The sequence below is a fragment of the Pyrus communis genome, chromosome 15 (assembly GCF_963583255.1).
Source record: "Pyrus communis chromosome 15, drPyrComm1.1, whole genome shotgun sequence".
NCBI classification, from domain to species: domain Eukaryota; kingdom Viridiplantae; phylum Streptophyta; class Magnoliopsida; order Rosales; family Rosaceae; genus Pyrus; species Pyrus communis.
In genome coordinates this window covers 20,257-81,580 of record NC_084817.1, presented here as the reverse complement: position 1 = coordinate 81,580, position 61,324 = coordinate 20,257, and the positions used below count along the sequence as shown (strand labels likewise).

General features: G+C 38.6%; 3 protein-coding genes across 5 annotated transcripts; 1 reads left to right on the top strand and 2 right to left on the bottom strand.

The window, feature by feature from the left end:
• The first annotated feature begins 5,781 nt into the window (after nucleotides 1-5,781).
• On the top strand, nucleotides 5,782-18,871 carry LOC137718238 (uncharacterized). The gene is made up of 6 exons (XM_068457752.1): nucleotides 5,782-6,321; nucleotides 6,493-6,604; nucleotides 17,264-17,357; nucleotides 17,525-17,705; nucleotides 17,853-17,922; nucleotides 18,280-18,871. The coding sequence occupies exons 1-6, from the start codon at nucleotides 5,798-5,800 to the stop codon at nucleotides 18,604-18,606; spliced, it is 1,308 nt and encodes a 435-aa protein (XP_068313853.1). The 5' UTR covers nucleotides 5,782-5,797; the 3' UTR covers nucleotides 18,607-18,871.
• A 13,294-nt stretch (nucleotides 18,872-32,165) lies between these two features.
• On the bottom strand, nucleotides 32,166-35,974 carry LOC137717713 (protein root UVB sensitive 1, chloroplastic). Its single transcript, XM_068457163.1, has 7 exons — nucleotides 35,206-35,974; nucleotides 34,833-35,108; nucleotides 34,648-34,704; nucleotides 34,321-34,519; nucleotides 33,514-33,629; nucleotides 33,232-33,408; nucleotides 32,166-32,982 (listed from the first exon to the last, which is right to left on the bottom strand). Exons 1-7 carry the CDS (start codon nucleotides 35,869-35,871, stop codon nucleotides 32,713-32,715), a joined length of 1,761 nt encoding a protein of 586 aa, XP_068313264.1. The 5' UTR covers nucleotides 35,872-35,974; the 3' UTR covers nucleotides 32,166-32,712.
• A 9,403-nt stretch (nucleotides 35,975-45,377) lies between these two features.
• LOC137718334 (probable apyrase 7) lies at nucleotides 45,378-49,960 on the bottom strand. Of its 3 annotated transcripts, none has more exons than XM_068457863.1 (4): nucleotides 49,064-49,960; nucleotides 47,403-48,970; nucleotides 46,259-46,592; nucleotides 45,378-45,706 (listed from the first exon to the last, which is right to left on the bottom strand). In XM_068457863.1, the coding sequence occupies exons 1-3, from the start codon at nucleotides 49,369-49,371 to the stop codon at nucleotides 46,282-46,284; spliced, it is 2,187 nt and encodes a 728-aa protein (XP_068313964.1). In that variant the 5' UTR covers nucleotides 49,372-49,960; the 3' UTR covers nucleotides 45,378-45,706; nucleotides 46,259-46,281. The 3 variants fall into 3 exon arrangements, with proteins under 3 accessions (XP_068313964.1, XP_068313963.1, XP_068313962.1); XM_068457862.1 differs by having other exon boundaries at nucleotides 47,403-49,420; nucleotides 49,698-49,960; XM_068457861.1 differs by having other exon boundaries at nucleotides 47,403-49,960.
• Between the last annotated feature and the right edge of the window lie 11,364 nt (nucleotides 49,961-61,324).

Genomic DNA, 61,324 nt, shown 5'->3' with positions numbered 1-61,324 from the left:
AGAAAGCGGAAGTTTACCAAATTCTTGGATCTGATTACTACCACAAACATATGGTAGAATCAGGATCTGCCAAGGTGTGGCATCATGCCTGAAGCGTGATCCTTGGCACCTAAGACCTAAAACTTCAAGAATAAGGGATGTTTTTCCCGCACCTCAACCCTGCAGAATCTACTTCCTTCTTAATGGAATAAATCATTGGTTATGCACCTGTTCGTGCCCCTACCAATGTTGTTGGGAAGTACCATTCTCATAGTTAATATGTGAGATTGGTTTTGCTCCACCAAACACCGTTGGAAGAGCAGAATTTTGACATGAATGACCTTGTTGACCGAATCCACCCTAGTAATTTTGGTTTACTTTGTGAACATTTTTCCATTTTCTCGGATTCACATTTGGTGATTGTTTTACTCATGGATAATCTTATTGATATTGTCCTCGAATATGAGTTAATTGAATCATGCTTCTTAATACATGTGACCCAATTCAATTAAACACGTGATTAGGTAAGAATGTCGGAAAGTTAGTTGTCTGGATGAATGCGATACTACGCACATTAACTTTACACCTAAATCACATCTCTAACAACGGCTTCAGGTCTATCCAACCTGATTAAGAGCATTGGCACACTCCTCGTTGTATGAATGGTACTGAATTACCATTTAAGGGACCTTAAATTCTCCCTGTCATTGAGTTTTTAAGGATATTCGAGATGACAATGATCATAAATGAACCATCGAAGAAAATAGAGTGAAATATCTTTGCACCACCTCCAAAAATGAGCCTGAAACTTTGATATGGGGCCAATGAGTTGTTTCCCAATTGGGAATACACCACATATGGTCGGCCTAGAGCCTGGTAATTGAGCAATTTACTTGTTTTGGCATGACCTTTTAGGACACTTAGGTCAAACAATGATGCTATGATGTATCTCCTTACCCGAAGTAAGGATATTGTGCCTACAAGCACACTTTGCTGAGCCTGCTCATTAAGGAAATTGATTTCTATATCATTTGCCAAAAGATACGACACGACTTTCTTTTCACAAGTGGATTCAAGGGAATATATGTGAACTAATCCAACCAAAATACGGACCATATAAATACTTATGGTTTTGGTTGATGAATCGACAAACTAGTCACATGTTTGTCCACACATTGCTGTTAAACCTCCTGGCCGATTAAGGGTTCACCACCTTACTTATCCTTTAAAGTCCGGGAGACTGGATAATGCTGGAGAGTTTATATCCACTGTTCTAAAAATCCCCGCCTAGCCCCGTCTAGGCGCTAGGCGGTTGGTCACCGTCCCGATTAATGCCTAGGCGTTTGAAAATTAAGAAAGGGCCCATAGACCTACTGAGGCGGCCGCCTAGACCGCCTAGGCACCTACCTAGACCCACCTAGACATCGACTCACTTAGGCAGCAAATAAATAACTTTCATTTTGCATTTTATTTTTTTTCAATAAATTGTAAGAGACTTGTCGAATACTTAAATGAGCACACATTATATGCTTGTTCCCCATGTTTTCATTATGTTCCAATACTTCATAATATATGTGTCATTCTATTTTGCAGTTTATGATGAAATTATCTATATTTTAAGTATAAACATACACTTATTTACATGAAATATAATGGATTTAGTTAAATCTGCTTAGTCCGCCTAGGCGCCCGCCTAGACCTTGCCTAGCCGCCTAGGCGCTAGGCCCCAGCTTGCCGCCCGACTAGTGCCTAGCGTCTTTTAGAACCTTGTTTATATCGACGGTTTTCGATAAAGTATTACATGTATTTTGGGTTTATAATTGAACATCAAATTCTCATGTTCACCCCAAATAGCCTTGCCTATCGATCATAAAGTGCAAATTTAAATGATCACCCGAATTTTGGTAAACGTACCAAGTTTTCAATTTTTGCCTAAGGCTATGCAATCTTGTACACAGTTATGTTGGTCCGCCTTGAGGCCCATTGCCACCCAACCTATATGACGTTACAGTTGGTTACTGGGTACAAACTTGACAATTTTTGTATTTATGCATTTGGGTTTGCATTCCATGTGCCAAGTTGCGCCGCCGAAACGTACCAATATGGGTCTTCAAAGAAGGATGTGAATCTTTGTCGATTATGATTCTCCTTCACACTAGCTTTTTTTGTCGATTAATGAGACAGTCTTCTCGCCGTTAGGGAGAGATAAGAATGTTAACGTTCCTGGAGAATGGTGCAAATTTGTGTGGACGTTACCCACTATGTCTTATCTCGATCCCAATACCACACAAGTGTGATAAGCAAGTGCGATAAATTCTAACTTTCAGAATGTTGCTTCAGACGTATTCCTCTGATTTAGCTAAAGTGACGAGATCATATACCAGCTGCAAACATGCTTGCAAAGATAGACGTACTTAACGGATGTCGAGTCAACATCCCTAGAGGGTGTGCCGCCCTTGTTGGATGGTTTGGACGCCCCTGTTGGACTGTTTGGTGCACCGGCGGATAGCCAATCAATCTGTTTTGGCCTGGAGCACGACATATCATTCGGTTCGTAGGATTCACTTCCGTAGAAGAGGAAGACCTGGCACAACAATGAATCCATACTTGATCGCTGTCTCAAATCATTTCCATCTCATGAGATTAATCCGGATTACTCCTGAGACTTGAAGTTCTTGGTCCAGTATACTAGTTTGGATGTGCTAAATGGAATTGAAATGAGATTACCATCGATGATGTTTTCACTTATATGGTAGCTACCGACATAAATGAAAAATGACAATATCGAACCGTGTTTCATTGATTAAGTGACAACGTAGAACTAATTGGATAATTGAAATTACAATCCAGGTCAAATTCCTTACCAAAGTGTGTTTTGGACCTGTTGTTCCTACACTGCCCAAGGTAACCCTATTGTGTTATAAGTGGGAAAGGAAGCGTTATGAGATAAATGAAATAGTGCGATATGATGCACACCTTACGGCACAAGGTTTCTCTTAAAACGTCATGTGATTAATAGTAGGATTATGAAAATGTGGTTAGTGTTTTCTCCATAGGGATATAGATACGAAGATTGACATGTAAGTTGCCGAAGAATTACATGGACTGGTTCAAATAGTTCCAAACCACGGAACACCCTCTTAACTTGTTTGAGGCGTTCACTTACAATCCGACAGATGTGGTATACCCATCTAAGTGATTATTTGATCAATCAGGGATGGATTATGCCCTTGTGTGTTAAACTATAAAGTCTTATTTCGAATTGCTAGAGTTACAGTTTATGTCGAATCTCACTAAAACTCTAAAAGAGCTTGAAAAAACTGCCTCGCACCTGAAGATGGAATTTGAGATGAAGGATATTGGGAAAACTCGTTTATGCCTTGACCTGAAGTTGAAGCATTGTTCCGACGATATTTTGGTCTACCAGTCAAACTACACCCTAAAGGTGTCACCTTTAAGTATACCTTTGATCGTCCATACGTTACATGCAAATGAAACCCTTGAAGAGGTTATGGAATCCAAATATCTGAGTTCAACTTTGCGCTTTGTTGTACTTAACTCATTGTATTTAGACATGCCTCATTCGTTGTTGATCTATTGGTAAAGATGCAGCACCGCACCTACACGCATCCACTGAATTGGTATTAAAGACGTACCCTGAAGGTGTTATGAGGGTAAATCCCAACGCATCTTGAGTGGATCTAACCCCCTGATCCTTGAAATGATGTTTGCCTTGTTGTTATACTGACGCATGTTGCTTATCAAACCCACACAAGGCAAAATCCCCAAATGGTTATGTCTTTACCGTTAAGGATATCGCAATATCTTGGAGGTCCACGATATGACCTTAGTTGCGAAATCTTCGAATCATTCCAAGACTCATCTCACTTCACTACGCACAAGTGAGACATGGTTAGGAATTATTGTTGAGCATATTCGAAGTACTTGTTGTGTTTTCATCCATCGTTGAGTCCCAACAACGATCCATGAAGATTATGCCGCATGTATCCACCTGACCAAGACATGATACATCAACGAAGTCAACGCCAAGACATATTGCATCTACATTACATCAGCAAAGCATCAAGATATTGAAGTCATGCAAGCTGATCCCAGACAACCTTGCTGACATCTACACGATGTCACTGCCAAAGTCAACCTTCCAGAAACTTGTCCGAGAAATTGGTATGCCTAACTATTCATATGCAATGCTTGTAGTTTTCATTTGGAAGTTATGTCAAACTCAGGAGAGTATCCAGAAGTATACTCACTTGATCTTAATGTACTCTTTTCCCCTACGATTAGGAGCATTTTTCCCATTAGGTTTGTGCTACTTAACTAGGTTTTAACGAGGCACCCATCATGAGCTGATCATACCCTTATGAGCTTTTCTACTTGCATCTAGAAGACGTATAGTTTTGACTTAATGCAACTTCTCACTTTTCTCCTTAGTCTATGGGTTTCTCTCCCACCTTGGGTTTTACCATAGCGAGGTTTTGTGAGTTTTACCTTTTTATGCATTCTTCCATTGATTTGAGACTCGCATTCGCTCATTATGCCGACGACTTCATTAACTGTACTCACTTCATCGCTGAAGACCTAATGCGCAATTTACTTGGGTATTTACACACTCAAGAGGGAGTGTTGCAGTCCTATTAGATTATGAATGTGATTGTGTAAATCCTAGTGTATCTAGGGATATCTTTTATATTCCCTTTAGTAGTCTAATTCCTATTAGAGTTGTAACTCTAAAAGGGTAAGGAATTAACCTTCCCTACTACTATATATAAGGGCATAATGGGGTGAAATAGAACATATCTCACAATTACACATCTCTCTCTTTCTCTCTATTATTGCCGTATCCTTTCTCTATGACCTCTATAATTGTTTAATAAATTATGCCTACAACACTATTTGAATTTTAATTATCTTAATACAATTAATTCTACAACTTAAGCTGAGAAAAAAAATTTAAAAGCTCATATACAAACATCGTTGAAACTAAAATTCCACTTACGCACCTCTGTATGTGCAAGCAAACAACCGTTAAAGAATTTATTCACAATTGTGACAATTTGGTGTTGACATGAAAAAGTTTCTTCATGACAATGCCCATCATTCACGTGAGGTGCTTCATTCCATTTCCCTATTTGTGATCTTACTAACTAAAATTAAAATGATATACATTTTTACTCTCTTTTTTGTCTTTAAATTTATCATTAATTAATAGTTTTAAATAATAATGATTTATTTGATATTTTGGTCCATGTCTTTTTTAGTTTGTTAAGCCCGTCTTCAAAGAAGATATCAAAACTGCTATATAGACACAACAGTGAAAAATGATAGCAAATTTCTCTCTAACAGAGCCTTTAGTTTCTTACTTGGACCTTAGTCAATTAAAGAAAAGCCTTTGTTGTCATTTTTATAGCTGCTGTCAAATTGATTTAATAACATTTTAATAGATGTGATGCCATTAGCCATACATAGTAAATGTTGCTATGTGTTCCAAGCATTTGATTGATGGGTAATGCGAGGGAGACTAAATTTGAAGACAAAGTTTTGAAAACTAAACGACATGTAAGTTGATGATTGATTTATTATTTAAACGTTGATAAACGTGCACGCTCTTATTGATAACACATCATTTAGTTTTCAAATTTAGTCTCTTTAGTATTATCTTTGATTGATTGTCTCAATAATTAAACCCCACAAAGAGATGAAAAAAAATATAAAATGATATTTTATTTAACATATCAGATGAAGCAAAAAATTATGCAAAATGTTAAATTGTCACATAAATAATTAAATATCACTTTTTATGTTTTACAGTTGCCATCCGCTTTGGAGATTAAACATCAATAACAAAGGAAACGAACAAGAAAGCGAAAGTAAGAGGGAGAGGGAAGAAATGATGGGGTTCACGGTAAGGGCTCCCCGTCCAGTTTCGTTTGGGCCGCCGCTCTATTTGCAGTTGCGGCGATTCCCAAGCAAGCACATAGGAATAAGGAGCTTGCTTTTTAGATATGGTGGTCAAAATATTCTTCCTCGCAGCTTGAACATGAAATTCAGCTCTTGTGTTTCTGCAGCAAAGGCAACGTCGTCTAGTATTACAGCAGCGGCCACAGGTGCAGCAGCTGGTGGCGAAGATACGACGACTTCGTTGGAAGTGGAGGAGTTGAGAGAGATAAAAGACAAGTGCAGACAGTGGAAGTGGAAGGGTAGATACGCCATCAATTACTTTGTTTCTCTTTCTGATCCACCACCATCATCTTCAAATCCAAAACCGAAGCCTTCTCTACTGCTTGTCCACGGTTTCGGAGCCTCCATTCCTCACTGGCGAAGGTTAATTTGTCTTTACATATCCATTATCCATAACCATATCTATTTTAGGCCGCACATGACATGAGTGCACAAACGCACGCGCGCGTACAATATAATTCCAATATTCCATCATTGCACTTACTCTGACTGTTCTTTAATGTTATTACACTTATACTTGCATGTCTGTCTCAGAAACATTAGGACGTTGTCCCAGAATTATAGCGTTTATGCCATTGACCTCCTTGGCTTTGGCGCCTCGGAAAAGCCTACTGGATTCTCATATACCATGGAAAAATGGGCTAAGGTATCTCTGAGTCAGATGCCCTTTGTTATACAAAGATACATTTTTGCCCAAAAAAAAAAAAAAAATATATATATATATATATATATGTATATATAGAGAGAGAGAGAGATTCATTTTACGGCATATGCATGATAAGATTATTGTTGTTTCATTAAAGGGTAATGCTATGGAGGTCTTTAGATCAAAATTTTAAATCATATGATGTGATTGTTAATGATTGGATTATTACTTAAGTGATGATTAACGTATTTCATTTTTATTGATGACATAATTTACAAATTTGACCTGAAAAATTGGTCTACCTAACATTACTCTTTATTAAAAGTATTTAAGGTTTGGCCAATATTTTGGCCTCCTCAAATAAGGTTATGTGAATAATATTTAGGCTATATATGACTAGTCACAACCTTCTTATGCTTAATGTAATGTTATATACAGGAGTACATGAAACTGCAAAGATGAGAAGTTTTTAACTCGTCCTTACTCAAACATAATACCAAAATGAAAATTCAATAAAATGTTGTAAAGAAAGTTGGGGTTCCATCACAAAACTAATTTATTATAAGGAGAGTAGGCCAACTTACTTATAAATTCATTTAAGGTACATATTCTAATCAATGTAAGATTTATTCTCAATAAACTGATATTCAAAATAGAAATAAATCACCTTAGCTGACACACCCCGACCGAGATCAGGGCATGCTGGCCGTCACGCGAAGGTGACGTAGCCATGTGCGCGTGCGGAAGCTAAAGGTATAGTAATATAAAAGTACGAATAATTAAAAACCTAATAGCATACAAAGTACTAGTGTATGTGAGACACAATTCAGAGCAAGTCTACAGCAGTCGAAAAAGGAAAGTTACGACATATGTACACCCGAAGGTGACCCTACAATGGTGAGTGTCTGTCAGAAATGCCGGGACGCCCTCTGGGATGGACCACCGAACTTGCTAGACCACTAGAACCTGGAGGGGCGCAAAAACAAAAGCGTGAGTGGGCAAAAACAAAGCTCTTTTAAAACTCTTTAACAAAAATACATTCTAACCCCTCGCCGTAAAACCTGTATACTTCCCAGAAAATGAACATATATACGTATGTATAGATATGTCAATCATGCTCCACATATGCCATTCATGCTCACAATATGCCATTCATGCTTGAGAATATGCCACAACAGAATCTCATAATCAAATGTAATTGTTCAAGCATAATTCACATCAATAACATATAATCTGGCAGCCGGGAGTCACCTAACGTGACCTGTACGGCTGCATATAGAGCTTCAATCTCAACTCAATATCTGAATCTGCACACGAGTCGGAACCACCTAACGTGGTCTGTACGACAAGACTGGGTGTAATATATACGCTCTAGTGCTACGATCACGTGAAGACTGTGCGAATAATCGCGGGTCACCTACGAGTCGGAACCACCTAATGTGGTCTGTACGACAAGGCTTGCACCTAACTTGGATCCAAGGCGAGCGTGTGGTGCTGGTGAACATCACGTGAAGGACTGTGCCCTGGCCCTGGGCGGGAGCACTAACACCGGGGGTGCAGATTATGAGCTCTCTAAGCATTTCAAACTACTATTGCATAATAAACAGGAATGCATAACCACATGAATACCGCTTACCTGGCACTTACCTGTGCGTCCACAGCACCAAATACACATTTATATATGTATGCCAACTACCAACGCACGTGATGATGCGTAAACAATATTCAAATGATGCATGGCATAAAACATATAACCTTTTCTATTTAATTTCTGGGAATTAATATGTATATAGGTATATACGGAAAACAAAAGCCCACTCACTGATAATTAGAAGGGTCGTAGCCCCCCTGCCTCGAGTGCGTACGCTCGTCCTCGGAAAACGAATCACCTATACGCGACAAAGTTACGAAAACATTAATTTAAAAGCACCTAAGCAACTTCTCGTAATAACTTCTCATACATTGCTCAAAATGGACAAATGAATATACCAACGTGACCTACACAACCTCAGGATCACGCCCATATTTTTAGAAAAATTTTTGGACCACGCACGCGCCCCCACGCGCCTGGACACGCACGGACCTACGCGCCCCCACGCGCGGCCCACGTGCACTGCACACTGACGGCGTCAGTTGACGCCGTCAGGAATATTCCGTTAACTGACGGAATATTCCGTCAAATCTAACCGGATTCTGTCACTGCCGTTAGGAATATTCCGTTAGACTTAACGGAATATTCTCCTTTCTTCTCCGGCGAGACGCCGGCGCCGGCGACGGCGCCGGAAAACTGGGTAATTTTCAAACTAAGTTTTCTCCTTCGTTTTTCAACCATTTTTCACGTTCTTTATACCAAAATGAAGCTTAGGACTAGTAGAATCACGTTAGACTAGTTTTAAGGCCTAAAAATTGCTAGATCATACCTGTCTTCAACTTCAAGAATCGGCCAACTTCGTACAGGACGATCCCGACGTCCAAATTCACCCAACGAACTACTCCGAGGCTCCTTGGGACCTCACAAGCACAACTACAAGCTTAGAAATTCCAAAAACAAGCTAGTTTAGGTTTGCATGAACAGTGTTCAAATCGGACCTCGTGATATCGACGTGAAAATGGTGTTTTCCTTACCTGAAAATGGCACCTTTGAACTCCTCTCAGCTCCACGAACACGATGGTGGTCTTGGTTTCTTGTTTGGTGAAGATTTGAGTATGTTTGTATGTGTGGCCGTGTGTGTTGAAGGAAGAAGAAGAAGATGGATTCGGGGAGAGAGAGAGAGAGAGACTGAGACAGAGACAGAGAGACAAAGAGTGAGGGAATGAGGGAGGGAATCCCGGGAAAGTGAGGGTGAGGTGTGAGTGTGTGTGTGGTCCTACAACACCACACTACACAACACTTAACGTACACAAACAAATTAGGGTAAAATTGTCATTTTAAATGTACGTCTCGTTAGTTTCGGGACGGGATGTTACAACCTACCCTCCTTAATAGAATTTCGTCCCGAAATTCAAAACAACCTCAATACACCCCTAATAGTCAAAGAATAATCTAGGATACAAATCCCTCATTCGTTCTTCTGTCTCCCATGTAGCTTCTTCAACCGAGTGACTCCTCCACAAAACTTTCACCAAATTCACCGTCTTGTTCCTCAGAACCTTTTCTTTCCAATCTAAGATCGTTAACGGTTCCTCGTCGTACGTCAAATCTGGATTTATCTCTAACGGTTGAGGAGGTATCACATGCAATGGATCAGCAACGTAATGTCGGAGCATAGACACGTGAAAAACGTTATGCACTTTAGCCAACTCCGGAGGCAACTCCAACCTATAAGCTACCTCACCAACTTTTTCTGTGACTATGTACGGTCCGATATACCTGGGACTCAACTTCCCTTTCTTTCCAAACCGCACAACACCTCTCCACGGTGAAAGCTTTAGAAATACCCAATCTCCGACCTCATACGTTCTGTCCGTAGCATGTCGATCTGCTAAACTTTTCTGCCTGTCCTGAGCTGCTTTCAGGTTAGACCTAATTACCTGAACATTTTGAGTAGTCTCCTCGACAATCTCCGGACCTACCAAGACTCTTTCGCCAACCTCCGACCAATATAACGGAGTGCGACAAGATCTACCATACAAAGCTTCAAATGGCGCCATGCCAATGCTCGAATGGAAACTGTTGTTGTAAGCAAATTCCATTAAATCTAATCGCTGGTGCCAAGCATCACTGAACTGTAACACTGATGCTCGCAGCATATCTTCCAAGGTCTGAATAGTTCTCTCAGACTGTCCGTCCGTTTGTGGATGATATGCCGTACTGTAAAGTAGTCTCGTACCCAAAGCTTCCTGAAAGGCTACCCAAAACTTTGATGTGAATCGTGGATCACGATCCGAGACAATACTTACAGGGACACCATGGTACTTCACAACCTTTGAGATAAACAATTCCGCTAACCGGCTCAAAGAATACTTCTCTCTTACTGGAATGAAATGTGCCGACTTAGTGAGCCGATCAACGATCACCCAAATGCCATCAAAGCCATTATGTGTACGCGGCAACTTGTACACAAAATCCATAGTGATATTTTCCCACTTCCACTCTGGAACGGGAAGCGGCTGTAACAATCCAAACGGCTTCTTTCTTTCTGCTTTAACCTGCTGACAAACAGCACAACTGCTCACATACTCAGCTATCTCCCTTTTCATACCCGGCCAATAGTAAAATGGTCGAATGGTATGATACATTTTGGTTGCCCCTGGGTGCATGGCATAAGCCGAGATATGTGCTTCATCAAGAATTTCCTTCTTCAAGTCCACATTACTAGGCACGAACATTCTACCCTCTAACATCAACATGCCATCAGAATCACGAACTCTGAGATCTCGCCACCTTCCTTGACCTCGAGCTTGAATTAGTTCTTGAATCTGTTCATCAGCTACCTGAGCTTCAAGCACCCGATCAACTAAGATTGGCCTAACTTGAAAATTAGCAAGTAATGCCACTTCTCGATCTTCTGCTTCTAACCTTACTCCCGTAGCACGCAAGTCCACCAAAAGAGGAATACGACTAGCGTACAACGCATTGATACGGCCATGTGACTTCCTGCTAAGTGCATCGGCTACTACGTTCGCACGACCAGGGTGATAATCAATCGTGCAATCGTAATCGCTGAGCAACTCCAACCACCTCCGTTGACGAAGATTAAGTTCCTTCTGGGTAAAGAGATACTGAAGACTCTTGTGATCTGTGAAGATCCTACACTTTTCTCCATAAAGATAGTGTCTCCACAACTTCAACGCAAAGATAATAGCAGCCAACTCCAAATCATGTGTAGGGTAATTCATCTCATGGGTTTTCAACTGCCGCGAAGCATAAGCAATCACCCTACCATGCTGCATCAATACACATCCCAGACCATTCAAGGAAGCATCGCTATAAACCTCGAAATCACCACTATCGTCTGGAAGTGCCAAAACAGGTGCATTAGTAAGACAATGCTTCAACTGCTGGAAACTTTGCTCACACTTATCATTCCACTCAAACTTAACATCCTTCCTTGTTAATCTCGTCAGTGGCAAAGCAATTACCGAAAAATCCTTAACGAATCTCCGATAATATCCCGCCAAACCAATGAAACTTCTCACCTCAGTGACGGTTCGTGGTTGCTCCCAACTCTCCACAGCTGCAACCTTCTGAGTATCAACCAGAATACCTTGAGCAGAAATGATGTGCCCCAAAAACGCGACTTGATCTAACCAGAACTGGCACTTACTAAACTTAGCATACAATTGGTGTTCTCTCAACCTTTTCAACACCAAAGTAAGATGTCGGACATGTTCCGCTTTGGACTTAGAATACACCAGAATATCGTCAATGAAGACAATGACAAATCTATCCAGGTAAGGCTGAAATACCCAGTTCATTAAATCCATAAAAGCTGCTGGTGCATTCGTCAACCCAAATGGCATAACCAGAAACTCGTAATGACCGTAACGAGTCCTGAACGCCGTCTTAGGAACATCATCCCTACTAATCTTCAGCTGATAGTACCCAGACCTCAAGTCTATCTTAGAAAATACACAAGCACCTCTCAGCTGATCAAACAAATCGTCGATACGAGGCAATGGATAACGGTTTTTAATCGTCACCCGATTCAATTGTCTGTAGTCGATACACAGCCTCAAAGTCCCATCTTTCTTTTTCACAAACAACACTGGAGCGCCCCAAGGTGAAATACTAGGCTGAATGAATCCCTTATCCACTAATTCCTGTAATTGCACTTTCAATTCCCTTAACTCAGCGGGAGCCATACGATAAGGAGTTAATGAAATAGGATTGGTACCTGGAAGCAACTCAACAGTGAAATCCACATCTCGATCTGGGGGTAAACCAGGTAAATCTTCAGGAAAAACATCAGGGAAGTGTCTAACCACTCTCACATCCTCAATTCTGCTTGGAACGGCCTCCTCTAGTACCACATGAGCTAGATACCCCTGACAACCTTTAGTCAACAACTTCTTCGCTCGTAAAGCCGAAATAACACCATGTCTTACCCCACTCTGCTCACCCACAAAAGTAACCTCAGGTAATTCAGGACGGTGAAAAGTAACTACTTTCCCGTAACAATCAATTTTGGCACGATAGAAGTGCAACCAATCATTGCCCAAAATCACATCAAAATCGACAATATCTAACGGAATAAGATCCGCGGGCATAACTACACCCTCTACTATCACTGGACATCCTGGGTACACACAATCTACAACACATCTCTCTCCTCTAGGCATAGCGAACTCTAAATCGTACCCTAGAGGTGTGGGGCGAGGTTGCGTTACTTGAGCAAATGTATGAGAAATAACGGAATGTGTAGCTCCACAATCAATTAAGACTCTAGCAAAATAACCAAGAATGTTTAACGTACCCATTATCAAGTCCGGGTTGTTCTGAGCATCCTGCAGGGAAATATTGTGAATACGCCCCTGGCCCTGCTGTCGTCCTCCACGACCTCTGCTCGCTTGAACACCGCGACCTTGAGCTCCACGCCCCTGACTGGGCTGACCCATCTGCCTCGAAGACCCTGCACTACTAGTGGCATTCTCACCCTGCTGATACTGTCCTCCTTGGTACCACTGAGAACCACTTGTTGGAGCTGGAGGATACGGCATGTAGTTGCTGGGATACGGGGGATAACCACCTTGTGAATACGGGTCCTGGGGGTACTGATACGGTCCCGGGGCATAGGGAACAGCATCACCCTGATAGTGATAGGCACCACCTCTACCTGTTTGACCATAATTACTCGGACCTTGGATTTGCCGAATCGGTGCAGGTGGCGGCATAAAGGTCTGCTGCGGCTTCTGTTGCTGACCCTGGGGACAATTCACCGCTCTATGTCCCATCTGCCCACACGTGAAACAAGCACCGTTGCCACGCCTACACTCGCCGAAATGTCGATTATTACATCTACGGCAAAATGGGAGTCGGTTTCGGCCACCATCATCTTGTCTCTGGCCTCGAGCACCTCCATAAAACCTACCTCCACGTCCTTGTCCAGAGGCACTGAAACCACCACTAGACGAACTTGAACTTGCACCACCCCTTTTAAAGTTCTGAGTTTGACGAGGCCCCAACGATGTTTGACCTTTTCCTTTGTCGTCTTTCTTCTGATTGCCGTTTTTCTCTTCGTCACTATCACTTGACATATTCTCAGAGTCCTCTACCCTCAACAATATCTCATAGAACTCCTGATATGACTCACAGTGAGTAGTAGTTACCATAGAACGCCATTTCTTCTTAGTGCCCAAGCGAAAACGACGAAGCATCTCCGCCTGATTACCAGCGACATCGGGATAGTAACGAGACAAATCAGTGAACTTACGATAGTACTCGTTAGCCGTCATCTTTCGCTGTTTCAATTCAGTGAATTCCTGTTTCTTACGGTCGATATACTCAGGGGGTACAAATCTCCTTTGAAACACGTCTTTGAAAACATTCCAATCGGTCCTCTGAGCTGGAGTCAACCTACGAAGTTCTTGCTCCCACCAAGCTGCAGACTCCATCTCCAGAAACCAAGAGGTTGTCTCAACCCACCTTTCCATAGGAAGGTTCCCCTGGTTATGTAACACACGGAAAGTCTTCTCTATGTGTTCCAACCAACGTTCTGCGCCTTCATGACCCTCGTTACCTTTAAACTTATCCAACTTCAAGTTATACATAGTCTCCAGAGGAGTCCTCTGGGGAGGGCGCATCACTGTTTGAAGGGCTGTAGCAATCACTTCCCCCAACTGAGTAAGATCAGGAAAACTAGACTCATCTGAGCGACGTGGTTCCCGACGAGGCGGCATGATTCTGACAGAAGACACCAACTATTAGAATACTCACAAAGACACAGGACTGCCAAACCTAGGCTCTGATACCAAGCTGACACACCCCGACCGAGATCAGGGCATGCTGGCCGTCACGCGAAGGTGACGTAGCCATGTGCGCGTGCGGAAGCTAAAGGTATAGTAATATAAAAGTACGAATAATTAAAAACCTAATAGCATACAAAGTACTAGTGTATGTGAGACACAATTCAGAGCAAGTCTACAGCAGTCGAAAAAGGAAAGTTACGACATATGTACACCCGAAGGTGACCCTACAATGGTGAGTGTCTGTCAGAAATGCCGGGACGCCCTCTGGGATGGACCACCGAACTTGCTAGACCACTAGAACCTGGAGGGGCGCAAAAACAAAAGCGTGAGTGGGCAAAAACAAAGCTCTTTTAAAACTCTTTAACAAAAATACATTCTAACCCCTCGCCGTAAAACCTGTATACTTCCCAGAAAATGAACATATATACGTATGTATAGATATGTCAATCATGCTCCACATATGCCATTCATGCTCACAATATGCCATTCATGCTTGAGAATATGCCACAACAGAATCTCATAATCAAATGTAATTGTTCAAGCATAATTCACATCAATAACATATAATCTGGCAGCCGGGAGTCACCTAACGTGACCTGTACGGCTGCATATAGAGCTTCAATCTCAACTCAATATCTGAATCTGCACACGAGTCGGAACCACCTAACGTGGTCTGTACGACAAGACTGGGTGTAATATATACGCTCTAGTGCTACGATCACGTGAAGACTGTGCGAATAATCGCGGGTCACCTACGAGTCGGAACCACCTAATGTGGTCTGTACGACAAGGCTTGCACCTAACTTGGATCCAAGGCGAGCGTGTGGTGCTGGTGAACATCACGTGAAGGACTGTGCCCTGGCCCTGGGCGGGAGCACTAACACCGGGGGTGCAGATTATGAGCTCTCTAAGCATTTCAAACTACTATTGCATAATAAACAGGAATGCATAACCACATGAATACCGCTTACCTGGCACTTACCTGTGCGTCCACAGCACCAAATACACATTTATATATGTATGCCAACTACCAACGCACGTGATGATGCGTAAACAATATTCAAATGATGCATGGCATAAAACATATAACCTTTTCTATTTAATTTCTGGGAATTAATATGTATATAGGTATATACGGAAAACAAAAGCCCACTCACTGATAATTAGAAGGGTCGTAGCCCCCCTGCCTCGAGTGCGTACGCTCGTCCTCGGAAAACGAATCACCTATACGCGACAAAGTTACGAAAACATTAATTTAAAAGCACCTAAGCAACTTCTCGTAATAACTTCTCATACATTGCTCAAAATGGACAAATGAATATACCAACGTGACCTACACAACCTCAGGATCACGCCCATATTTTTAGAAAAATTTTTGGACCACGCACGCGCCCCCACGCGCCTGGACACGCACGGACCTACGCGCCCCCACGCGCGGCCCACGTGCACTGCACACTGACGGCGTCAGTTGACGCCGTCAGGAATATTCCGTTAACTGACGGAATATTCCGTCAAATCTAACCGGATTCTGTCACTGCCGTTAGGAATATTCCGTTAGACTTAACGGAATATTCTCCTTTCTTCTCCGGCGAGACGCCGGCGCCGGCGACGGCGCCGGAAAACTGGGTAATTTTCAAACTAAGTTTTCTCCTTCGTTTTTCAACCATTTTTCACGTTCTTTATACCAAAATGAAGCTTAGGACTAGTAGAATCACGTTAGACTAGTTTTAAGGCCTAAAAATTGCTAGATCATACCTGTCTTCAACTTCAAGAATCGGCCAACTTCGTACAGGACGATCCCGACGTCCAAATTCACCCAACGAACTACTCCGAGGCTCCTTGGGACCTCACAAGCACAACTACAAGCTTAGAAATTCCAAAAACAAGCTAGTTTAGGTTTGCATGAACAGTGTTCAAATCGGACCTCGTGATATCGACGTGAAAATGGTGTTTTCCTTACCTGAAAATGGCACCTTTGAACTCCTCTCAGCTCCACGAACACGATGGTGGTCTTGGTTTCTTGTTTGGTGAAGATTTGAGTATGTTTGTATGTGTGGCCGTGTGTGTTGAAGGAAGAAGAAGAAGATGGATTCGGGGAGAGAGAGAGAGAGAGACTGAGACAGAGACAGAGAGACAAAGAGTGAGGGAATGAGGGAGGGAATCCCGGGAAAGTGAGGGTGAGGTGTGAGTGTGTGTGTGGTCCTACAACACCACACTACACAACACTTAACGTACACAAACAAATTAGGGTAAAATTGTCATTTTAAATGTACGTCTCGTTAGTTTCGGGACGGGATGTTACATTAGCAATTGAAAATGATAGTCTAATTTCTTATACTATATTAGTGTACATATGATGTGGCAAATGTTGTGTACAATTAACATCCAATGAAGGAAACTGCTAAGGAGATCACATTTTTGTACCACATTGGTATACCATCTGTTGTGGAAGGTGTTGTGTATTTAACACGTCAATTGATGAATTTATCTCATTGGCTAATGACTGGAAGAATCATTTGCCACATCATGTGGTACACCAATGTGGTATAAATATATAGTCTTCCTACTTTACTCTCCAATGAAATAAATTCAATAATTGATATGGCATGTACACATCACTTGTTATATCATGATATACTGTCACACCAATATAGTATAAATATGTGGTCTCTAATTATATTCCTAAAACCAGTCTTTTGACGTTGCCAACTTATGTTTAATTGTAACTCAAGTGTCGTTGTAATTACACAGTTAATCTTGGATTTTCTGGACGAAATAGTTCAAAAGCCAACTGTGTTGATAGGGAACTCTGTTGGAAGCCTTGCTTGTGTAATTGCTGCCTCAGGTGTGTTGTGTTTAAAATTCTAAACTAGACTCATCTTGTATATATGTTTAACTTAGCTAGGTATAAGTTATAATAAAAATAATTTATTTTCTATATATCTTGTGGTCGGTGGGCTTAACTTAATTAATTATTTTCAATGATCGACGTACGTTGTTTTGTGTGACTAGAATCTAATAATAAAGCACTTGTTGGAGGGTTAGTGCTTTTAAATTGTGCTGGTGGTATGAATAATAAAGCAATTGTTGATGATTGGAGGATCAAGCTTTTGTTACCTTTGCTTTGGTTTTTTGACTTTCTACTCAAACAACGACGAATTGCTTCGGCCATTTTTGAGCGTGTCAAACAAAGGTATCTATTGATCAATTCTAGCAAACTCAATCAATCACTCGTGCATGGATGTCGTGAGTACGTACTACTGTACGTACGCATGTGATATATATATATATATATATATATATATATGATGAAATACTCAAATGATTCACATGCATGCAGAGATACTATAAGGAAGGCTTTATTGGCTGTTTATGGGAACAAGGAATCCGTCGATAAAGAATTGGTAGAGGTACGTACATCTAGCTAGGAGAGGAGAGAAACTCCAGATATCATATGCGATTGAGGAACCGATATATGTCATATATCTAGCTATGAGAGGAAAGGAAATCCAAATCTCGTATGCAATAAAGGAACTGATTATATGCAATTAATTAAAGAGTAGTGTTATTTGCACAAATTCTTTTATCTTCTACACATTCATCTCAATTTCTGGTATTCGAATCAAATGAATTGAAGAAGATCAAATGACAGAAATTAACAAGGAATATGTGTTAAGTAAAAAAGATGTGTGTGAATAACACCACCCTTAATTTATAGTTTTCTTTGTCTCTGATCTCGTAATGTTACGTATCTTCGTCTTATGCAGATAATCATGGAACCAACGTGCGACCCAGGGGCACTTGATGCGTTTGTTTCTATCGTGACTGGCCCCCCAGGACCAAACCCGATGCAGTTGATATCAAGAATTTCCGATATCCCTCTTCTAGTATTATGGGGGGATCAAGACCCCTTCACCCCGCTTGATGGACCTCTTGGCAAATACTTCGCTTCCCTGCCTTCTCAACTTCCCCCCAATGCGAATGCGAATGTAAGCTTCTTTGTTCTGCCAGGGGTTGGACATTGCCCCCATGATGACAGGCCCGAGTTAGTTCACGAAAGACTTTTACCCTGGTTGGATCACCTTTCTATTTAATTTAATGATGAGATGATGAGATTATTGTATATTTTCCACTTCCAAACAAAGGCACTCTTCAATGAAGAGGTTTTCAACTCGCTTGACAAGTTAAGCATGTGTAATATTTGCATTTCAACTTTTTCTTATTCTTTTGCAATTAGGATTCATTTCATATAGTATTTTATATTCTTTTTGTTACCAAAATATTCAGGATAAAATTTTTAGAATGAGCGATGGTGCGTGCAACCAATTTTTCTTGGATATTTCGAACAGAAAGGAGAAAATTGTATCAACATGCCATAAGGCATCAAATCACCGTGGGCTAGTTTATTGCATGCTTTAACAAACAGTGTTAAAATACTTTTCTACAGCATATGACCAACTGCACATTTCTATTAGATCTATCTCAACGGGTAGTGTCAAAAGTTCAAGTCATTTTCAGCTGGTTATATTTAATCATTTTCATATTCTATTATTTTTTTAGTTTACTGAGAAAAAGTAATAAGAAAAGGGCATTTTAATATATATTATGATTCATGAATGATTCATCAAATCTGACCTCTCTCTTTATACACATAGAAAGCGTTTGTTTGCCCTTGTTAAATGGAACTGGATTGGACGATTAGTTGTTAATTTAATACCATGTTTATTCCGTCCTGAATTAACATTAATGAAACTAAAAGGACCGTATGGACAAATCCTTTCGCTAAGAGTTGCTAGCGAGACCCCCAATAACATGGACTGCTAAGACCTCCCTCTGCTCTTCTCCTTGCGTTGCTTGCTTTCTGTCCTCACTCCAGCCAAATCACACCACCAGACCACCACACACTCTCTCTTTCTTCTCGTCTGCTACTCGACTACGACGATGGCTCCCTGGGTGAGCAAATCTAGATTGCCGTTCACCCAAAGCTCGATGCCGACGCCGATTTGCGCGTTCGCGCTCGGCCACACCATCTGCAACTCCAACGCCTGCATCGATCGGCAAATCTTTCATATGGTTGGGTTCATCGCGTCGGTGCCCAAGGTTTTTTGCGTTCTGATCAGTGTACGTTTGCGTCTTGTCTATTCTTCTTATTTCTGAAATTCTGAAGTTTCTGAATCCCCAAGTTCTTCTATACTCTTGTCAATGTGCTTATCTCTTGCTACAACAAAAAAAAAAAAAACACAAAAAAAGAAAAAAAAGAGATTCAGAAAAAGAAAGAGAAAAGGAAAGGGAAAAGAAAGATGGGGGAGAGAATTAAACCAATGAAAGAAACGAGAGGCATCTGGAAAGGAAAAGAAATAGAAAAGAAAAGGGAAAATAAAGAGGGTGGGGGAGAGAGAATTAAAAAAATGGCGAAATAAATATTTATATCTCAAAAATAATTTAGTCCGTGATTTAGTCCGACACTGTACTATTCTTATCCTGCTTAATTTAAGTCAAATCAGTCTAGTTTAGTTTCTAAAACTAGTACAGTCTGAAATAATTCGGTATAATAAACACACCCATAAGGGTCACCTATTAGTCATACACTGGTACCCTTTTTATTTAAAAAAAAAAAAATCAAAAACCCCCAATATTTTAATGAAGTAGGAGTTTGTTCTCTATCTTTTCTATTATGTGGAAGATTTTTCAGTGTGCTAGAACACAGAGTGTGGTACACCACGTGTAATTGTAAATAGAGATGGAAAATAATGGTGTGGCTTCGGATCCGAATAAATGGTCTTTTATCCAACCATTTCAACAGTGGAGAGAGGTTCAAGAGGGAGACGCCAGAGAGATGAGAGAAACAATAATATGTATGCGAACAAAACAATTTAAGTAGTTCACCCCTAAAAGTGGGTTACGTCCATTATAGTTGTCTGATATATATTTGATGTGGATTATAAGAGAACATAAAACAATGTAATGTAATGTAGTTGTTTGATATATATACAGATGTTTGTTTGTTGGTCAAAATTCATTAAACACTGACCGTTCATGAAGTTTAAAAGTATGGCTACTTACCACTTGTCAAACGTTACGAAGCTTTTGGTTGTAATATGAACTTTAATTTCACCTTAAAGCCTTCAATGAAATTGAAGGGCCCAATAGTATGATATTCAGGTTTATATGTATGAGTATGAAAGTACATTATCTCTCATTCATTGGTAAAGGAAATATTATTGAAGTTATTTTATTTTATTTATTTTTTATTTATTTTTATCTTGATATGCTATATGATGAGAGATAAGGGGACTTTTAAGCAAGGTTCTAAAAAACGCTAGTCGGGCGGCGGGCTGGTGCCTAGAATCTAGGTGGCTAGGCAGGGTCTAAGCGGATTTAGGTAAATTTCTTATATATCTTGTAAATAAGTGCATATTGACACTTATAAAAATTTATACTTGTATGAAATCCATGGATAAGATAGAAAAATAATGATAAAATGCAAAAAGAGTATCCAACAAGTCCAAAATTTAAAAACACATTAAGCATATATGCCATATAACCATAGTGAGGAGTATTGTAGGATGACACATGTACAACAAGTTCACAATTTAAAGCCACATAAAATGCAAAATAGGTGGAAAATAAGGAAATATAGTAATGTAAGATAGTTATTTTTAGCATCCCGGAATTTAAGTTGATACACACCTATTCTATAAAATTAACAAAATTTCAAGCTATAAACATAGGCGCATGTAGTACCAACTGTGAATGAAAATGTCTGAACCTGAGGGTGATAGAGCGGTAAGAGCTTTCAAAGCCTCATTCCTTGTGCTGTCATCTTTAGTGGACCCCAACATATTCACAAGCTCTTGAGCATCACCCATCTCCACAATTTTCATTCTCATTTCATCTGTAAATTAAGAGAAGACATAAAAATTTACAAGCTGATTTCAGAAAAATGAAACAAGCATTTATATGTTACGCAACTCAAACACAAGAAAGTTTCTGAAAACGATTCCAACGCAAACTGTAAATGGTAATTCATTACCAGGTGTGCTTTACAATATCAAAAGTGAATTGCTTTACCAACAAGGCAACCAGCTCATATACCCTTATGTAAAACAAGTAGAAAATGTACAAAAGAAATATTTCTTTCAACAAATGAAGTAATTCATAATCCTATAGTATACTTGAGAACAAGGCAATGCTTGCAACCACTGAAATGTGATTTCCAATCTTATCTGGGTATCTCATATACTTTGTAAATGTTTTAAGTTAAATAATATTTAAGTGCAATAAAGAAAACGACAAAGCCCATGTATGCACGTCAACAAATAACAATCAAAAAGTCTAAGTTCAAGAGTTTACCTTCAGAAGGATGATCAAATCCAAAGTCGACAATAGACTGAAGAAGCTCAGTCTTCAAAAGGAAATCTTTGAACCCTGAACTGTGAATTCCAAGTTATCCCCTGCAAAAAAGTAATGACAAACATAACCAAATTAGACCTAATTAATATTCAATTGCAATCAGAATACTTCTACATTACGATCGGATTTTGAATTACAACAATCATATGCAAGCAACATATAATAAGCAATTAGAATAATGAAAAGGTTGAATTTTTAATTCCGATCGACCAAACAACAAACTGAAAAAAAATAAGTAAGCAAATCTGTAGAACAAAAACTCACTTTTTGGGGGCTTCGCCGTTGACTTTAGCTGTGGAGTCAGATGCCTTATCATCATCTTCTTCGTAATTGACGAGCTCCTCGAAGTCGCAACCAAGCTATGGAGAATCGAGATGTGAGAGTAGGTGGAAAGTGGAGACCGTGGAAACGGGAAGAGACGATCGACGACGATGGCCTAGAAAATCTCTTGAAGTCGCAGCGGGTGAGTGCACTACAGTTGAGGAAGAAGAGACGAAGTGGTTGACGACGAGACTTGGTTTCTGAAATTAGGGTCGTTGCAGGGCACGAGAACTTAGAAGTTAAAAAAAAAAAAAAAAAAAAAAAAAAAAAAAGGCCCAGCTCCGCCTAGCCCGCTTAGAGTCCAGCCAATTTTTCCGGCCGATTTGCAAGAAAACGCCTCGAATGGCGATCGCCTAGACCATTTTTTAGAACATTACTTTTAAGTTAGTAATGTTTGAAGGATAACGTTAAATTGAATCAAAATATGCACAGCCAACGTTAAATTGAATCAAAATATGCACAGCCACCCACAAGCCTCTGCTAGACGAAAAATGTAGAACAAAAATGAAGTTCCTTTGAATGACAAGGTTTTCCGTTTGAACGGCGTGGTTTTAAACATGAGGAGATGGGTGCTAAGCTTTTTTATTTTTTATTTTTTATTTTTGGAGAAAGGGTGCTAAGCTTTTGAAAATGGTAATTTTTATTATTGAAATATTCGAATTGATACGAATTTAGTATATATGACAAAATAATATGGCTATTATGACATGTTGATACATTAAAACGAGTTTAGGCCTCATTTAGTAACTTCTTATCAATTAGAATAATTTTTTATTGAAATATTCTAATTGATAAGAAGTTAGAAATTATTGTGTTTCATTAAGGCCTCCTTTGGTATTTTCTTTTACTAAAAACAATTTCACTTTAAAGTTAAGCAATTTAAAAATGTTTAGTAAAAATAAAATTTTCTACTTATTTTATAAAAAGTTATGTTGAGTTTTTAATAAATATTTTTGATTCCTATAATACCCTTATTAGCTTTTAAAATTGACATTATCTATTCTTCTATGCACATTTATTTTCTTGGAGAACAAGGTGAACGCCACCACCTATCATTACGGCCACTAACTTTACACAACCATTGCCACCACTGCCATCTCCGTCACCTCCACCACCTCCACCACTACTACCACTACTACAACCACAATTGCCACCACGACTGCAGCTGCCGCCCTACCACCATTGTTGCCTCTGCACCCTAACCACCACACCCCACTATTGGTGCCACCACCATACCCTCAAGATTGTCACTACCATCACCATCACCATCACCTATTCTCACTGCCGTCATCGTCACCATCCATTGTTGCAACCGTTTCAGCCAATATCGTTGCCACCACCACAATCCCTACCACCACTACCTTTACACCTTAACCACTACACCATATTATTGGCACCACTATTGTGGAGCCAAAAATAATCCAAAAAATCCTGGAGGCGACCCTCCTATAAATATCTCATTAGATGGATGAGACACACCCAAATTCCCACGTGCATGCAACAGACAATAACGGCTCAAGATTCCCACCATACATGGAAGAGTCAAAGGTGGTTATTATGGAATTTATTCAAATTCCACTCATCATTCCCTCATTGATTTCATTCAATAAGGTAACTCCTAACATCCCTTATTCAATTTAGAATATTTGCCATAGTAATTTCAAGATATTATTTCACATAATATCTTGAATTACTCCACCCAAATTCAACATATACGGCTGGCCACTCCCAACCGTAATGCTCGGCCACCCTCCTATAAACACCTCACTTCTCCCACTAAAATGCTAAGTCATTTACCCCCCACAAACTCCTAAAAATACATTCTTTTCATAATACTAACTTTGGCATCGAAGGTGTTATTATTTTGCAGGTGCATTTTCGTCAAAGCAACAGACCATGAAAATTTGCATCCACAAATTGGTCTTTTCAATGAAAGTTTGATTCAAATGCTTGAAGAAGACTCTCGCATTCAATGTTTCTATTTTTCTTCATTCATTCGTAAATTTTCCCACACGTTCATGCTCCTAGAATTTTTATATAAATTATTTGAATATCTTGGGGAAGAAATACAATGATGGAAAATTCACAAACTATGACGAACTGAACTTCTAACATTTAAGGATTTGGGCCAGATGATGGAGATTGCGACGTAGCCTCACCACGATGATTTATGGATCGACGACTGAATCGGGGGTATTTTCACCTCAACTTTCTGCAGATTTGATCATTCCCTCTCGAATCTAGCACCCGGAGTCTATTACACTTCTGCCACTCATGGAGATGCACATTGTCCAAGCTTTTTCACCCTAAATGGCAATCAACACTTGACATGTTGTAGAATTAACAAGTGTCCTCGCGCAACATACAACCTTGGTTAATCGGCTCCTACAGCGCGCTAAGGTGCAGCGTGCCCTAGACCGAGTGTCCTGAGGTAAGACAAGGGCATACGACATTCATCTCTAACAGCGCCTTGAAAAGTAGCCCCTTGACTAACCATAAACCGAGCGTTCGGGCAGTGTACACTCCCATCTGGGCCATCCGGATAACATATTCTCTTGTCTAAGTGCACGAAAGAGCGTGCACTCCTGACTGGGCCCACCGACAGACGTATATTCATGGTTGGGGCCACACTCTAATGAGCAACATTGATAACCATATAGGCGAAGTGTCTATTTACCGCTAGGCTCGCAAGGAGCATCCTCCACCTTACATTAGAGTAGGCTTCATAACGAATGGAAAGAAGAAATCAACTCAATCTGGCTAATGTTCAATTGGTAAGGAATCGATAGCAGTCTTGAGATCAAAAGAAAATCATTTTTCTGTCCTATAAGGTACTCCAACAGTTGGGGTAGTATCATCGATCTTGGCTTCGTGTTCACAACTGAGTCTATCTTGCACCACAGCTCCTGGATGTGTCGATCTTGCCATGCGGCTCCCAATTCGACCGACTTATGCTCCTCGGCTCACAACCGCCCCACGGCACTCCAAACTTCAAAGCATCAAATAATGGATTAGAATACAAGGCTTTACTAGCAGCCATTGCTAGCAAAAGACTTAACGGTGAAGAAGCTTGCAATCCATTAAGATTCTCAGCTGACTACCAACCAAGCCTCAGAAGAGCACGCAATGAAACATCTAAGGATAGCACAATACTTGGAGAAGGTCCGGGATTACTCACTACGCTCCCCACTTACACATTTACGTGGGTTCCATAAGCAATTTGAAGTCTCAAGCAAATTGTCGAACAAGACCTCACATGCTGAGGATTATTTCGGTTGTCCACCAGTCCAACTTTCCTCAGCTGCACTTACAACAACAACTTTGATGTTCTCTAATGCGAAGGGGTTAACTAATCCCGGCACCTATCTGGGTAAGCTTTTCAATGCGAGAGATAAACTAATTCCCAACACTTATCTGGGTTTGCTCTTCACTGCAAGAGGGTAAACTAATTCCCTGATACCCATTTGGGTATGTCCCCCAGCAAGAGAGGGTAAACTAATTCCCCGACACTCATATGGGTCTGCTCTCCAGTTCGAGAAGATAAACTAATTCCCCAATACCCATCTGGGTCTGCTCTCCAACGCGAGAGGATTAACTAATTTCTTGACACCCATCTGGGTTTGCTCTCTAGTGCAAAAGGATAAACTAATTCCTTGGCACTCATCTAGGTCTGCTATCTAGCACGAGAAGATAAACTAATTCCCCAACACTCATCTGGGTTTGTCTTTAGGACATTGCATTTATGATGGCTTCAATCTCCAACTTTGTTAGTCTTTTTTACTTTTTCTCTATGTTTTTTTATATTAATTTGTATGCAATTGATGTTGTGAATTTCTATATGATTATTGTTTAGTGGAATTCTTGTATTATTTTCATATTTTCTAATATTGCTCCAACAGTGTTATCGATTTGTTTACAAAATGATGTACGAACACCACAACTTATGATGTACGAACACCACAACCTGCGAAGTCAGGGACTGCTCCAATGCCATTGACATCTATACTTGCCCATTTTACAAGTGACCTTTCTGCTTTAAGCAAGTCTCATTTCATCCTAAGTGGGTCATCTTTCAAGCCAGCCAGGGGAAAAATGAAACATTTAGATAGTATGTATTTCTTTTCTTTGTTAAGATAGGTGTGCGCGTTAGTATACGATTCCAAAAAGACATTGTATAAGTCTAAGTCAGGCTTTTGGTCAAGTTGATATTTCGTGGTAACAAATTTTCTTGTGATTGATAGGGTAAGAGGACGACGAAATGACGGTCCAAAGTCACTCGCTCCCAAGAGATGCCTTTAAGATACGGTAGATCCAGAAGGTCGCAGTATCGCTTTACAGACTGGATCAGCTTTAAATGGAAGTGCAATTTCTGGAGATCTATCTTGCAGCACTGGCTAATTTGCGTATTTTATTTTTTAGAAAACTAGATTTTGATCCCTAAATAAGATGAAGTTTAGAAAAATGTCTTATACAAGATTAAAAATTAATTTTAGTCCCTAGACTCTATTTAATGCCAGCAAATGTATTCAACGTTTCTTTTTTTATTTATAATTTTATGAATTTAAATTTTATGAAAATATTATAAATTTTAATTCTCGTTATGGTAGGTATCTTATATAAGAAAATATTTTTGTAGATATTTTTCGGTACACTTATGTTTTTGCATATTTTCTTATCTGCCACTAATTCATAAAAATATATTTAGGTACGAACATTTCGGTACAATGGGTTAGTATAATATGTTTAGGTACGGACATTTCGGTACACTAGTTTAGTATAATATATTTAGGTACCGACATTTCGGTACACTAGTTTAGTATCATATAGTTAGGTACGGAATTTTGGTACACTTATATTTTTACATATTTTCTTATCTGTCACTAATTCACTATAATATATTTAGCTACGGACATTTCGGTACACTAATTTAATAAAATATATTATAATATAGATGTTTAGGTACACTAATTGGAGAAAGTTAAAATAAAATTGTATAATAATAAATTTAAAATTTAATGTAATAACATTAAATAAGTTATCTATTAAATATAAAAACTTTGACAAAAAAAAAATTCTATTAAATATAAAAATAAAAATATAATATGAATTTGAATTAAGTACACATTAAGGGTCTAAAATCAATAATCAATCTAACACCAGGTTTTTTTTTTAATTTAATCTTCTTGAAGGATTAAAATTCAAAAACCCCTTTATTTTTCTTATCCTTCATTGATGTACAAGATTAGTAAAAAAAATGAAGGGACATTAAATGTTTATTTTCAAACTTAGTGGCAAAAAAAAGTTGTTCGTTGTATTCAGACCTGGTTTGGTACTGAGGTGATTCTGAAAAAAGCTGCTATCAAAAAAAGCTGGGAGCTGTTTTTGTGTTTGGTAAACACTCAGCTTCAGCTTTTTTTCACAGTTTTGGATGAAAAAAAGCTAAAACCAAGAAGCTGCAAAACCTAGCTTTGAAAAACTGGCTTTTTTTCACATCTGTTTTACATAAAAGTTTATCAAACACTCTAATACTGCTTTTTTTTTTTCAAAAGCACTTTTACAAAAAAGTTTACCAAACACTCTGCTGCTTTATTTCACAGCTATTTATTCTCACAACACAGCAGAAGCAGCTTTTTTTCAAAGCACAGCAATACCAAACCAGCCCTCAATGTCTCTATAGGGTAAAGATAAAGAATGGACCCGAAATTATTAAAACAAATTTGCATTTATTATATTTATTAAAGATAAAAAAAAACAATGAAAAAACTTAATTTTTTAAACACATTGAATTAATACGAATTAATAGTAATAAAAATGTGAGAAGCATAGTGTTGTCTTTGCTAATTTCGTATTTTATGTTTCTTGTCTGACACGCTTCAACCTAGATATCCTAATGATACTTGGATGGCATGTGTTGATCGACATTCGAGAGTGACGAAAGCCATAAATATATAAATACGCAAGAATATAAGAAAACCTGTAATTCAAAAGTCATATGACAAAAACGACGATTCTAAAAATATACAAATGCTAGAAGACAATAATAAGATCCTGAATTAAACATGAGTGCAATGGAAGAACCAACGATCACAAATCCAAAAACAAAAGATGTGCAAATATGTACAGAGCACACTACTACATGAAAGTACGAGTGAAGATAAGAAATTAAATTACAATTATCATCAAGAAATCATACACAAATGGAAGGTCGCAAAGTCACTGGTAGGGAAATGCCTCGATGCTTGGGTCGTACTCTTCACTATGTCCTGAGGGGGCGCAAAAACAAAAGGATGAGTGGACCATAATTTATACTAATACTAATATTAATAAAACTGATTTCCTTATGAACATATTAGCCCGCTATTTTAAAAACTCATATATAATACTACATATAGGCTTTTCTAAAACTCTAGCATGCAGGAAATGTTTGAAACCGTAAAATCATCTCTAAAAATAATATCGAAATGCCCGAAGGCAAATCCATAAATCCAATCAAAATTGTCCTCTCTAAAGGTATCATAGTCGCCTAAAGGCAGTACTTGTCCATCGCCCGAAGGCGAAGCTATACGACACTGGGTTACGCTAGTAAAGAAACATGGTAGGCCCCATCACCCGAAGGTGAAGTTGTACGATTCTAGGTTACGCCAGAGAAGGAATATATCTATATATAGCATAACATATCGACACTAGCCGTGGCTAGTGAAGCTGTCCGACACTGGTTTCACCAGTGAATCTGGGGGTATAACATATATATCATCAACTATGTCCTATGACCATAGACTAATACTCGTGTTGTGTGTATGTGTCGTACGATAACCCACTAGATGATCAATGAAAACATATCTCAAAACTCGTACCAAACTTCGAAGCTTAAATTCTCAAAGCATCAACTCATAAATTCATAGAAACTTTCTAGCTCAAATCATCATCAAAAACCATATTCGTAAATCCATAAGATCTCATAAAGCATAAAAGCAATAGTCGTAAACCTTTCATAAAGTGTGAATTCAACAATTCATAACGTTTCATAAAACATAAACTCGATAAATTATAAATATAGAAATTCATAAAGCAAAAGCATAATATAAGACATATTCAAAACATGAAATATGAAATGCATGTGAGATTGATAGTTATAAAATATTCGATTTGAGAAGGGGTCTACTCATAAATACTTTGTTCATGGGAAGCCGCTCGAACTGGATCACTTCCAACCGATGCACCTATAAACAAATATAGACTATTTAATAACATTGTACTAAAACGATTGAATTTGGGAAAATGAAGTGCGAATTTGGAATCAAGATGTCAAAATTAGTCTAGGAGGGGTCCCGGCCGAAACCCGAAAAAGTTAACCCAAAAGTCAACGTTGACCGAAAAATCAACAGGTCAAGTCAATGGTCAACGAGTCGGATTTGGGCTTGGGTTGTCAAGTTAGACCGAGATGCTGGGTTGGGTCGGGTTAGATCCAATTTAGATCTGGGTTCTGGGCTTGAAGGGGTGGACTAGGTTAGAGTTATTAGGCCAAGGCATTGGGCATGGTTATAGGATTTGGCTTGGGTTAAGGTTTAACAGATTTGGGCCAAGGTTAGAATTGGGCTTGGGTTAGTGGGTCGTATGGCCCAAATGTTTCATATTGGATTTTGGGCCGGTACAAGTTGCGGGTCGGGTTAGTGGATTTGGGTCGGATTTCAAATCGGTTTTGGGCCTGGTTTTGGATTACGGGTCTGGTCGACTTGATTGGGCTCGCGGGTCATCAGATTTTGGAAAAAGATGGTCAGGAAACTCCCGAGCTCTGATTTGTGTCAAAACTAGACCAAAATTCATTATTTAAACATCAAAGCGAAGCTAAACGAATGAGGAACAAGATTATACCAAAGATATAACAAGACGAAGTCGATTAGTGGCCAGAAAGGGTTTGCAACTAACCGGAACCACGCTGAAAATCTGGAAATGGAAAACAGAGTGCATGCATGAACAAATAGTCCAAAAATTCGACATCAAATCAACACCAGACAGGATTTAACCCATGAATATAAAGGTTAAACGAGAAATCTCACCTAGGTTTTGAGTTTCGAAGCTTGAAGCTCTCGGCTCCAACGATGGATCACTCAATGGTGCTCCGATGATGCATGCAAGGATATATTCAAGTTCCTTGAGTCTCAGGGATTCCAAATATGTGATTTTGGGGCTGGGTTTGTGAAAGAATCAAAGTGAGAGCAAGAGTGAAGCTCTCGAAGCTTAGAGAGAGAATGAGAGAATTTGAGAGTTAGAGAGAGGGAAGTTTGCAGAAATGAGGAAGGAGAGAGAGTTGTCACGTGTGAGGGGAAAACAAAAGAAAACTGTGGGCCGGGTTATAGTTTGGTGAGTCACATAGCCCAAAGATTTGGGCCGGAATGACAAAGCCCAACACAAGGGCATAATCGTAATTTGGACCTATTTTTAGAACGGGTTGTTACATGTCACTTAATGATGTACAACTTTTTTGTTCTCTATTTACATTAATTTCTTGTTTTCCTTTCGTTGGAAGATGAGTTTCCGAAAAATCAAATTTTCAATGTTTCTTTTGTAAAAAAAATTGTCAATTCAATGTTTCTTGATAGTTACCGCACCAATTTTGGGGAAAAAAGATTAAGCAGGTAATCCTTCGACCTGTTTCAGCTTGTTTGGTGAGCCAATAAGAATTTGCCGCATAAGCATTAAATAAAAACAGAAAAAGAAAATCAGAAACGAAAAAAAGAAGAAAGAAGAAAAATTATAGAGAAAAATCCGAACTGAAAGTGATTTATTAAGGGAAATTTTATTTGAACTCATATAACCTTTTTCCACATCCAACTTATTCTTTACACTCATATTATTTTCAATTAAACTATCAATATCTCTTTAAACCCAAATTTATTATCTAAACTACCCTCACAAACTCAATTCAATATGTGAATTTATCTTTACACCCATATAAAAAATAAACCCAAAATCAGTTGGAGACAACTCTGTTTCTGAAGCTATTTTCATATTTGATTCTTAAATGTGCGAACTTGCTACTCCAATATTTCTCGTGAAGAGAGAGTGCCTATGCAGGATGGTGATGCTCCTCTTTTTTGTCGCTAGAGTCGAAAATATAGTTACAATGATATACATTGTTCTCATCTGTATAGGATGGATGATATTCATTATCACCAATGTCCCAATCTTCTTTTGTTTTAGTGCCACAAAAAAACCATATTTTCTTAATGCGTCTATGATATGCTATTTGTTGAGTTCATGTTCATTGGTTTAAATTGGAAATCATTGACAATTATTATTCTTGAATATATATCAAAGCAGAACTTGAGGACTTTATCAAAGCCGTATTTGCTGTATTTCAAGTTGTTAAAAGTAAGAACAATTTGGACTTCACTTTTCTGGAGACGAATCCTTTCTCATTGGTTGATGGATGACACTACTGCTTTCAAGAACTTCAAAAACATTTCTTCACTTCAGTTGTTTTTACTTTCTCTGTTTTTGTTATGTATATGCCAAACTATTTATTAGTGTTTCAGCTTCATTATTTTTATGTTTCAGTTGGTGGCAGTATTGAATTCCCAATGCCTTTTGGAAGAGTTATGAGTCCTATAGAGAAATTTACTCATGGGCTAATAAAGACCTTCTTTGCAAGCATTATACTTTTAAACTCTAAAACAATTAAAATCAAAAGATAAAAAACCTTACATAATCGATTTATATCTTAGTAGGAGGATTTGGAACTTTAAAATCATCATCCATCGATCAGAATGAACGTATGTAAAGATTGAGTGATGATAGAGTTTGATTATTGAGTGTGGGTTTATTGATAAATTTTAGTTTTATTATTAATTTCATCTTGTACTTGACGGTAATTATTCAATAGGATCAAAAAGACAATTCACATTTAAAATTTAAGTTAGGTGTAAAGTGAGATTATATGGGTTCAAATAAAATTTCTCATTCACTAATAAGGCCATCCATTTGATTCATGCTTACACAGCTACACGGTGCAATCGAATGTCCAACAGTATTTACTGAATATAATGAAAATCTGCAACAAGAGTCATCAGTGACCTGAAACCTAGGAGAGCAGGTGGAATAAGTCTACCGCCACTACGATGTCCCGGCCACGCAAGTCCTCAAAACATAGTAGGAAGGAAGGGGCCTCTCTGTACAAATTGCCAAGCCCACCAATTGATTAGTCATTTGCATACTGCATAATCATCTTTAATCTTACTGGTGAAAGAAGAGGGGTGAATAAAGTGGTGCCTTCGCTTGTCAAATCACGTGTCCTCAAGGATTCTCTTGCCCCATCTTTGAGAAACGATATTTAAAGCTTTGCATCAAACAATGAATAGACAGTACGAGCATGGAAGGATCACAAGACGATCTCAAGAATAGTTTCCTCATGTGCTTACTACAAAACATCATCTAACATCCATAGGTCATGTCATAAAAGCAACGGATTAGGCCACATAAACCGGACGAATTCTATTCGGCAAAGGCCTCGCAATAAGCCCATCTGTAACCCAACCAGCTGATTCCGCATCATTTTTGACATGGTTGAATTCCCTTCGCACATACTCTAGAGAAAGGTGCAGCCATCCCCCTGGTTTGCAGTCAACAGAAGTGCCTCTTGCTTCATATCCTGCATTTTTCTCTAGCCAATATAGATAATTGACTTGAAACAATGCTCTCAGCATGTCTTGTAGAGAAGACGTTTCTTTAAGCACTACCTGATTCATGCCAGTATAATTACAACTCAAATGTCAAATGCGTGTATATTTGTAACTAATCATGTCAATAGTAGATGATAAAACAATCTCACAACTGAAATGTCAAATGCGTGTATATTCTTTAAGAGAGGTAAATCCCCAATAAGGTCATTAACTTGACTTAAAGATTCTTATAGGAAGGATTCAGATCAAGAAAACTGACATTATGGGATGATACAGAGATTGTTACCAAAATGATAAATTACTCACGCAGTATCTTCCCTTGTGCTCCGACAAAATATAGCCTTCTTCGTTATATAGACTGAGCAGTGCAAGCACATCCTCCTTGTTGTTGACTAGATCACTGAGCTTGGATCCCAATTGCAGCCTACGCTCAATTTCAGCAGCAGCTTCCTTTGCGTTTGAAGATAATCCTACTGAATGTGCCTAAGGTTGAATGTTCAAAAATAAAAAGGAAAGGAAATATTAAGGCTGTCCACATCACCGAGGTAAATGAATAATAAGCCAAATGAAGAAGGAGAAATGACTCACTTTGTTTGCAGACTTTGAGTTAAGAAATGGTACAGCTGGAAAAAGCGGTTCCTCCTCATTGACATCTTTTACAGGAGATGCTTGACCGCTAAGAAGATATTCGCTAAAAACCAAGCCTGTTGAAGTAACAAGAACCAAGTTTGGACTTATTATAAAATGGATTTCCAAGAAGTAGTTATTACTTAATTTTCTCATGACTTATGATGTTAACGCTGGAGATAAAGATCTGTAAGGTAATTAAAGCCAAAATATCACCAGTTTAACTACTGCCTGCTATTCAGTCACATCGTCAATTTTTTCTAAACGACTTTAAAGAATCTTTCGAGTGATAACATACTAATGTTGATCATAGATTGTCAAACATAAGCTAGCAAGCATCTGCGAGATTGCCATGTTCAGTGGGAAGAACCAAAGAAACATTGAGCAAAGGCCTAAAAGATTGACGGAGTTGGGAGACAATATTGTTAGAATTTTGATTTTCATATGTTTAGATTTTGAACAATACTCCCATATTTGTGCTGCTTCATGCTCTGTAGCTCCAATGCACAACGTAATGATTACCTCTTCATCAAATAAGTTAAGATAGTAAAAAGGGGGGCTAAGTTAACTTCCTTTCATAATATCCAAAAGAAAACTTTATGCGGTCTGATAAATCATTGTGAATCCTTCTTTTTTCTCATTGGAAGGTCAATGATGAAAAAAAAACCTTTCTTATTCCATGCAGATAAAACTTAATTTAAATAAGAAGCAATAAGGATATCACACAAACATCATTCCAACTAAGAAAGTTTCAAGAGAAGGAGTTACTTGCACGATAAGGATTTAAGGTCCTTATTTGAATGGATTGATAGGATTTCAGGTTGCAGAACATGTGGATCCAAGTAACCATGCTAAAAGAAGCAAGGCCAAGAGCCGTAGAAGAGCCGATATGGTTAGCCAATGCTATGCCAAGCATGATACCGAAAGACTTGCTCACCATTCCTTGAGCTTCCCCCTTAGCAATCACCTGCATTGAAGTATTCCTTTTAGTGATGAACAGTAGTACGCAAAGGTTGAAGCACACTGTACCCAAATGCGCGGAAGTAAAAGGCTTTCATGCTTGCTAAAGTGGATCCACATTTCCAAATGCAATACCTCAGCAAAGTTCCTTTGAGCAGCAAAACCAGCATAGAAACAGCTCCTGGTAGCAGCCTGTGAAATGATGGGTTTCAACTTTCACATTTTCAATAAGACTGGGTTCATTCATCACAACATCTACTTTTATAAAAAAGTTTACAAGGCAGAGAAAACGTTGAAAGCAAGTTGTCACATTCTATAACCTGAATGAGTGCAGCAGCTGAGCGCCCTGCACCGGCAGCAGCACCAATTAAAAGAAATAGATGAGGAAATGCAGGGGTGAGCATTTCCATTCCAAAGGCGGCATTTTCGAGAAGATCAGCAAACAACCTCCACCCTTTTGGATTGACATCAAAATGCCTTCCATATTTAGAGAGCATGATTTTGCTGAGGTATCCAATTCCATCCTTGAGGACCCAATTGACAGCGGCGGCAGTAGGAATAGCTCCTTTTCCCAATCCAACAGCGTAGAGCAAGGCCTACAAATGCAAAGGTTAGAGAGCATAATCTGTGAAAATATAATGGTTGCTGGTCAGGAGGACTTAGGTAGGTAGGAGGGGAGAGGCAAGCAAGTACCTGAGTGGCAAGGACACCGCTAATTTGGCTGGCGACGCCCTGAACTCCTCTCCAAAGAGAGTACTCCAAATAATCGCTGGTAACGGAGTCGGGATAGCCTTCTGGAAGCATCAATCGCATACAGACATGTTTCGATTGCAACCACAGATTCGCCGCGCTCAGTGAACCAGAACCAACTTGATGAGCGATAACAAAGGCATCCTGGACAAAATCAGGAACAAGCTTGGTCCACTTGCCTCCCCTCACTTCCCACACAGCCTCGCACTCCTCCGATGATGATGCCAGTGCACAGGCCAGTCGGAGGTGGCAGAAACAACACACCGCCGCGCACAACAACAAGGAGGAGAAAAACAAGGGACCTGACAAGGAACTATCACCATCCTCATGCCACCACCATGAGGATGACTCAAATGGGCCGCCACCGCCGCCGCCGCCGTTTTTGTTTCCTGAGTCCCAGCCGCCATTGTCCGGCAGAACACTATGCGCATTGAATCGTTTCCAAGGCAGCCCATGAGCGTGAGATTGTGATGCCTTGAGACCAAGTGAAGTAAAATTTAGAGCAGACGACGGCGGCGCGCCAGAATTGCTATGACGGAAGTAAATAGGCGGTAGAGGTGGGGTACTGCTACCTTGGATGAAAAAGGACTTGCAAACGCAACCCGTCATCTCCTCTCTTGCCTTCCCTTCCCCACCTTGACCCGCCTTCCTTTTTCTCCTTATTTCTTTTCACCCTTTTTCATTTTCTAGCAATCTTTCTTCTCCTCTTTTTTTTTTTTTTTTTTTTTTTTTTTTCTTCGGAAATTTGGCTGAATGGCCACTTTTGATAAAACCATTGCAATTTATTGACCATGAAAATTCGACTTAAGTTAACTTTCGTTGCTTAGATTTTACTCTATGTTAAATTCTCAGTCTTGTTTTTATCAAAGGGCCTTGCATTGCTTTATGCGCTTTTAGGGAGTGACAATTTTTAGACATCCTTTCCTACAAGGGGCAATAACTCCTTATCTACCAAATTACAAAGAGGAAAGTAATTTCTCCTCTTGTTGGCTCGTAGTTTCAGGAGAGATTTACATGCCATCGGGATCCGAAGTGGCCATATCCCAAGCATATCATGTCCTGCACCGCACTGTGTTTTGACTTGTTTACACGACATTGCGTATAAGATCGAGAGACCACCATGTTGGCATCTCATTTGCATGTTTGTTTTCTATTGCTTGCCTTCGTGTTGGCATGGGGAGCGTGCTTACGCAGGGTCATTAGTCAAGCCCATGGTTGAGAGGGAAAACTGTCCACATATACTCAACTCTCAACACGCCTTCACATATGTGGTAGATTTTCAAGCTTACAACCTGGATAACAAGTGAGTGACGCGTTAAGACATGTGGCCTTTTTGGCTTTCACATGAGTAGGCCTGACAATTTCTGACACGACCCGATAACCTGACACGACACGACACAAAATTAACAGGTGTTCGGGTCGACACGACAATGAATCGAGTCGTTATCGGGTAACCTGATAAGCACCTGTTAAGATAATGGGTTGGTTCGGGTATACACGTGGCTAACACGATACACGGTAAGCAAAATATTAATTTTATAATTTTATAACCCTAAAAAATACTATAATAATTATATATATTAATTTAACAATTTTTATACCCCTAAAAACTATAATAATTATATATATATATTAAATTAAATTAAAAAAATTGGTGACCATTGGATCGGCTGAGATTTAATCTCAGCCGTCCATTGTGCATTAGGTTGGAGGCTATCCTTCTCATCTCTCTCATTCACTTTGATCTCTCCAATCCAGACTTACTCTCGTGCCGTCTCTTTAATCCGCATCTCTCTCACATCCTCCTTTGTTCACTTCCTTCAACTCGACTCCAGCAGCCACAAGAAAACCACACACAGACATGCACACACTAAAGGTATGAATTTTGTATTTTTGGGTATTTTGTATTTTTTTCAAAAACTAGTTATTTGGGGTTTTCGTTAAAATTAAAACTAATGCTTCACAACTTTGAAAACAAAAACTCTTTCATTGTGCATATCCTTGCACATTTAATATTTTGTAATAGACTAGTAGTGTATGGATTTTTTTTATTAGGCTCTTATTTTCGAGTGTAGATGTAGTACTTAAACGACAAATATGTTTTAATGTTTTGAAGTAATATTTATGTGGCAATGAGTGGTATGTGCAAATTTAAGAAAAAAAATATATTTTTCTTAACGGGTTGGGTCACTTTACCCGTTAAGATAACGGGTGTGACATGACACGACCCGTTAAGATAAAATGTGTGAAAACGACACGAACACGACAGACATGACCTATTTATCAGGCCTACACATGAGGGACAACATGCTCTTATACCATGATGAAATTGGGGTTCCACCATAAAACTAATTGGCAATATAAAGAGTAACCCAAGACCATATAAGCTCTTAACTAGCCTAGTCCCTCGTCGATGTGGGACAGACTGTCCACACATATTCAACTCTCAACATGTGTGCGGAGGTGTATTAGAAATCATAAATATGTTGACTTTATGGTATTTTGTTATTATCATAGTTAGCAAAATACAAGACAAGTATAATAGTGAAACATATGTACGTCTATCAAGTTTCTTAAAAAAAAGGATTGTGCTATTTACACACAATTTTAACCTTCCACACACTCTGTTAATTTATGTTTTTTTATTTATTCTCTTCAATATATTTGATTCGACGATAAAAAAATTAAGAGGTGTGTGTGGAAAGTAAAAGCTAGTGTGTAGATAGCAGAACTCAAGAAATACATTAAAACATTTAAATAAATTTTTAATTTTTAATTTAAAAAATTTATTTTATTTTCATTTTTTTAATAACAAGTAAAAAAACCATAGCGTTTATGTAACGACCCGTCCCCAATTATTATGATTTTTAAATGTGAAATTTCAAAAATGCATTCGAGACAAATGCATTGACTTTTGTTGACCTCCTTGTCGAGTTATGTAAGATTCATTTTCTTGGCGTATCCTCGTAGTACTCGTCGCTACGAACGCGTGGGCGCAAACGGAACGTAATTTGGAGTTATAACGAATGAGATATTAACATTTAAAGTTGGGGGCATTTTAGTAAATTAATTAATTTCTAGAAAGCTCCAGATTTTTGGAGCTTAATTTAGAAAGCCACGTGTGTGGCCCATATTTAAAGAAAGAAGAAATGGGCGGTGCAGATGGAAGATAAAGGAGAGAAATGAGGGGGAAACCGGACCAGTAGGGAGAGGAGAGAGAAGAGAGTGACGAATGAGGGAGAGAAGAAAGGAGGGAAAAGAGGGAAGAGAGAAGGAGGGGAAAACCCGGACCCTTCATTGACCCGCGCAACCTGACCCGGTTTAGCCGGATTTCCACTAGCTTTCCGATGGTTTTCCATCGATTTTCTGACGAATTTCTTCCTTCCACCCCCTGTAAACCAATTAACGACCTCCCCTATTCTATTTTCATACATTAATCGATGAAATTTAGTCTTGGTTTCGTGGGTATAACACCGACGGCATCATGGGAAGATCGGCGGAAATCCGCCGTTTCTGCAAGCACCACCATCGACCACCACCATCAATTAACTCCCCTTGAGGTTTAGATCAAATCCCAAACAAGGTTGGGAGAGACAGAGTTGCGAATTGAATGAATCGGAGTTCACCCTTGATGAGGTTTTCGGCTGATTGAAGAGAATTTGAGATGTTTCCCGACCGAATTGGCTTTGGTCACAGGTATGAAAGTTGCTTTACTCACTGAGATCTTCATTTCTATGAAGTTTGAGAATTTTTAGAAATGGTTGAATTTTCCGGCAAGTCGGGGCGGCTGACCGCTACCTGCGGCGGCGCATGGGCCGAGACGTCCCCTGACCTTCCTAGGCTAAATTTGAATACCTTGATTCCATTGGTGAATTTCTGTCATTTGAACTTAGTTCCATTAAGGTCCGCCGCTTGATTATTATAGCAATCGACGATCCAACTGTTGGATTGTCACTAAACTTTGATACATTATAATATGTAATATTTGAGGATATTAGAAACTTACGGATCGGGAATCCGACGTATGGATCTTCCCGAATAGGATATGTAAGTTATATGTTCTATTGATAATAATTCTAAGTCATGATTTGATAATCGTTCTAGGCCCCGATCGTTCGTGACTCTTTGATGTTTATAGCGCGGACTCCAGGTAGGTGGGCTTTTTGGTTTTCTATATATACGTATATATGTTTTCCATTTTCCCAGAAATTGTTTTAAATGGAATTACGTTTTTAAATGCCATGTCAATTGCATTACATTTTAGTATATGCATTAGTATAGATATGCATATTATTGCATGACGTTGCGGACGCCTAGGTAAGTTTCAGGTGAGTACTGTATGATGTTAGTGGTTGCATTGGTTATGGTTATACGTAGAGGCATGTAGAGCTCATTATCATGCACCCCTGTGTTAGTGCTCCCGCCCGTAGCCAGGGCACAATCCTTCACGTGATGTTCAACCCCCCCCGCCCCCCCCCCCCCCCGCATCGCACACTCACCTTGGATCCAAGTTTGGTGCACAGCCCTGTTGTATAGACCACAATAGGTGGTTCCAACTCGTGGGTGACCCGCGATTATTCGCACAGCCTTCATGTGATCGTAGCACTTAAGCGTATTTATTTACACCCAGCCTTGTCGTACAGACCACATTAGGTGGTTTTGACTCGTGTGCAGGAATTAGTTAATGAGTTATAGGTTCAGCCATACAGGTCACGTTAGGTGACTCCGGTTGTCATATTATTTTACATTGATTTATTTCACTTGGTTTACTTATTTTATTGCTGAGATAGTGGCATGGCATATACTCGGTTTTCACTACTCTCAAGCATGATTTCTATATAAATATGTATTATTATTTTCACCTGGCTTAATTATACGGGTTTTACGGCAAGGGCTTATAACGTTTTCAAAAGGTTTTTATTAAAAACTTTATTTTCAGGCCCATTCACCTTTGTTTTTGCACCCTTCCAGGTTTTAGCTGCTGAAAGTTCGTATCAACGAGGATTCGTGGCGAATCTCAGTATAGGTGGCTATCTCCGAGGGTATGATCTTTACCCACACTACTGTACTTTACTTATGCTCTGACGTCGCATGTGAAATGAGCTCATCCCCGCTCATAGCGCACTCTTGTCTTTAGGCACTTTTAGGTTTAAATTTATTCACATTTTCCATATCACTGTACTTTATGGTTTTGTCACCTTCTAGGTGTCGGCCAGCACAACTCAATTCGGAGTCCTAGTGGATATTCCAAGTCGGGGTGTGTCACTTTATCTGAAGGGATCTTTTTTTTTCTTTTTTTTTTAACACACTTTATCTGAAGGGATCTTTTTTTTCTTTTTTTTTTAAACGAGGACTAGTTGTGAGGTCCATTATACTTCGAACTTCTACGATCCGAACAATTTATTTTTTAGGTCTTCGTTCATATATTATCTTTGCCAAAAATCAATTTAATTCGAAACCATTTACTCATTTATTGTCATGATGAAATTTCAATGTTTCTTAGAATATAATGTTCGTCAATTTCTTTAAACTCAATTAGATGCCTCAAATATTTTCGATTAAGCTAATATTTTGCAATGATGATCTATAACTTGCAACTTGAAAAAAAAAAAAAGTTCAGATCGTTGAAGTTCGATGTAGAGTGGGCACCAAAACTTGTCCCATTTTTACCAAAAAATAGGATCCCTTTAGATAAAGAGCATTTGTAAAATATACCAATAAAATATGTTTATAATATATATTTTGTTGTGAACTTGATACTTTGGGAGAATGTAGAGAAAGGTGCAGCAAAGAGAAAGGCTTGAGGAATTTTGTGTCTAATTCTTCGTGTCTAGTGCTTTTATTTATACTACCCTACAAGTAATGCAAGTTGTACAACATATCCTATCGGATTCCTATTAAGTTTACATAATCACACTAGTTATAAAACACTATTTACAACACTTCCCATTGAATGTGTAGAATTTAAGAAGTAGTCATATCAGGTCTTCATGATTAGGAGATCGCAGTTGTGTCGTCAGTTCTCATTTGCATAGGCAATGGATATAAGAGTCACTATAGGGGTCATATAAGGAGGTAGTCTCACCCAACCCTGACTATAGTAAAGCCATTGGAACAAATCCGTAGTCTAAAGAGAAAAATGTGAGTTAATTTAATGTTGATACTTGACATCTTCAATATGCATCAAGTAGTAGAAAACACATCATCAAAACCTTGTCAGGTTAGCAAAAACCCAATGGAAAAAATGCTTACGATATAAGGGAAAAAGAGTACATTAAGGTTAAGTGAGTATACTTTATATATCCTCCCTAAGTTTGACAAAACTCCCCCTAAAAACTACAAGCGTTGCATATGAGATAGGTCACACAATCTAATACCTTGGTATGCTTTTGGAAGGTAGACATCGACAACAACTTCATGTAAAGATTCGTTGAGGTAGTCTTGGGATCAAATTTGTTTGACTTTAAATTTCTGATGCTTTGTTGTTGTGAGGTAGAACTTGGTAGCGCAATACTTTTGGTATTGACTTCTTAGATAGTCAAACAAATACAAGCGACAAGCCTTCATAAATATTGCTGAGAATCAACGATGAATGGTACATGTGGGATAGTGCTTTGAATGGCTCTCATATACACGTGTGGAGAAAACGTCTTTAATGCCAATTTAGTGGCGACTTGTAGGTGCAATACTGTATATTTACCAACAGATCAACAACAAAGAAGATGTCCTACCTTGTGCAATGAGTTAAGTACAATAAAACGCAAGTTGAACTTAAATATGGAACTTCAGGTTCCAAAACCTCTTAAGGGGCATAATTACGGATAGTGTATAAATGATCATAAGTAGTTTAACTGGCGATCAGAATCTTGTCAAAACAATGCACGAACTCATGCCGAGACATGGACAAGTTTTCCCAAGATCCTTCATTTCAAATTCCGACTGAGGTACGAGACAGTTTTCTTATGCTCTTCTAGAGTCTTAGTGAGAGTAATCTCATCAACTTAAACTGCAACTCTAGCAAATCTGGAATACTTCTTAATTAACATGCAAGAGGCATAGTTTATTTGAACCAATGCATGTAATTCTTCGAGAACTTACATGTAAATATTTGTATTAAGATCCTCATGGAGATACATTATAACTACATTCAATTAATCATATGGCCTTAGAGAGAAGTCTTCCACAACAATGGATGCATTATTTTGCACCATTTCATTCATCTTATAACGCTTTCTTTCTTACTTGTAACGCGACATGGTTACCTTAACCACTATAGGAACGACATGTTAAAAAACACTTTATTAAGGATAGAAATACAATTTAAATTGGAATTCGACCAACCATTTCTACATTATCACTAATTAACGGAACGCGGTATATGGTCGCTTTTAATTTATATCGGTAGCTAACATATAAAAGAAACATCATCGATGATAATCTCATTCCAACTCCATATCTCACCCAAATTAGTATACTGGACCAAGAATTTTAGGTCTTGAGATAATCTAGATTAATCTCATGAGATGGAATGGTTGAGACAACAAACGAGTAAGTATTCGTTTTGTGACATGTCTTTCCTTTTCTAAGGAAGTGAATTTTACGACCAAGTGACCTATCACACTTCTAGCCGAGGACAAATGATTGGCTAGTCTCCACTTGTACTATGTCATCCATACAGGGGGTGGCATGCCTTATCAGGGATGGCAAACCATCCTTTAGGGGCGGTACATCCATGCAGGGATGTTAAATCGGTGTCTATTAGGTATGTTTATCCTTACAGGCATGTTTACAACTGATATATATGATCCTGTCACTTTAACTAGATCATAAAATTGTGCCTGTGGTAACCTTCCGAAAGTTGGAGTATATAACTCTTGCTTATCACTTTGTGCGGTACAGAGTTGAGATGAGACATTGGGTAACGTTCACGCTAATTCATGTTGTTCTTTAGAAATGTTGACATTTTTATCTCTCCCTAATGATAGGAAGAGTGTCTCACGGAAGTGACAATTTTGCAATAAGCTGTAAAGATATCGCTTGCGAGGGCTCTAAAGAGCTAGTTGGAAGGAGAATCATAATCGATAAAGATTCTTATCCTTCTATGAGGACCCACATTGGTACGTTGTGGTGCAATTGGCACATGCACACCCAAATGCGTAAGTACGAAAACTGCAAGTTGTACCCTGTAACAAGCTATAACGTAACATGTTGGGTGGTGATAGGCCTCATGCGCAACAATATAGTTGCATACAAGATTGCATATCCTTAGACAGAAACCAAAAATTTGGTTTACACCAAGGTCCAAGCAATCAACTAAATAATATGTTAAAAGTTACATAATATATATTATTTAATTTACATGTATAACGTAAAAAGGACATAACTATTTTTAGAAAAAGGATAGGATCAACGGACAAACATTTTGACAAACATTTTTATCCTCCTTTGTAGCCAGTAAATTTTATAACATCCAACGATCTTGATTAAGATTTTAAGAGTGATTTGGAAACTTTTGTACAATAAATAACTTGAATGATGATGTAGATTATATTATAACTAATAGGGAAAAACTAATTTAAATTAAAAAGAAAATCAAATAATAATAAAATTGAAAATAAAAATCAAATTTTGAAATATCCAACGTAAAAAATAGAAAAATAGAAAAACAAAAACATGAAAACTCAATCTCCCTTTGCCAATGAGGTCTGCAACTTCAATGCCTTGGATGAAAACTCCTTTCTTTTTATCAAACAATGAAACCTCTCATAACAAAAAGAAAAACATGATACCAGGTAGAGAGAGTTTTGCTTTGAGAATAATTTGGGGCTTTGTTTTGAGTTTATGCGCGCTAGTTCTAGGCTAGCAACTCAATCCCCTTGTCACCTCATAGTAAAACCCTATCGAGCCAAGCATGATTTAGGTGTATACAGCTACAAATTCATCAACCATTCATTTTGCACCGTGTTTAAAAAAAATGAAAACCAAAAGTCAACAATGAAGATTTAGGACTTAGGGTTTTGTTCAGAGAAGATTCAGGAAACTAATAGCTTGATTCGTTGTAGTGTGCATCAAAATTTCGTATCAACCGTAATAAAGTATCAAGTAGTGAAGGCGCGAGAACAACGATCTGCCTCCTGGCCTTTTTTGGGCGTTCTTCGCCGGGGATTTTTTGTCTTTTTATCAGTTCAACCTTTGGTTAATTTTTTTTTCAAGTTTATTATAATATATATTTCGTTTTAATTTAAATTATTGTTTTCCTTAGTAGTTACTAGTCATACTCATATGCCCACAAACTATGCGTATGTAACTAAATTTCTATATTATTTGTTACAAAAATATTTCCACTTTTATTTTTTTTATTTTTTATTTTTTTATTTTTTTGGTGGAAAAGAAAACTTTTTATTGAAAATTTAAAAAAAAAAAAAAAAAAAAGGAGTGGAAGTTGGGGAGGTAGTTGAAGTGGGAGACGTGGGTTTAAAAAGACCTCAAATTTTTTTGTTTAATTTTTAATACATGGCTGTGCAGGTGTAAAAACAACAAAATATATGTTACATGTAATCGCTAAATTGTCCATATATATATATATATATATATATATTTTTTTTTTTTTTGGTTCAATTTTGGTGCAAGGATTAGAATGATAATTTTCTAAAGTTTTGGCAAACAAACAGTTTTACTAATAATTAGTGTTGATAATTCACATCATCGTCCAAGTTATTCAATGTTTGAAAGTCTCCATAATAGTCTTAATCAAAACCAGTTGGGAATTAATGATTGACTATGCCTACAAAGATCTAAAGGTTACAAAGAAGCGTAAAAACATTTGTCAAAATCTTTATTTCTTGATCCTATCTCTTCTAAAAATACCTATATACATGAATTTAGTGACAAGATCATTTTAACTCTTCAAAATATTGAAAGAAAAACGTGTTGGGTACGAGACACCTTACCGTGGCGGATATGTTCATCTCTTTCATTTCAATGTGAAATTTGGTCCAACAAAAATTAGGTTTGAAAATATTTAAACAGTAAATGGACGTAACTAACTGGCTATTGGTGCGGTTGCACTATAACTCCATTTCCCATTTCTACAGTCCATACGGCAAAGGAGAGAGAAAAAAAGCAGCAAGTGCATGTATAAGAGACGGCTGTATATGTTACTATAATTGCTGCCTCTAAATTGTAAATCATCTTTCATCAATTTGATGTCAACATTTACTAACCCATGCAGGAGGAAAATTCTGTGTTAATTGGCCGCAAAATTCAACAAGAGACTCCGATACTATATATGTGTGGGGTTGAAAACTTATGATTGTTGGATGTCTGATCATCAGGCAGACGCCTCGTGTGATAATGCTCAGGGGATCTCACCAACCCAGGCACAAGGAGTAATTTCACAATCACAGGAGAGACCACACAGAAATGCAAGATCGTTACATGGTGCCTGCAAAACCATTTGTTGAAATGAAATTATCACGCCAAAAAGCTTTAAGATTTATGAACGAAGAGGTGAATTCAACAGAACACAATTTAAGGATCAAGTAACATGTGAAAGAAAATACAGTTTCAACTGATTAAAACTGATCGCTCTGGGCACCTGGGATTATAAACAAACAAATATACAATGGTAGCAATGGATTCAAACAAAAAATTGGACAAGGCACAAACCCTGACGAGAGTTGAAATAGGAATCTTGTTCTCACTGGAAAGTGAATTCATTTGGAATTCGAATATCACTTTTACAGGCAATACCCAAGCAAAGAGAGATGTCTTCGCACTTAAGCTTTACATTCAAGAGAGAAATAGGTACAGAGTCATTACTTTAATTTGGCAACTCAATGATTTTCTATTTTATTTTGGGAATGCATCACTAAATTCCTTAGTTTTACTGGGCTACATGTTTCATAAAAATTATCTTAAACTTCCATGGCAATTTTTATATCTTCTTTTTTTATAATAAGAAAATGTAATTTGAACAAGAAACAAATGAGCATACCGAAATATGTAGACGAACATCCCTTAAATTTTCACCATGTGTGCCTCAGCCAGCGAAGAATTCAGGTCTTCCCGAGATTGTGATCGCCTGCTTTGAAGACGCATCTGAGATCTGTGAGGAGACCAGAAGGAACCCATGCTAATGCTGTCAAGTTGCATCTGGCCCAGATTATTAGAGGAATAACTATGGGACATACTGCTAGTTGATGGGTATAAGGAAGACTCCATTAACTGGATGTCACTGCTGCTGTTGAGACTATGCCTTAAGCCAAATGGTCTCCTTTGGGCATCACCAGCAATTGTTGGACTCAGAGGCATCTTTGCTCTTCCATCCCCTGAAAACCCATAGTCGATATAAACTTCAATCAATCAATAGTACAATACTGTGAAGGCTCTAAACTTTTGTCCCCTCCTGTTGGAGTCAAATATCTCAACTTCTTCAAAATTTTCCTTTCCTTTTCAATTAAGTACCCCCACATGTGGTAAACATATCCTAACCACCCTTTTTAGAAACTGATAGTGTGAGTCATAGCCTAATATCACCATTTTCTCTTGGAGTTTTACTAGCCTGGATCATTTTGATAAATAACTTGGAACTGGACATTGACTATTATTGCGGAACTGCTTGTACGTATCATTAACACTAATATATGGAATCATATCAACTCAACAGGAAAACAGTTGAGGTCTTAAACCCCATTTGATTCCCTCTTCTACATTCAGAACATCAACTTATCCATAGTATACTTTTACACAAGATAAATTGCTCCTAATTTTCCATGACATAACTGTACACAAAGAAGAAAATATGAACTGATGAAGGATAAGTTGCTCCTAATTGTTTGTATAACCATGTGCTGCATTCAACCTACAGATACGGACAAGTATTCTTAAGACTTGATCAATCTGTACTCTCTTTTATCTAGATGTTAGGCTTAACCTAACAATCACACTCAGGGATTGACTTCACAATCCATGGACACCGGCAATGGATATGATGAGTTAAGTCTTGTACAAGAAAATCCTTCAATAGGAATAATCATAGACAGATGGTTCGAACAAATAAAGTTAAAATTATAATAACTACAACTCTGAGGACCATTTCAGAACTACACATGTTTTAGAAGTTTTGTGGAAGAGCTTACCAGAGCTAATAGGACTCCAGCGCTGGAACCGAAAAGGAGACGGAATACTCAGAACAGATCCAGAAGATGCACCATTAGTCCTAAACAGTGGGAGACATGGCCTCCAGAAAAATTTTGGCATCCAATTGCCAACACATGATAATGCACAAAGGAGGAAAATTAAAGAGATAAACAAAACTGCAATAAGAAATATTGGGTTAATCTTGAACTGGAGTATTTCGTAACTGTGAAGCCCCATTCTGGTTGAAAGTGCCTTCCCAGCTTCCAACAAAGCAACCCCAAGTGTCCATGTAATACTTCCAGACCCAATTATAACTTGATTATCTATGATGTGCAATCCCTCTCTCAACAAGAATACAATATATGGTGCCCTAAAGCAGTACTGTTCAATGAAGGGCTGAGGAGCGACACTGTTCTTCGCAACTTCCCAAGTTCTTTCACAAAACTCCCGACCCTTTTCCAACACATCATCAAGTGATGCCTCTGACGTCAAATTGAAAAACCGATAAACCACAAAAAATCCAGAAATCGCAAAGAATCTTCCATAAGGACGGGGTACACCATTGGGAAGAGAACAAGGTTGCAAGTCACAGTCAATTCCTGGATTTATATTGGACCATTCCGACAAATTGACGGCAACTCTGGCAAGTTTACTGCACTCATCCCAATTTGGAGCACCAATAAGCCGCAACAAAATCCCTGATCTGCCTCCTTTATCCAACCACTTTTTAGCAATCACAGGGCTTCCACCTTCTTGGAATTTAGAAACACATTGAGAGCAAACGTATTGCTCCTTGTAACCGGACTGCAAGCAGGGATGCTGAAGTTTTCCCTTCCCATTTACTAGTTCTGCCTTACTGGCTTCTGGAAGCCTCTCAAAAAGATGAACTACAGACTTATCAAATGCGTCATTTAAACCATAGCTTGGGAGAGAATATGCAGTGAGATGATGGTTCACGGCCCCAATTCTAAGGTTTAAACTGGTCTCTTTATGCACTTGTTCATTACTCTCAAATGTAACCTGCAGTGATGAACCACCCAAGTCAAGTGCACCATATGTTGGCTTTCTTGGTTTGGCCCCCAGAATACCCGTGTGATGGTTAAGGGCTATCCAGCCAAAATAAGCTTCTTCCAAGCCACTGATAATCTTAACCCAGTCTCTTTGGCACAAAAAAGGTGAATTCTTGAGTATAGACCATGCATTGTCCAGAAGCCACTTTGAATCAACAGTGGGAAGTCTGCGAACCCCGGCAGTAGCATAAAGGAAAACCGAGGTTGTCTTATGTGCCTTTTGTGGGATTTGCTTCTCTGCCCATCGAATAAGTGGTTTTATTGCAGCCTTCAAGCCGGAAACATTGTGCACCAACTTGTCAAGCCCGGGCTCAGTTTCCATGCGATCATAAGCACGGCCTCTGTGTGTATTAGATGTTCTTCGAAGACCTTGTGTTAACGGCTTCATGACAATAGGAAAAGTGCCATCTTTCTCAGTATCATAGGATGCTTGATATACATAAACACGAGTTCCAGTACTTCCACAATCAAGCACAATATAGAACTTGGGCTCTCCTCTAGACCAATAAGAATAAGTGAACATGGAAACCAAATAAATTAGAAAACCCAACAACAAGATACAACACAGAAGCATGAGGGCTCGAACCCACTTGTTGCACGCAGATGGGGTTCCTCCTCCTGGCAGTCCTTTCTCCTTTGAGAAGCTGGAGGTGGCAGTTTCTCTGTGTAAGGAATCAGGGGGTTTGGAATGAGTGACAACGCTGGGATGGGGATCTTCCGGGTCAATCTGGCGATAGGCCGAGAAATCCTGGAGAGATGATGAGAGACGCAGATAGTTCTTGCTCCGTGCAGGGTTGGCAAAGGCAATTTTGGGGGGAGATAGATTGGAACCCCCCTGAGGGTTAGACCAACGACTTGATGCAGAAGAAATGATGTTGGCAATTCGACTAAACACCATTTTCTAATGCGTATTGGGCTAATTCGAACAGTTGCAGAGAAATTTCAACCTAACATACCCAGCAATATCAATCAATCAACTTAACATACCCAGCAACATCAATCAACCAAACACGAAATAACAAATAACAAATGCAAATGTAAGAACAAGTTGGAATTAGAGTTAAAGTTGACATCCAAGTCTAGATCCGGAGTGACACTACTATACTATAGTTGGGTACTAACCCTAAGAGCACATAATCCACAATACGCTGAAGAAATACAACACCATCCAAATGCCCATATCATACGAAGAAAACGAGCAAGGAGCAGGGCGTGGTTAATTACCATAATTGGGTTGGGAGTCGGGACGGACAACTTAATGTAATCAAATCAGGAAGAGGAAGAGGAGGACGACCGCCAGGACAACGAAAACGCGTCATTTTTATAATAAAACGCTCGAATTTTTTGGTTAACACGCCACTCAGAAAAAGGAGACCTTCATCTTCTCCTTCTCCTTCTCCTCTCTATTTTCGCTTTTCTATGTGGAGCGGTCTCCCGGTTGTTCAGATCCAAACACAAACCAGAAACCAATACTTCTTTTTCCCCAATTGTTGTTATTTACATAGAGGTCTTACTTTTGTCCTCAATAGTCTATTTTTTGCATTTACATCCTTATAATTTCTTTGTGTCTCCAAATTCAATTTGTTCTCTTTAACACAACGATATATTAACATTAAATGATGACAAAATAAATTGATACCAAACTTCGACATTTACAAAATTTTAACTTAAAAACCTTTCACTTCACAACGTTTAAAACGTTTACAAGTGAACAAAATACAACTAAACTAGTCGTCATTTAAGTTAGGAGATGTTTGATAAACCATTTTGTTTTAAATTTTCAGTCTTTTGAAAAACTAAAAACTTGTTTGATAACTACTTCTTGTTTTTAGTTTTTAGAAATTGAAAGTTGAAATCCAAAAGCTGAAAGCTACTGTGTAGTAAATAATATTTAAGAGAGAGAGAGAGGAAATGGACGACAAAGAGATGGAGGAAATGGGCTCAGCTATCTAGCTTGATTAATTTATCTTGATACTATGCTTTTACTTACACTAATCATGATGAAGTTTATTTGCCCTCCAAGTAATACAAACCATACAAGAAAATGATCTTCTAGATCGTATAGGACCGTACGTCTATCTTATACAATCACATACCTATAATAATTTACTTTCTAATTGGATTTAATTGTAGTATATTTATATGGAAATTGTGGGTTTGTTACTAGAAAATCAAAATGCTTATGCAATTTTTTTTTTTTTAACAAGCGATATATTTTACATCAAAGAAGAGGGGAGATGAGCTTAGCCTCACAATGGTCTAGCAATAATGTAGTTCAAATTTGCCTCTAGCGAGAATCGAACCTAAGATCTCTCACTTACAAGTGAAGAGGAATATCACTAGACCGTAGTACTAAGTGGCAAATGCTTATGCAATTTGAATAGTTAGTCTCTTGCCACACCCTTCCACTTGTGGCAATTTGCTTTTATATCTTATTTTTTACTTGTAATTTTTATTCTGTTTATTTTTGTGTAAATTTTTTGTTTACTTGTAAGTTTTATTCTGCTAGTTTGGATTCTTTTTTAATTTTTCTTTTTTTAAATCTCAGCCCTAATCAGTATATATTTTTGTTTTGCACCCCATAATTCTTCCTCAGCCAGGCTGGGGCAGAATAGCAGAGCAAGTACAAGTATTAGTAACATAGAAAAAATGCGTTTTTTGTCATTAATATGTTTGCTCGTGGTAATTGTGGCCTCTTGGTCGAATCGATGACTGCATATTTAATGCACTTACTAGTACATTTGAGAATTTTTAATTCGATGGTTGTAATTAGCCCCAGACTGTGGAACAAAGGATTATCCCGGACCTACGCCGAGGTATTGACGGTGATTCTCAGATATCGCAAAACAGAATGTGATATGATGAGATAGAATCATGATCAATATGAGCTCGAAGTTTCCTTTGTAAACTCACCCGCTATATGTACATTTCTAAAGGTAATTGCTTTGTTTTCTTGAAACCATCGTTAGTTAAAGTTGGTGGAATTTTCTGGTGCAGATTAAACTTGCCCAGTACATTTATAGTGAATCTGGAAGTTTTGGGGTCATAATTAACCGTCTAAGCATGTTTGTTCTTTTCTCCTTTCTTTTCTGTTTGTTTGTTTGTTTTTTTTTTTTTTTTTTCGAATTTATGGCTCCAAACTTTTTCTCACAAAGTTATTATTTGATTGGTGGTGTTTTGGTATGAAGGGGAGAACATATTTGTACTCCGGATCAGGTGCCAAATCTTCCCTCTTGTTTTTGTATTCTCTAATCTTTTCGTATGATTATTATTATTTTTTTTAATTTATAATTTTGGATCGGTGTTTATTTCCTCTATTTTTTTTATTGAATATAAGGATGTAAATAGATTTTGATATAGATGTTATATTCATATGAACAACTACGTTATATATTCTATAAACACCTATTTTTGGTTCCTTATTAAACATAAAAATGTAAACAGATTTTAATATAAACGTAAATAGATTTTAATATATTTTACACGCCCACCTCTCGATATCCAGGTTGACATCGAGATTAGGTTGTGCCAAGTTGGTACCAGAGCATAGGTTTAGGCCATCTTTGGCCATAGGGCCATAGGCCAAGGGATAGCTTTTTTTTTATACAAAACTCATCTGGGCCAAAAAAGCTTGGGACCCCCTGGCCAAAATCCAACCATATGGCCAGCAGGCTAAGCAAGCATAGCCAGCCAGCCCGTTCATTTGGGGCCAATTGGCATAGCAACGGTGAAATGACGTCATGTAGCCGTAGGATTTTTTTTAAGACGAAATTATAAAAAAAAGAAAGAAAGAGGAAAAACACAAACACACATGCAAACCCTAGCATACGCAGCCATAGGTGACACCGTACATACCAAGTCAACCTCTTTAAGCATGACTTCACACCTCAAGTGGGAAAATCCTAATCACCCACTCTATCTCCACCACTTGGACCAACATGGTGCAGTGCTTGTGCTGCAGCCATTGGTGGAAGACAATTACAGTATATGGGTTCAATCCATGATCATGACCTTAACGATAAAAAACAAGTTAGGGGCTTTTTGATGGAACTATCAAGCCGGCAAGTGAAGATAAACTTGAGGAGTTGCAATAATAGAATCAATGCAACAATCTAGTCAAGACGTGGTTATTAGGGTCCATGTCGAAGGAAATATCAAGAAGTGTCATCAACTGCAATGATGCACGTCAAATGTGGCTTGACTTGCAAGAAAGGTTCCCTCACGTGAACATCGTTCAATTGTTTCACATAGAGAACGAAATACATGACTGTGTGCAAGGTAACATGATGGTGAGTTCATACTTCACCAAACTGAAAAGCCTTTAGGACAAACGAGATATGTTATGCTTTATCCCAGCATGTTCTTATGATATGAAGAAAGAGATCACCTCATACGTTGAAACCCAGAAGACGATGAAGTTCCTCATGGGTTTGAACGATTCATATTCCACTGTTTGAAGCAATACTATCCTTCTTAAGCTTCTGCCCACAATCAACAAGGCTTACTCACTTGTGCTTCGTTATGAGAGACAAACAGAAACATCAAGTGGCAAGAACACTTCTCAACCCAAGGCTGCAGTTTTTGCCGTGAGAAATGTTGGTCGAGAAACTGAATTCGAAGACGGTAGTCTTTGTTATGCAAAGTGCAACAAAATGAACCACAACACCAAGAACTATCATGCCCATCTAAAGTGTATTTTTTTGTGGATGGAATGGCCATTCTTTCAAGTATTGCCACAAACGAAAAGCTGTTGTTGAAACTGAACAAAGTCGCCCTTTTTCTTCAAAGGGAAATCAAGTTGTCATGCATGACAAGAAGGAGACAATGCCCTATTTGGTAATTCAGATGTTGGATAAAAATAAGTCTTCCTTCGCCAACCAAGTTGGTAATTCATCCAATCATGAAGAAATTTCATGTAAAGCTTTTTCATTCATACATAATGGCAAGAAAAATATTTGGATCTTAGATAGTACTACTACTGACCACATTGTTTGCAGTCCTGATTATCTCCATCCTCGAGGCTTGTTGAAAATCATACGGTTAATTACCCAACGGCTCTCTTGCCACAGTTACCCATGTTGGTTGAATTGTTTTCTCTCTCTCAATCTTGTCCTTGATAATATTTTGTGTGTCCCAATTTTTCGGTTGAACTTGATTTCCATTAGCAAGCTAGCCTATGACTCTCTTTATATCACAATTTTCCTAAAACAATTTTGTGTCATACATGACCTATGCTCAGGGAAGATGATTGGGATAGGAGTTGAATGGGATGGACTCTACTATCTTAATTCATCCAAGAAAGGAACATGCAATCCCATTTACACATCACCTATAGCCTTTGGCATCAACGACTAGGACACCTATTGCACAAAGTTTCTATGTTATTTCTATTTTTCCAAAATAAATCTTGTGATTCCAATAATTGTTTAATTTGCCCTTTGGCTAAACAAACGAGAACACCATTTTCATTGAGTTTCATATCTGCCACATCTTGTTTTGAGTTGATACATGTTGATATTTGGGTGGGTATGAAGTCTCTTCCCTCTCAGGTGCAAAATACTTTCTTACCATTGTTGATGATCATACTAGGAGAACTTGGATTTATCTAATGAAACAAAAATTTGACGAAAGAGATCTTTTTGTCCAATGCATTCATATGGTCGAAACACAATTCAACACTAAAGTCAAAACTGTTCGAAGTGATAATGGTCCTGAGTTCAAGATTGACACCTTTTATGCCTCACATGGAATTATCCATAAAACTAGTTACGTCAACACACCACAACAAAATGATGTTTTTTGAACACAACATAGACATTTGCAAAATGATGTTTTTCAACACACCACAACAAAATGATGTCTTTGGTTATTTGTGTTTCACATCTACTCATGTGCAAAAACCTTCAAAGTTTGATCCCTGTGCACGTTATTGCATTTTCTTGGCTACCTTTATGGTAAAAAAGGTTATAGGTTATTTGATCTTACCCTCAAAAAGATTTTTGTCTCATAGGATGTATTATTTTTTGAAGACCAATTCCCTTACCATTGGTTAGAGACTTCTGCTACACCTAATCCTTCATCCAACAACACATCATCACTATGACAATTTGACATGGACTCATTCCCTGACATATCTCAACCCCTCTCCAATGATCCACCTAACCTACTACCAACCCCAACCCACACGCCATTATCTTCTTCACCTCTTACTACCATACCAAACACCGTGCCCTTAGCATCTTTAGAAAACACCCTCACCACAACCAACTCCACATCACCAACGCCACACCCATCTTTTCCCATACTAGCATCCACACCACTACCACCCTGAGGCAGCACATGACCCACCAAACTTTCAACATTCTTGCAGGACTTTCACATCGATGCCTCTCCCTTGTCAAGACATGCTATCACATCTTCAATGATTATGGCTCAGTTATCGTCAGTACCTCCCATCCCAGTTCTACTTATTTATCATATGACTGTTTCTCACCCCACCAAAATCCTATACTACTAATCTCACCCTCATCAAAGAACCAACAACCTTTTCACAGGCTGTCTAAGATCCAAAATGGTGAGATGCCATGCAACATGAAATTGCAGCCCTTCAAGCTAATCATACATGGACACTTATGCCTTTGCCCCTCCACAAATGCCTCATTAGATGTAAATGAGTCTACAAAGTCAAGCTCAATCCTGATAGAACTGTTGAGAGGTACAAAGCGCGCCTCGTTGCCAAAGGGTATAGCTAAATTGAAGGTGTGGATTACCTAGAAACATTTGTTCCCGTGGCTAAATTGACTACCGTTCGTGTACTTCTTAGTGTTGTGACTTTACAAGGATGGCACCTCCATCAACTGGACGTTAACAATGCATTTTTACACAGTGATTTAGAAGTTGATGTTTACATGACTTTGCCTTCTGGTTTCAAATGAAAGGAGGAAACTTGAGTGTGCAGCATGAACAAATCTCTCTATGGTTTAAAGCAAGCTTCGAGGCAATGGTTCATCAAATTATCCAATGCCCTCAAAGTTGCTGGGTTACATCAATCATGGTCTGACTACTCACTAGTCATCCGAAGTCGTCACGGTAATTTCATTGCTTTGTTAGTCTATGTTGATGATGTAATACTGGCAGGGAATAATCTGCATGAAATCGAAGAAACCAAGCAATTTTTTTCTCAATGTTTCAAACTAAAAGACTTAAGGCAACTTAAATATTTCTTGGGGATAGAAGTTGCATGATCAAAGCAAGGCATCATTTTGTGTCAACGAAAATATGCACTAGAAATATTGGATGATGTTGGGTTCTTTGGGGCAAAACCTTCACGGTTCCCTGTAGACCAAAACTTATCTTTCACGCAAATGGAAGGAAAATTGTTAAATGATCCCTCATTGTACATACGGCTTGTGGGCAGGTTGATATATTTGATAATAACGAGACCAGACTTAGCATATGCAGTTCATGTGTTAAGCCAATTCATGGAGAAACCTCGGCACCCACATCTTGAGGCTGCACACAAAGTTCTCAAATACATTAAAGAAGCACCTGGACAAGTGATCCTTATTTCTTCCACGGGTTCATTGCAGTTACAAGCATTTTGCGATGCCGATTGGGCTAGATAAAGATACCAGAATATCAATAGCAAGTTATTGTATTTTACTTGGCCAAGCACCAATTTCTTGGAAAACTAAGAAACAAACTAAGGTATCATGTTATAGTGCAGATGCTGAATACTGTTCTATGACCACTACATGCTGTGAGATCACATGGTTGAATAATATCTTGAAGGATTTGAAAATAAGTCATCCACGGCCGGTCACATTGTTTTGTGACAATCAAGCAGCCATGCACATAGCTTCTAATCTTGTTTTTCATGAACATACAAAGCACATAGAGATTGATTGTAATCTAGTGCGAGAGAAAGTCCAAGGAGGAATGATACGTACGGCTTATGTGCAAACAACTGATCATCCAGCTAATATATTTACCAAGCCATTGAGTTTGATACAGTTTGAAACATTGCTCAGCAAGTTAGGTGTCATTAACATACACTTTAACTTGAAGGGAGAGGTGTTAAGAAAGATATCTGAATCAATTAGTCAATATTGTAAATTAATATTCAGTTATTTACCTTCTTGTTTAGTTTCTGATTGGCCTTATTCATAGGCTATAAAATAGGATGGCATTGTAAAGTAATTGTATAAAATCGTAACCCTAGTGGATGAATATACACAGAAAATATTCCACCATTCTATGCTTCTTATGACATTCTACCAAGCGAGTCAACCAAGGAGCATAAGTTCTTCCATAAACCTCACAAAGGGGGGTAGGTTGTGGCCTACATTTAATTCTTGACAGAAATGCGAGTGATCAAGAGGTAAACTTGGGAAATCTCTTTCCATGGAAGATATATTTTGTGCGATTCTAAAAGGAGTTTGACCACATTCTGTACTAGTATGATCCCATTCTAAATTTCCTTAAAATTGAACCAAACGACAATGAGTAGTATGCTAAATACATTTAGATTTCCAATCTTGTAATCGGAGTGTTAGAAGATGTGTAATAAGAATTTTTGTTGTTAGTTGTTGGTAACTAGGGGCCCACGTTCCACTACAATAATTTCAGGAATATTTCTTTGATTAAGTATGAAGATTTTGGATGAGAGAAAATCATTCTATAGCTTGAGCGCAACGCAGATTCGTGAAAGAAAGATTTGTTTGTCTTGTCCTTTTTATTTGAACTCATGGTTAATGACTGAGCAAGGAATTTATATCCGTAGCAAGTCTCCTTTTATAATAGAAATAACCCATAAAGCTATCCATGTTCCAAGGGCGATTAGTGGATGAAAAGGTCCACATAAGAAATAGAGAAACGTCGGTGATGTAAGCGTATATGAATATGCGGCTTTCTTCCATAATTGTCGTTGCAACGAGCGAAAAATCATGTTGCTGACCCTCTTATATCGTTCATGGTACGATAAGTATATTTCTGTCTACAAAGTTGATTTGTGTGGTAATAGGCCACTCGTGAAAAACTATGAGAGGATGTTATCAAACAAATGTAAGGGTTATTGTCCCTGCTAATGAAAGCTTATGGGCTTATTTAACTAATTCAAATCTCTAGAACAAAGAAGGCTATGTCGTGTTAGGATAATATCACATAAATGCAGACCGCTTTGCGGTGAAAGTTGCAAATAAGAAGCATTTCTTTGAGGAACTCTAGAATTACACTACAATTGTGGATGTTCCTTTTATATTTGCTCATAATACCTGTATTTTGGTCGTGTCGCTCATTCATATGTACAACTAGTAGATGCTAATTGACGCTAGTGCTAATGTGATCTTTAAGCTAGTAGACACTAGCCTACACAAGTAAACACTTGTGTAATTTACACTAGGGTTGGGCACGGGCTGGGCCGGGCCCAAAATTGAAGGAACCAAACTGATCCGTTTGTAAATAACACAGGGCGGGGTAGGCAGGTTTTGGATTTTTCAAAATAAGATCCGAACCTAACCCAGCCCTTTTGAAACGGGCTGGTTCCTACGGGTCCCCATGGATCCTCACATTCTTGTCCCTCCCTCATTTCTACAACTCACCCTCCTCCATATGTTGCCTAAATCACCTACAAATTCGCTTGAAGCCCTAGCCCAGACTTAACATCACCACTGTTGTTGTACCTTGGCCGCGGCTACACTAGATTGCCATCCCCGCCGTGGTTCCTCTGAATCCATCATCACGATTTGCGTGTCTTTTGCTGTTGCAACCAAACCGCCAACCTTGTCTCCAGTATATTTGCATCACACTTGTTGTCTGCAATTTGACTTTTCTGCACTCGTTCGCACAGAAGAAGACTGGATTGAAGAAGACCCCAGGAGGAAAAAAAGGAAAACAAAAAAATAAAAAATAAAAATGAGAGAAAAAGTTTGAGTTTTTTAGGCCCACAATGCGGTCCTGGAGTCCGCCGAATCCCTCAAGCCCTGGAGTCCCAATCCCAGCTGGGATCAAGAACTTGAAGAAGAAGAAAGTTCGAGGGGGGAGAGAGAGAGAGACTGGAAGATAGAGAGGCAGCTGAGTTTGAGAGTGAATTTTGGAACCTTGGACTCGGGTAGAAACTAGGGTAGAAACCAACGGTTGAGATTGGATGATAGGTTATCATTCAATCTCGGCCGTTCATTATAATTAGAAACAGGTCGGTCCGGGTACCCGTTTTTCTAAGTATCTGGACTCGGTCCGCCCCATAAATGAAAAGGGCCCGGCCCGTTTGTTTTCTAAAATATTAGGAACCGGCCTATATCCGCCCCAAACTATGATTACCTGTCCCGACTGACAGTTCCTATACCTGTTTGCCCATCCCTAATTTACACGTATATGGATACTTGTACTAAGAGATGCTAGTACTAATTAGGGGTGCAACTCAGGTAGGTTGGGTGGGTTAGAAGGTTAACCTAATTCTAACCCAACTTTTACAATTCGGGCTTGGGTTCGGGTTGGGTTTCATTCGGGTTTATTTGGCCTTAGGTTTAATTGGGTTAGGGTTTACTTGGGTTGCCCAACTTTTTCAAGATTAATCTTATAACAACTTAGTTTTCAAGAACCTAAAAAAATTAAGCCAAGTAGCATCAAAGCTAGCTTACTCTAATTTCATAAATCAATCTACTATAAAGCTTTAGGATTTAGAGACTACGAATATTGACCGACTAATCAAATCCTTTTATTCTTTAAAAGCTTAAGTAATTATAAAGGGTAATTTATTAAAAAAATAATATTAGAACGAGCGTTGGTTTTTGGACTTGGCACACTTAGGTGTAATACGAGCATTAATTGATATGGGTTACAATCTGGTTAGATTGGGTTTGGTTAGTCGGGTTAGGTTGGGTTGGAGATGGATGGGCAAATGATCAACCCAATGCAACCCAATTAATGAACAGGTTAAAATTGGGTTGGGTTCGGACGGGTTATAAAAAAAAAAAAAATCAGCTTGTTTAGGTTTAAAGTCGGGTTGGACATGGACGGGTTCGGATTGGCCCAACCCAAGTTGCACCCCCTAGTACTAATGTTATGCAATACCAAAGGTTTCAATCATGAGTTCTATCAAGTTGTTAAGGGTCAGATGTCAATCACCAAACAAATTTGTATCTAATATTGTAAAAGGGGCAATAACTTAAAACATCTCATGAGTATGAGTCTCTAGTTGTATCTATTTCATTCGGTTAAGAGGAGCGAATGACATCCAAAGTTAGTGAAATTTCTTCATTGATCATGAGCTATACAATGAAGAAATCTCTTATTTCAAAACAAAACTTGAGCAGCTCGGTGTGCTTGTTTCTTAAGCAGAAATTATCAGTTCACCATCGTGAAGATTTGAAGAGGCTTCTACGCAAGGCAGACAAAAAGGCTTCTTTGGCATGATAGGAAGTCTCGATTGTATACATTGGGAGTGGAAGAATTGTCCTATTGCTTGGGCTGGCATCAATTGTATGTCGTTTGAATTATTGAAGGCATCTATTCTACATAGGTATTTATAGAGATTTTGGGTGAATTTTGAGTTAAATATTTTTTTTTAATTATTTTAGTTATTGGATTTAAATTTGGGCCGTTGGATCTTTTTTTTTTTACCGTTAGATTTGATTATATTCGAACTCAGCCGTTAGATTCAATGTATTTTAAAATTACATTTTTTTAAAAAACAAAATTTGAATTTGGACTGTTGGATCAACCAACGTTCCAAAAGTAGCAGTCGTCCGATGCAAAAAAGAGTCAATGGGCTCTTGATGGTGGCCGACAGCGGCCCTGACAGTGGGTTCCACCATGTCGAGCGGTGAAGGCCTCAGCCCGTGTGGGGAGAGTGGGGCGCGTCCTCTGGTTTGGGCGAGTCCACACATTTGTGGGCTAATTCTTTGGGGGGGGGGGGTATTTGGCTTTTGTTTGGCATTGGGCTTTTAGCCCAAACATTTAGGTTGGGTTGGGTTGGGTTTGGGGGAATAAATGGGAAATTTTGGCATTTAGCTCAGGGTTAGATTCAGTCCAAGGGGTGGGTTCCACATTTTTTTATAAAAAAAATTAAATTAAATTATTTTTAATTTTTCAATATTTAATTAATTTTTTAATTCACTTGGACTAAAGAGTTGGCTCCGCTCAAGTTATGTTAGCATTTAATAGAGAAATTGATAGAGAAATTGATAGAAAAATTGACGGAGGTGTGACATTGCAATAAATTCGTAAGATGAGGCATGACGTTGTAATTTTTAAAACATGGGATATGAGATTGTGGTTCGACCCATAATTGAAGTAGTTTTGTATAATTTACTCTAGAAAATAACAATCAATCCCTTTCTTTTAGTTTCCTATGGTATAGGAAAGTGAACATCAAGGGGGTGGAGGGCTTCACTTTCCCTCCTATTTTCCCATGAGTCAGGAATCTATTTCCCAGGGAAAAACAACAATTTCTCATTCCCAAGCTTCATTTCCCAAACATCAGAATAGGGAATCAACTTTTCTTACCCACCCATTATGCCCTTAGATGATTAGTGAAATTTTAGTTTTGCCATCCACCTCTCCAGTACCCAGCCAACACCATTCGTTCATCTTTATTCTCCCTCACCATTGCATCACTGATACCATGCCCAGGCAATAAAACCTTTGCAACCTAAATCCATCGAATCACCTCACCCCCACTACCTGATATGATTGTCGAATCACTTCGCCTAAACCCCACAAATTGATTCCATAACACCAAAACCTGAGAAAGAAATAGGCATGAGCATATGGTTTACAAGAAAATTACTCATGGCCAAGCGAGGGAGGGGTGTTGGTGGCTAGTGAGGGAGACCGCATATCGACGGAGGATA

Coding starts and splice junctions, on each gene's coding strand:
- LOC137718238 (XM_068457752.1), top strand. CDS start 5,798: ATGTTTTACAGTTGCCATCCGCTTTGGAGATTAAACATCAATAACAAA. Junction 6,605..17,263: donor CCATGGAAAAATGGGCTAAG/GTATCTCTGAGT, acceptor GTAATTACACAG/TTAATCTTGGATTTTCTGGA. Junction 17,923..18,279: donor TCGATAAAGAATTGGTAGAG/GTACGTACATCT, acceptor CGTCTTATGCAG/ATAATCATGGAACCAACGTG.
- LOC137717713 (XM_068457163.1), bottom strand. CDS start 35,871: ATGACGGGTTGCGTTTGCAAGTCCTTTTTCATCCAAGGTAGCAGTACC. Junction 35,109..35,205: donor GCGGTGTCCTTGCCACTCAG/GTACTTGCTTGC, acceptor TTGCATTTGTAG/GCCTTGCTCTACGCTGTTGG. Junction 33,409..33,513: donor ACTCAAAGTCTGCAAACAAA/GTGAGTCATTTC, acceptor ATTCAACCTTAG/GCACATTCAGTAGGATTATC.
- LOC137718334 (XM_068457861.1), bottom strand. CDS start 49,371: ATGGTGTTTAGTCGAATTGCCAACATCATTTCTTCTGCATCAAGTCGT. Junction 46,593..47,402: donor CTGGAGTCCTATTAGCTCTG/GTAAGCTCTTCC, acceptor ATGGGTTTTCAG/GGGATGGAAGAGCAAAGATG.